This window comes from Prunus avium, chromosome 2, assembly GCF_965620075.1.
Source record: "Prunus avium chromosome 2, drPruAviu1.hap1.1, whole genome shotgun sequence".
NCBI lineage: Eukaryota > Viridiplantae > Streptophyta > Magnoliopsida > Rosales > Rosaceae > Prunus > Prunus avium.
Window position 1 is genome coordinate 3,407,488 of NC_142285.1, and position 70,696 is coordinate 3,478,183.

Genomic DNA, 70,696 nt, shown 5'->3' on the forward strand with positions numbered 1-70,696 from the left:
AATACAAACGGGGGCTAATATTTGTATGTGCTGCAAGTTTTTTTTTTTTTTTTATATCAAAGTTAAGAAGGTGAAGAGGAAAACACACATACACAAGTACCATGAAGGCCTGAATCCACACCACTTAAGAGCACATCAAATGCCGAGGTCGATCCATCTTGCACCCTATTGGTGCACAAGGCGTAAGTTTATTTTCCAAGAACATCCACACACAAAAATAAAATTAAAAACTATTTGGGGTATGTTACACAAAAATGATCATTAGGTGTAACTTGTAGACTTAATTGTAAAACAACTAGAAGACCTTTTTTTAAAAAAAAAATAAGTTCCATTATACATAAACAAAACATTATAAAAGGCCCAGTAACTAATAAAAGAAAACAAATTGTACCAACCCACTTACGAAACCCAATATCACTACAGACCTTACCAAATAAGGTCATCTTTAACTAGTAGTCGTCGTCGTTGTCGCTGCCACCAAGTTCAACACCACCATGACAACCACTAGAACTTGAACTCCTAAAGACACCAGAGAGAGCAACTGGCTGGCGAGAATGGGGCCGAAACCACAACACACTCATATGGTCAAAGAATGGATCTAAAAAGATCCGTAACTCCAAGAACCAAGCAGCGCTTTCACAAACATCATCCATGGTGTGATGGGGGACAAGCATAAGGGAGGAGAAGTTGGTGAAGAACTCAGCAGCTAGGGAAGGGAAAAATGCAGGGATGTGAAAAAAGAGGTTGTGATTTGGGGCAAACAAGGGGTGGACAACCAGGAGAACAAGAAAAGGGAGGAGGATGAGGTGAGGGAGCACAAATGGGAAAGATGGTGGAGAAGAACAATATATGGAATGGAGAGTTGCAGGAGGGGAGACAAAGGAGATGAAGAATGGAATAGTTGTCACAAAGGACAGGGGAGGAGCCACCCCTAAAGGCGGTTGGAAAAACCAAAAGCCACTCAACATAGGGCGATGGAGAATGAGAGAAGTCTAGAGAGAAGATAGAGCATCTATATAAACTCTCTCAGTGTACAATCAAAGGTTGAGGCCCCCAAAACTACCCGGTCCTTCATAAGGATATAGGCTTAGGAATGGAGATAAGGAGAGACCGAGATGTGGGCAAATTATGGTTGTCACAAGGCAAGTACATATCTAAGGTACTTGAGAGATTCAACATGTTGGATTGTAAGCTCATGTCTACTCCTTTGGCCGAGCACTTTAGCCTAAGTGCCTAAGAAAGTCCTTTTAGTGACAAAGAGAACGATGAAATGAGTAAGGTTCCGTATGCAATCGCGATAGGGTGTCTCATGTACGCAATGGTTTGCACACGCCCCGACTTAGCTCAAGTTGTGAGTATAGTTTCAAGATACATGGCAAATCCACGCAAACAACATTGGAATGTAGTGAAGTGGATTTTTCGGTATTTGAAGGGCACTAAGAAGCTTGGGATTTTGTTTGAAAGACGACAAAGAAAGGCATATGTGTCGGGTTATGTAGATTCGGATTATGCGGGAGACTTAGACAAGAGGAGATTCACCACAGGGTATGTTTTCACTTGTGGTGGAGGACCAATTAGTTGGAGAGCAGTGCTACAATCAATTACTGTCTTGTCTACGGCCGAAGCAGAGTATATGGCGCTAACGGAGGCTTCTAAGGAAGCGTTATGGCTGACAATATTGGCTAAAGAGTTCGAGATAGCTCAAGACTTGGTGGTGATACAAAGTGATAGTCAAAGTGCTATATGCTTAGTCAAGAATCAAGTGTTTCACGAAAGGTCTAAGCATATTGATGTATTGTACCACCTGATAAGGGATTGGGTGAACGATAGGGACATTGCAATAGAGAAGGTTCATACGGATGAGAATGCTTCGGATTGCTTGACCAAGCCAATCACAGTTGAGAAGTTCAGACATTGTTTAAGTTTGCTCAATCTTGTTATATGCTAAAGATTAATGTAGAGCTCTTGGGAGTTACTAGGACGATTTCTAAGAGGTTGGAAGAGGTTGAGGTCAATGATTTTCACAAGGTATTTAGGCTCACCAAGGTGGAGATTATTGATGTTGGTTTACCTAAAGATATGGAAGGAGTGAAGGAATAGACGGTCAAAAGAGTTGTAGTCGTTTTGACTAGGCTTTACTGCTCGAGCTGAAACTACAGGCTCTCGAGCGGCAGAGCTGTAATTCTCGCCCAGACCCAGGGGCTCGAGCAGAACTCAGACTCGAGCAGACACAGGCCCTCGAGAAACGCGAGTGGCACTCAAGCAGGAGCTCCAAATCTAGCACGTATCCCTGGCGAATATGGACTAATTTTCTCCTAGTTTTGGGGTGGTTTTAAGTTTCCTATTCTTTGTATAATTGTAGTAAAGCCCTCTGACATATAAATAAGCACTTTAGCGCTAGGTTATGATAACATGAGAAAGCTAAGGCATCAAATTGGGTTTGAGCCAAGGGTGAGAGAAAAGATAGCTCATGTTTGTGAGAGAGCAAAGGGGGTTCTTCATTGTAACCAAAGGGGTTCTTTCATACTAGTGAATTTCTCGGGGATCACCAAGAAGACGTAGGCACAACGTTGAACGTCTATAAATTCTTATGTTCTTTGTGTGCTTGTTTACCTTTTGGTTTATGTGTGCTTTTTCTTCGCCTGGCTTGCGTGTGATAGTTGCGTAGTTCATAAACATCAAGGACTTGGAGTGCTTTTGAACAACAGGTATTTATTTTTTGCAAACTTGGTTGTGGGATTGGCTCTGATCCCGTTGATTTTCACAGCAAAGCGTGCGACAGAGGGTGGAGGAGAGTTAGAACGAGAAGCTTCAAATCTAGGTGTTTATTCCCCATTTGGTATTCTCTCGTGCCTCAGCAAACCATGATGTTCCTCTCTCTTCTTGGCAATTATGGTTGTCTCTGTTATGGATCTGGATGGCTTTTGTTGTGCATCATTTGTAGAACAAAATGTTGTTGCTCATTTAGTTAGTGTTGTTTGGTTTCTTAGATATGGTGTAGTTTGTTATTAAAGTCTAGAAACTTTATGAGTTGTCTTGTTTTCTCTTATAATTCCCAGAAATTTTGTTGAATTTGCTGGATGGTCTAGTTTCTCTAGCAGTGCGTTTGGATGAGAAAATTTAAAAGTACAAAGGATTTCATAAATAATGAAAATTAATGTTCTAGAATTTGTAAAGTTTCTTGTTTGGGTGACAGATTTAAAACATGGAATTTAACCTTTATTTGTAAAGTTATCTTTTTTAAAAACTCAATCTCTCTTGGGATTTTAGAACTAACGACTTTTAGATAGAATTTAAAGTTGGGATTTATGATCTCCAAATTCCATGTTTTTTCCCACGCGGAATTTCTAAATTTCTATGTTTTTTTTTTATCCAAACACGGAAAATGGTTCATGTCAATTAAGAAATTCTGAATTTTGTCAAAATCCCAAATTTATTTTCCTCATCCAAACGCACCGTAGGAGAGTTATGCCGGTTAGCGGTCAGGATTTGTCCTTGATGTAACTGACTTGATCTAGGACAACGTAGACGGTAGATAGGGGTTTTAAGACAAATTCTTTGGGATTTATTCTCTCCATATCGTTTTAGTTTTGGAGGTGACTCTAGTCACTAATTACTAGGGAAGCTTTACCCATGTCCATCGTATTACTAATCGAAATTGCACTCTATTTACTTTTTCAATTAATCTAATATAAAAAGTTAAAATCATGATATTACATTATGAGTTGGCTCAAACAAATTATTAATGTCATGTAATTTACTATCTAATTAGCTCATATATATATATATATATATATAAATTTTTCTATGCAAACATCCGGACGTTATTATTGTGTCAACGCTGTATATTTTGCACTACCCCTCCATACTTTCCTGGATGTTTACAATAGCATTCGCACTAATAATAACGTACGGACATCCAAATAAGAGAATAAGTATATATATATATATATATATATATATATATATATATATATATATTATTGGACACATGTGTATATTATTAAAGAAGCTCTCTTTATTGTTCAGTAACTTCGATAATATATTTACGAATGGAAGATAATAATTAATATGGTAATTGTAGAGTTCTGCCACCCTTTCAATTTTTTTTTTTTTATATAAATATTTTTTATAAATACAAATGATAGTGTAAATTACAAGGGAATGGGTGTTTTCTTACATACACACTATCAATATATCATGAATGTTCGAATCTGAGACCACTAATCTGTAAATCAATGTCATTTTTCACTAGGCTAAACCCATCTAAATTTTAGTGTCATATTTGTTCTCCAACCATTCCCTTTCCTATACTGTAACCTTTTCTGTTTTTATCATCAAGTTGTAACATACATCACATCCTTATAGCTAGTCCTAGTCGACATATATATAAATAATACATATTAAACTTTTAAGTTGATGCAGACTTTGTATGCACCAACGACAAAGTATAATCTAAAATTTGATGGAGAGGTCCACTCAAGTCTCAAACTGTATACAGCCGCGGCGTCGCATCTCATATCATGCCCCGTCTTCCACATATATAAATTCGTCAAGCAGTTCCAAAGCTCTCTATTTCTCTTTTATTTTGATTTGTTTGGGAGATTCACTATTATACTCAATATAAAGGCCTAAATTATAAAAATATCATATGAAATGGAAATTAGAAACACACTCAAAATTCAATTACAACATAACAAAGAGGCTTTTAACTTCTTATAAATTACAAAACTGCAATCGATTTCTTAAAACATGCCCAACTCGAAAACCTCATAAAAACACCTATTGAATCAAAGTAATTTAATAATTAAAATTAAATTAAATAGAACTAGCTGTTCTTTTTGGGTTTGTTTTATGCTAATTTTTTGATTTATTATCACATTCTTCGAGATATTTCTAGTTTATTGCAGTGTGTGTCTAATTTTTTGAGGTTGATGCAGTTCTCTTTGATAATGACCATGAGTATTTTGTATGGTTTTATCTATTAACTATGAATTAGAATATTATCGTTTCATTTCGATGAGTCTATTTTGTATAGAAATTTCGAAGGGTCTATACGTTGATCCCCGGAATGAAAATTCCTGGATCCGCCACTAGTTGGGTGACAAGTTGCCGGAAAGAGGAGTTGGGGAGTTTGCCGAGAGGGAAAACGACAAGGAAGAGAGACATAGGTAGTGGCTTTTGGTGGTCGTTAGTTGTAAGCTGTGTGGAAGCTGGGATGGGCGGAGCGGGGTTGGTGCCTAAGGTTAGGCTATTGGTTTTCATTCTTTAAGTTTTTTGGTTTTACTTCTTAATCTCATTTTTAATCTTTTTTAACCTTAACCTTTTATTTTCAACTTATATTTTTATATTTTTCAAGTAGTCACTTATGAACTTTTTAAACTTTAATTATATGAAATGAGTTACACTAGCTAACTGAGTGAAACAAAAGAACTATATTGACTAATTTGATCAAATAAATCAAACACAGAGACCATTTCAACATTTAAGCATTTAAATATAAGCTCTTTCATCCACGAAGACTCAATTCAAAACAATTTGGAGTTTCAAATAAACTTTTCTGTTTGTTTCCCACGCACTTCTCTTAATAAAGAAATTATATGCTCTTACTGTGCAAAGAAATCATGCACAAGTGTGAACTATATCAACTTGAATTTCAAAGTAGATCAGTATATTTAGTTCCTAATATTATGTGTGCTAAGTGGGGTCGAAAGTGAACTTAATAGTTCTCTTATATCATGTGTTTGATTATGTTTAATTCAAAGTTGTCTCATTGTCTGCAGGCCACCAATGTAAACCACTCAACTATTTTAATACAAGAAAATTAGAGAGTATCTTTAGCCTAGGATTTCAGATAGGGAAAGGAAAGTTCTTACCTTTTCTTAATCGAAGAGGAAAATTAAATTCAATCAACACAGCCTTCTAGCTCCAACGAAAAAGATTAGGGGGCGTTTGGTATTCTATTTAAATAGGGAACTCAAAAACTTTGATTTTTCTTAAAAATAAGGAGTTCTTAAATCTGTTTTTAAGATTCAAAAACTTGTTTGGTATCCAACTTGAAAACTGTTTTCAAATCTTAAAAATTTGAGAACTTGTGGGTTGTTAGAAAAAAAAACTGAAAAAACATATATTTTTTGTTTTTAATAATTGAGGTGTTTTTTTAGTTGTTCTTGAGTTTGAGTTTTTAAAAATAGGGCTACCAAACAGGTTTTCTTTGTTTTGGACTCAAATTCTATTTTTGAGTTAAAAAGTTGAATTCAAGTTGAATACCAAACAAGCCCTTAATTACTTCTTCGAGTTCACACCAAAAAAATATTAATAGTAACCTTATAAAGAGATGCGGGTTAAGTCAGTTGATCAAATGAAAAAACAAATTGTCAATTGGTCAAAATAGCAAGTCCACCTCCTTGAATATGATCGATTATTCAATCTTCATAGCTGCAAATAGTTTAGAATATCATATATATTGTTAATATAAAAATAAAAAATAAAATTATTCTTATTAATAAATAAATAAAAACCAACACATTCCATTTTAGCTTGATACACTACTTCTAGTACAAAAGAAAATTATATGATGGATCCCGAGAAATCCCTAAATTTTGATCAAATAACAGTCTCACAGTCACAAAATTTGGGAACATATTAAAACAAATGCAAGGATTTTGTTGATGATGACCCAAATTTGCCAGAAAATCAACAATCATATTTGCTCCATGAAACACGTGCTGAATTTCAGAAATCTGAAAATGTCGTAGGACATAAACATATTTATTTCTATAAGTACATAAATGTATTGTAAATTTGTAACATATAATTTATTTCATACTGCAAGCTATTAAATGAGGACTCTCCATAATAAACTATTATCTTTGCAAGCAAGACAAACATGTCCATAACCATAGCTAACAACCCAGAGATATTAAGTATCGATTACCTCTGTTGTCAGAAAATAGGTAGATCACGAGTCATAATTGTTAGGCCATCTTTAACAGTGGGCTAAATCCTTAAATTTAGCCTTTTTACAACCAAAACTCATTTGCAACAAGTAAGCTAAATATGCCATGTCACCAGGCCAAACCTAGTCAGCGGGCCAAAAGGGCCAAATGCTGGGCCAAATGTGGTCTACTTCTTGGGTGAGCTATATCTTATCTTATTATTTCTTGGGTGGGCGAGTTGTTGTTTTTAAATTAATATTTTAGTTTCTTGAGTGGGTTGTTGTTGTTTTTAAATTAATCCTATCCTATTCGAAAATATTTTTCTTTTCTAAAATCCTATCCGTGGATGTCAAAATCCTATCTGAAAATATTTTTCTCTTCTAAACTAAATTTTAAATAGGGTCTAAAATAGTACTCTAATTATAAGAAAATTTAGGTTTTAGCCACAAAAAACTTTCACTTTTGGAAAAAGCCAAAACTTTTCCAAAAAAGACAGAAAAACCCCTCAACTTTCAAACCAAAGACATGCAAATGTAAAGGATTCCTTAGGAAATCCAAAAATAAATAAGGGCATTTTTGTCCATTTTGGTTTCTTTTACAAATATTTCTCTCTCCTTTGGCCTTTTCCAAAATGTCCCTTAATTATATTATTCAATATATTTAAAGAATATACTAAAAACTAATAAAATATTAAGGGGATTATGATTTAGCCCTGCACTGTTGAGGAAGATAAAAATATAACCCATCACTATTCCTTAAAAAAACTATAAATAAAAGGCTAAATTTTATGGGTGGGTTATATTTAGCCCTCCACTGTTGAAGATGGTCGTGATGCTTTTACAATTGTTCATAGTTTGATTTTATATCATTTGGTCATGTGTTAAATATTTTAAAGAGTGTTTAGCGTTTGATTGATATATACAAGATTAAATTTGATAGGCATCACATTGTTAAGATTGTTCACGTTTAAATATTTGTATTATCCAAATCATTCTAAACTATAAGAAAACTCATAATCAAGTACGAGCATTTAACTTCGAAGCAATAGTCTTCTAGCGAATGAGGAGCTAAAGTGCTCTTGAATGTTCCGGTCGATGGAGAAAGAAGTCAGAGAAAAATAGGGAGATGGAGAGAGAAGTGAGAAGGTTCTGGTCGGAAGGAAATTAAAAATAATTTATCTTATATTTTTAGCGGGTCGCAAATAAAACTCGGGCATATAAAGTCGCATGCCATGATACTTTTAGGAAACAATTTATTATTCACGTTGTTGAAAGACAAAAAAATTACATTTTTAAGACGTGTATTGTGATATGTCGTAAATATCAATTATTAACGATATGCAAAAAAAAGCATACTGTAAACCCTAAACCCTATCATAAATTTCAAACATTTTCAAAGCAGTCGTATATATTTGGACGGGTCACCTGCATATAAGACATTCCTACAAAGTCCTCAATGACATAATAGAAAATAGGTGAAGTAGAAAGTTTACCTCTACTTGATCAAATATGTCCTCACGTATGGTTTGTTGCCATGGCACTATAGCTTGTCATTTTTAGCAATAGATAAGTAGAGAGAGAGAGAAGGGGGCCAAGGACATAGATCACCGACTCTGGCGCGAACGGCCCGTTTGACACCTCTAACTGGTAAGGCACGTAGCGAACGGAAAGTTCTCGCCACTTCTGTAAGTGAGTGGATTTGGGGAAGGACATAGATCACCGACTAGTAAGGCGTAGATGAAGAGAGCAAAGCTGACCTCTTCTCAGCTGTTTGCTTGCTCTACATTGTTTGAAGATAATGGAAACAAACCGCATGGTTTTTGTCCCCCCCTAAAAAAAGCAAGCGGATTTTAAGGCATGGGGGTTCTGGTTTTGGGAGAAGAACCCAAAAAAGCTGACTTTATTGGAAACCAGATTTGGCAATTAGCAAAAGCTGACGACGCTTCACGTGAGAGCTGAAGCTGAAGGACCCCTTCTTTAAATCCTCTAATTCTTATCACTTATTGCGTCGCATAAGTTATGTGTCCTTCAAACTGTGAGTCTTTGTTGGCAACACTTTGCATGCCCAATTGGTGGGAGACAAATAGTAACCAGACAATTAAGGGCGTGTTTGGCTACTTTGGTAATGTGATGCATGATTAATTAAAAGATGATGACATGCAATATCTTTGTCTAATAATATCACACCTAAATACAATGATTTTATTAGTAAATCATTGTTTTCCTTATCTATGATTAAAGTTGGAAATAAATTATTTTTCATGAGTTAATGTGTTGGGTTATTTTAGTTCCTTTTTATGAGTTTTCAATCCAAAAGTTACTTGGAGAATTTGATTGCCGGATATACCTTGTGAAAAGGCACATGTATATCTTGTAACCTTGTTGAAGTCATGTATCATTTCCAAATATCATCAAATCAACTAAATTATATATTATTTAACTATTTGATTATTCGCATTTCATTACCAAAGTGGATGATCGTATAACTTCTAATTCGGATAATGTTTTTCACGAATAATCTAAAACATAGACAATTCGGCTCATTAAGCTGCATTGTAGGGTAGCATAGAGTTCATAATTTGGGAGGCTATTTGTTGAAAAAAAGTGGCTAGATAGCAACGTAATGCTACGGTCTAGAAGCAATGTCAACCCATAAAATTATATATATAAAAAATTGAATAAATAATTCATAAGCAAGACTTGGTGGCATTTTAGCTGGATATCTAAACTCAATTCTTACACAAGACATCAATTAAGTTCATAAATAACAGGTCGCTAGCTTGTGAAGTCGTTTGTTAATTAATTCACGATGAGTTGAATCATTCCAAACATTTTAAAATAAAGCTATAATAATTTCTTAATGATGATTGGATGTGACGTGGAGTGTGAAAAAGACACCGGAGACGTTTGTATATGGGAATATTATTCCATCACTTCAAAATAAATTTTAGTTTAGTTTCTCTCTTTGTTTATACAATAATCAATTAATATTTAATAATATGGTCACTTGTCTAATTTACATTTTGTAACCCACTCCAACTTTCCCCACATAGGAGGGAAGTCTTGTAAGCGAATGTACGTTTATTTACGAATGTATACGGAAAGGATGTTGGAATTATTCAATTAATAAAACATGTGTAGCTATCAATGAACCCAAATGAGAATTGACACAAGTTATTAATCGTTTGACTCAGTTTGCGAGGGATTGTAGCTCAAGTTGTTAAGAGCAGTTACCTCAACATCCGAAGTCATGTATTCGAATTCCCTCTTCTCCAATATCGCTTGTATTTAAAATATATATATATTAGATTCACAGTTGACATATATGCGCTATTTTTTTTGTCAAACAAAGTGTATGGAAATTCTCATATATATTCAGTTATTTCATATATGTTTAGATTTTTATTCTTCTCCAATTTTGAGGTATTTATAAAGAAGTACAAAGATTTGTTCACCCTAAATATAATAGGAAAAAATACTAAATTATAATAGGAAATAAATCTCAATTATAATGGGAAATAAATAGGTAAGAAAATAAAATCCTAACATAGTACAGAACCAAAATCCTAACTAAATAAGAACTCGCCAACACTCCCCAACAAGTTGGCTCAAAGATATTTCACATGCCTAACTTGACAAGCGAGTCATAGAACACCATACTCGACATTGACCAATCGAACAACTGTAGAGAAGGTCTTGTTGTAAACCATGAGTGAAATAAAAGGCAAACCAAGGCAAAGACCGCAACTGAAACACAAGGGGAAACCCTAAAAAATAGGGCACATGGCAGAATACATAAACCCTAAAAATAGGGCACACAACAGAACACGTACGAAAACCCTGTGAATATAGCAAAGGAAAGGCAAGAAACATAGAAACCCTGTGAACACAGCAAAGGCAACGCAAAAACAAACCCTAAAAATAGGGTAAGGCAAGGCATAGCCAAACCCTAAAAAATAAGTCAAGGCAAAGCAAAGACAAAAGGCATGGGCATAACAACAGCAACAACAATGACCACAACAATGGCAACGTCAACGACGGCCATGACAACAACAACCGAAGTGAAGGAGAATTCCTCCATATCCACTTTACCTAATTCACGCAGACACAACTTCTTTTCACTCCCCTCTCCCCCTGCAGAGAAAGGGTTGTCAGAGTCAAGAAATAGGTAATAACTTCTTGGGAAAGAAAAACAAATCCTTTTTCATTCCTTCCCCCAACACTTAAATTACAAGGAGAACTCAAACTTAGATCATAAGAAAACCTGGCTCTGATACCATGTTGAACAAAGTATTTGGGAAAATTCTCGGATATATTCAAATATTTCAGATATGCTTGGATTTAGATTCTTATTCTTCTCGAATTTGGAGGTATTCATAAAGAAGTACAAAGATTTGTTTACCCTAAATATAATAGGAAATAAATCTAAATTACAATAGGAAATAATTCTCAATTACAATGGGACAAAATAAATAGGTAAGTAAATAAAATCCCAACATAGTAAGGAACCAAAATCCTAACTAAATAAGGACTTGCCAACATTTTTAAATACTGAAATATTTTTATTTTTATTTTTATGGGTAGGCAATGATAAAGGAACATAGTTTTCTAAATTACTTTACCATGTATTTTTTCTTTAAATTTCAGCATTGGTACATACATTCCGAAACATCTTTTGTCGTCTAAAGCACCTAGGGTAACATCCCTCCACCAGAAGATTGCGTTCAAATAACTTTCCATGTGTCACGTGCATTAAAAATAATGACAATACTCATTATGCCTCAATACAATACAAGTGGTTGACGGTATTTGAGCGTGATGCATAAAGGTCAACCTCTTGATACGTATTACATGGTGCTTGTTATGCTAAGATTAGGTTTCAGAGCACCAATCCTCAAAGGGGAAAAAGTTTCGACACATGTACGTATCTTTTCACAACGTGTTTTGTCGCCTTATGCATCGAGGCTAACATCCCTTCACCAAAAAATTTGAGTTCAAATTATTTTTTAGGTGTCGTATGCATTGAAAGCAAGAGTAATGCTCGTTATGCCCTACTACAATAAGGTACCAACATGTGGCAATCTACATTTGATTGTATTGCGCAAACGCCAACTCCCCTGTACTACATGTTGCGTGTTACACTAAGATAGGATTTTTCAGCATAATTCTAAGACATAATAAATTTGGCACATGCGTGTTTTGAGAAACAAGTTTTTTTCGCCTAAAACACCTAGGATAACATCCCTATAATTACTTTCTACCATATGAGGGTGGTGCATAAAGGTCAACCCCTTTGTACGTACTACATGGTGCCTGTTATGCTAAGATTGGATTTTAGAGCACCAATCCTCAAAGGGGAAAAAGTTTCGACACATGTACGTATCTTTTCACAACGTGTTTTGTCGCCTTATGCATCAAGGCTAACATCCCTTCACCAAAAAAATTGAGTTCAAATTATTTTTTAGGTGTCGTATGCATTGAAAGCAAGAGTAATGCTCGTTATGCCCTACTACAATAAGGTACCAACATGTGGCAATCTACATTTGATTGTATTGCGCAAACGCCAACTCCCTTGTACTACATAGTGTGTGTTACACTAAGATAGGATTTTTCAGCATAATTCTAAGACATAATAAATTTGGCACATGCATGTCTTGAGAAACAAGTTTTTTTTCGCCTAAAACACCTAGGATAACATCCCTATAATTACTTTCTACCTTATGAGGGTGGTGCATAAAGGTCAACCCCTTTGTACGTACTACATGGTGCCTGTAATGCTAAGATTGGATTTCAGAGCACCAATCCTCAAAGGGGAAAAAGTTTCGACACATGTACGTATCTTTTCACAATGTGTTTTGTCGCCTTATGCATCAAGGCTAACATCCCTTCACCAAAAAATTTGAGTTCAAATTATTTTTTAGGTGTCGTATGCATTGAAAGCAAGAGTAATGCTCGTTATGCCCTACTACAATAAGGTACCAACATGTGGCAATCTACATTTGATTGTATTGCGCAAACGCCAACTCCCTTGTACTACATGGTGCGTGTTACACTAAGATAGGATTTTTCAACATAATTCTAAGACATAATAAATTTGGCACATGCGTGTTTTGAGAAACAAGTTTTTTTCGCCTAAAACACCTAGGATAACATCCCTATAATTACTTTCTACCATATGAGGGTGGTGCATAATGGTCAACCCCTTTGTACGTACTACATGGTGCCTGTTATGCTAAGATTGGATTTCAGAGCACCAATCCTCAAAGTGGAAAAAGTTCCGACACATGTATGTTCTTTTCAAAACGTGTTTTGTCGTCTTGAGCACTGAGTCTAACATCCCTTCACCAAAAAATTTGAGTTCAAATTATTTTATGGGTGTTGTATGCATTGAAAAGCAAGAGTAATGCTCGTTATGCCCTACTTACAATAAGGTACCAACATGTGGCAATCTACATTTGATCTTATTGCGCAAACGCCAACCCTCTTGTACTACATGGTGCGTGTTACACTAAGATTGGATTTTCCAGCATAATTCTAAGACATAATAAATTTGGCACATGTGTGTTTCGAGAAAGAAGGTTTTTTTTTTTTCCGCCTAAAGCACCTAGGATAACATCCCTCTACTATAGTATTGAGTTCAAATTACTTTATATGTGTCACATTTATTGAAAGTAACAATAACGCTCATTATGTCCCACTACAATAAGTTATGTGTTAGGTGATATTTGAGTATACACCGTAAAGGTCATCTTGTGAGCATATATGATTGTTACACACTCATAATGGGTGTGTGGTTTGCCCTCCATCATATGACTAATCACTTTAATATCTGTTTAGTTACAAATTCATGTTATAATATTCGACAAAATGTGAAAATGTTATGGTAATGCATGATAATTTTTTTAAGTGCCAATAATAATTTTCTTAATATATTAATAATTTTTTTGTAGATATATTAATGTTCCTATGTATGCTCATAATTTAATAATAATGTGTTTTCAAATATATAAAATCATAGGAACAAATCAAAGTCTAATCTTAACAGCCGAAATAATAATTCATGTTTATATTTGTTTGCACTACAATTATCTTGGCATAAATGTAAACTTATCAAACCCAATTAATCCATGTCTAGTAATAATTATCTGACATGCCATGCATAGGAAGCCATGAGGAGAATTGATAGGATACACAATAATGTCAGTAGTCTCTTGATATCAAGAATCCAATTGTACCGTACCATTACATATAAACAGGGAAGCATCCTTTTCATTCTGAAACTGATTTATTGCCATATTAATTTATTTTGCCCACTCCCATCATGGACCAAGTTATACCTTGCCATTCAAGAATTTATTTTATTAAATATAAGTGATGGTTGAAACTATTCTATCGCAATCTCATATGGGGCATCGAGCTCGAGTGCAAAAAACGGGTACCCTACTTTGATTAACTAACCTAATTCACGTTCATTTAAATCAAAGATATTTAGGGAATATAAAAAAAAAGAATTAAAAAATGTTTAAAATGACAATATACAAATTACAAGATAATCTAAAGGCTAATTTATAATTTTGAAATAAGTTGTGATTGTCAGCACCTGAGTTTTTATCTGCAATACACCTGGAAATGATAGAGAGAGGAGCAAATTTGATGATTGATATATGAACCCACCACCCAACTCAACAAAATTAACAAAAGCATACAAATTTAAACAATATATTCATGGGCCAATCACCAATGAACCCACGCGCTTGTTTTAGGCTTCAAAATCTCACGCGTGGAATTGACAAGCAAAGAATGTTCTGATTAGAGAGAGCTCAAAACATGCAATCGATGTTTGGTTTGGGTTCATTGATTTTATTAATGTTTCAATTAATATGCATGTAGCAAGGTTTTGTTTTTGAATGATATAAAATTAGTAATTGATTGCGAAATTGAAGAAATATAAGGTGATGGAGCATATGGCACTCCATGTAAATTGGGTGTCATCATTTTTTGTATTGGTAATGTAGGTATGTTGGAAATGTTCTCTTGTTTGTTTTTTTTTTTAAAATTTATACAGAAAATTACAAAGCGAAAGCACGAATAAAAGTTGAAACGTGGAACTGTAGCACGAAGGATGGGGGAGTGACTAATGTTTGCAAACACATCAACAACAAAGTTGGCTTCTCTAAACACATAGCGGAATTGAATGTATTGAAAAAAGAAAGCTAAAAAGATACAGATTGCACTATTTATATGAGTTTTTTTTAACAGCGTGACTTAAGTGACAGTAAAACAACATTACATGTAAAATATACAATATAGAAAATGTAATTCTCTTAAAAGTGTGTTAAAAATTGAGATGCAATCTCTCACATGTTAATAAGAAAAGGGTATATTAGCATGTATTGCTTGAAAGTAAAATTATGAGAGTGGCCACACCCATGTGGAAGCTCCATGGTTCCTTCTCTCCATTGAAAGCCATACTTTACAAGTCCCAACTACTTTTGATACTCACCACCAAGAGGCAACAACAATTTGCACTCCCTTTATCTTTCTTTGTGCACATAACTGAGTAATAAACATGAAAAGGTTGGGGGGGAAAAGTGATTGGGGCTCTTTGCTGTAAATTATAATGAGGTATGAGTTGGGTGTTTGGAGAGTGAGAAAAGGAAAGAAAGAGATTGGGAAAAAGATTCAGTCATCATTTCTTTGTTGTGGGGGCATCTTATAAGAAGAAAAAGAAAAAAGAAAGACAACTGAGAAAGCAAAAATTCAAGAGCAAGAAGGTTGCCTCCCTATATCCTATGCAAATCCCCATACCTTTTGTAGTTTCCTCACCATCAAAAAAACAAACCCATTCTCTCTTTTTGCATATTGAGGCATTATAGTATCATAAACCATCATCATAATGACAATTATTTTAAGGGGAGTGAACAAAAGCCCCATGTATATAATACCCTGGTGGGACATGAGCACCAATGGTGGGACATGAGCACCAATGACCCCTAATTATGTGGCTTGAAGATGAGAGAAAAATTATATTAAAAAAATATTGCTAAAGTTTTTTTTATTAAAAATAAAACACAAAATCCCATTTGCATAATCACTCATGTTAAAGCCTAATAGCTTATTATTGTTGTTTATTTATTTCAGTCATATTGTGAGAGGCATTGACTCACCCACAAAAACACAGATAAAATGAGACCATGGGACCATGAAACCAGATTCCAAGAGCGTGCAAACCACATTGCAACACAGATGCTTGCTCCCTCTGTCAAACTTGGTCCCCATGAGCCCATCCAGGTCTCCATTGGCGCGTGTGATGACCTCTCCACATGAGGGCGTGCAGTCAACCAGGGTGTTTTTGGGTTGGGAAAGAAAAAGAAATTAGAGAGAGAGAGAGGTGAGAGAGGAAAAAGAGGAGAGAGACAGAGAGAGTGTCAGAGGTTAGAGGCAAGAGAACGTGCAGTATTTGAGGCACAGATCTGGATCCACTCAAAACACCCAACTCGGGCACCCACACACTCACTCAACTCACTCAACTCACTCAGTCTCATCTCACTGCTCATACCTCTACCCGTCTTTGTCCTCTATAAAGTTCAAAGGAGAGAGAAATAATAGATGGAGAAGTAGAGAGAGAAGAAAATCCACAGCTAGAGAGAGATAGAGAGAGCTCAGAACCCAAAAAAACCCAGCAGCAGAAACACAGCAACAGTTGCAGCAGTGAAGCAATTGATGGTTCTTCTGCTGCAAAAGAGCCTAGAAACTAGAAAGAAAGGCGGTGGTTTGGCCTTTGGAGTAAAAGTTTGACTAGGAATTAAACCAAGTCCTGTAGCTAGAGCTTGGATTTTTATTACAGGGATAGAAAGATAATATGTTTCAAGTAGTCGAGTTGGGAGACACAGAAATTAGAACAAGACTCGTATCCTCTTTCATGGGTAAGCCGTACTTTTACACACACAGTCCAGTTTCAGCTTTCAATTTGGCAAAGAAACTAAAGAAAACTGATTTTTTTACAAGAAAAAAAACAGTGTGTGGTTTTTTTTGGTGGTTTTAGACTTTCAGTTTTATTGCTGTTTCTTTATGCTTATGACTCTTCCAAGTTCCAAACTTTCCTCTCTTTATTTGCTTTATGGAGAAATTCAATCCCCCAAAGCCTCTTTTTTTGGTTGGGTTTTTCCTTTCCTTTCAACAATTAAAGGCAACTCTGAGCTTCAGCCTAGCTAGCCAGTTCTTCTTTTTAATCAATCAAACCACACGAGAATACTACTTTTAACACTCCACACCTTGCTTTATGGTTTTTTCCCTTCTCTCTCTCTCTCTCTCTCTGTCTGTCTTCACCTTTATTTATTTTTCTTGGGTTTTGCAGGAATAATAAGATAGAAAGAAAGAGAACACTCTTATCTCCCCACTCATCACAAGAAGTTGTTGGTAGGTAAAAGGTTTTGTGTGTGGTTGAGAAAGAAATTTTACTTGTTTGTTCATAGAGTAGAAGAGCAAATTATCACTTTGCCCTCTCTCTCTCTCTCTCCTCTCTTTCCTCTATCCCTCTCAATTTTTTCAAAACCAGAAACACAAGATTTGGAGGGTTGGTGGCAGTGAAGTTTAGCACACACCAACCCCAACTCTGCTATCTCTATATCATCAACATCAGCCATGGATTCCTATGAAGCTACAAGGATTGTTTTTGCAAGGATCCAAAACTTGGACCCAGAAAATGCTTCCAGAATCATGGGTCTGCTTCTGATACAAGATCATGGTGAGAAAGAAATGATAAGGTTGGCTTTTGGCCCTGAAGCTTTTCTCCACTCAGTGATTCTCAAGGCAAGGAAAGAGTTGGGAGTGCCCATATCAAACTCTCCTTCTACACCTTCCACACCTTCTTCACCTTCCCCCCTTCTTTCCACTAACCCAATCACTATCTCGAGGCAAAACTCTACTTCCTCGTCTTCCAGACTCTCTCTCTCCATTCCAAACCCATCTTCTTCCTCTGCTTCAGCTTCTTGGGCTGCTCTCTCTGAGCTTAGAAACCAAGAAGAAAATAATTTGATCATGAGCCCCAGCAGCAACTTAGCTCTTAATGGGTCCTCTTCATCATCTTCCATGATGAATTCCTCCTTACCCTTCTATGGAAATGGAGGGACTGATGTGATTGATGAGTTTCAGCTTCAAGAGCAGCTCTCTTTCCTCAACGATGGCTGTCCAGCACTTGGGCCCAAATCCCCTGATTTTTTCTACCCCCAAACTGACTTGTCTTCAAGTCCTACCAATGGTTCTGATCCCGCCCTTTTCTCCTCTTACCACGGGTCTGCAAATTGGGGTGGTGGTGGTGGTGGGCCCCTCCACCGGAGAAGCTGCTCTGTCAGTGATGTGTGCTCGGAGGACCCAAACTCTGCTGGGTTTGGCTGGAAACCCTGCTTGTATTTTGCAAGAGGCTACTGCAAGAATGGAAACAGCTGTAGGTTCTTGCATGGTGGAGGACTTGGGGACTCTGTTGTCGATGGTGGTGGTCAAATGGCTGTTGGGTCACCGAGCAAGCTCGAGATGATGGACCAGTCATGCCAAGAAGCACTTCTCAGATCTAAAGCTGCTCAACAGCAACAGCAAAGACTTGCTGCTGCTTCTCAGCTCATGGCCTCAGCTAACTCCTTCCCTTACTCCTCTAAGTGCGTGAACTTCCTTCTTCAGCAGCAACAAACCGATGCCCAAAGGTACAAAATTTAATAAAGTCCTCATCGTTTTTGGTATTAAAGTTCTAATTTTTTCTGTTATATAAGTTAATCTTGCTGTGAAATCCATGTAGGGCTGCAGCTGCTGCTGCCTTGATGATGGGTGATGATATGCACAAATTCAGTCGATCCCGGCTCGAAAGAACGGATTTTTCGATGAATGGTGCTGGGGCAGGAATGGTGAACCCAGCTTCAAGGCAAATTTACTTGACTTTTCCAGCTGATAGCACTTTCAGAGAGGAAGACGTCTCAAACTATTTCAGGTCATTTTTCTGATCCTTGGCTTTTTTAGTGCAAACATCTTCTACAAAGGCATGGTGAAATGGGTTGTTTTTGTTTTGCTGACTTTGCTTGCTGTTGTTTTTGAATGGAAAATAATGAAGCATTTATGGACCGGTTCAAGATGTGAGAATCCCATACCAGCAGAAGAGGATGTTTGGTTTTGTTACATTTGTGTACCCGGAGACTGTGAAGCTCATTTTGGCCAAAGGGAACCCTCATTTCGTCTGTGATGCTAGGGTGCTGGTTAAGCCTTACAAGGAGAAGGGCAAAGTCCAGGACAAGTACAGGCACACTCTCACTTCTTTTTTGATGTTGTTCCCCTAACTTAAACTTCCACTGAAATATCGTTACCGGAAGTAATTATACTCGAGGGAAATTAAGCTAATGCTGCTTGAATGTTATTAATATGCCAGGAAACAACAGCAACAAGTGGAAAGAGGAGATTTGTCTCCCTGTGGTACACCTACTGGCCTGGATTCTAGAGACCCTTATGATATCCAGCTAGGTAGCTAATTCAATCAAAACATTTGCCTTCAAAGAATTATTAATTGTCACACACATGGACAAAATTATTTTGCATTCAACCATGCTTCTCTTGAATTGTAGGAGCAAGGATGTTTTACAATCCTCAAGACATGTTGTGGAGGAGGAAGCTGGAGGAGCAAGCACTTGAAATTCAAAGCCGAAGGTTAATGGGTCTGCAGCTTCTTGATGTGAAAAAGCATCACCACCGTTCTCTTTCTTCCAGCAGTCCCATTCAGTCCCCTACTCAGTCTCCAAGCATGTTTAATCAAAACCTAATGTTTCCTTCAATTCCCAATGGCCCAGAAGTTCCGCAAGGTATTTTTGTTGCTACATTTAGAATGTGGTAAATAGGCGTCATGGTTCAGTACGGTAGCTAACATTTTAATTGTTCTCGATCGCAGAGAACTGCTCTACCCCGATGCCACCCACTGCTTCAGAAGTGGATGACGATCAGTTGCTTAAGGAAGCAGCGCATGTTGTGTTAGGTAAAGAAGTAATGGCCAACAATGATGAAAATGGCAGTGTCAGTGGCAATGCCAATGCCAATGGAAATGGTGAGGAGAGCCCCCGCGATAATGTCAATAACTTGCTTGAAAGGTATGCAGGATTTTGCATCAAATTTCTGTGTTGGTTTTCGAAGTTGTATGAACACTCTGTTGAAGCTTATGGACCTTATAATTAAGTGCATGCAGCTTGGAGCACAACCTTCCTGATAGTCCTTTCGCGTCTCCAACGAAAGGCGCCGGTGAGTACACGTCGGCCTTCCCCAGTGGGACTACCGAGGCCAATGACTCCGATGCCTCAGCTGCTAACATGAACTTGGCCACTTCACTTCTCCCAGCAGCTTCAACACTCGACATGGCGTCCTTCAAGTCTTTCAACTGCCAAATTCCAAGGTTACCCCAAACTCCTTTCCAACAAATTTATCCATGGCATCATGGTGCCTAAATTATACCCTAACTTGGGAATGTTTGATTGAATTCAGGTTGTCCTCTGGCCATGGAACCATAGGAGGGATGTATGGGGGCACAGGAGCTGGACCGAAGTGCCCGGTTGGAACTTCCTAATTAAGCTCTTAACTAGGTACAAGTTACTTTCAAAGCTTTAAGATTTTGTTTTGTTTAACCACCATAACATAATCTATATGATTATTTGGCTGTATTTGCAGGAGGATCAACATGTCAAGTTAATAAACCAAACAAAACCCACCAAAAATCTGTAGAGATCATCATCATCATCATCATCAAATCCCATCCCCACCAGCAGCACCGCCATCATATCATCAAATACCATACTAGTTACTACCATACAAAAATGCATACGTAAAAGGCAAAAAAGGAAGTGGGTCAGCCATTTCCTTTTCTTTGTTCTTTGTACTCGGTTTCTGTAGTTGAAGTTGCAACCACAGGTTAAAAAGTTTTAAAGAAGAAGAGAGACAGAAAGAATCAAAACACGGTCAAAAAAAATATGTTAGTTTGTAACTTTTGGCACTGTAATCTTAATTGTCAGCCTTCCCAATTGTTCCCCTTTAAGTGAAACAATTGCCAAAATCTAGTTTAGTCTGTTAGTCTGTGTTTTAGTGTAAAACAATCTTTGTACAGCAGAAGCGGAGGCAGAAAGAAGCTAGCTGATAGAGAGGTAAAAAAAAGAAGAAAAGAAGGTAAATTTGTAACTACAAGGCTGATTCAGTCAGTACTCTTTAAAGGGTAGTTGAAATTGAAGGAGCCTGTGAGGAGGAAGGCAAGCTGTGAAGCAAAATCAGTCAGCTGAGCTCAAGTACGATATTGGGAAACTTTTTTTTTTTTTTTTTTACCATTATCAATCAATGATGTGTTCCTGCTACTTGTAGTGGTTGTTATACACAGACAGTTGTACCTTTTGCTGTTAAAATGTTGAAAAAAGAACAGTAAGAAAAACTTAGGATGAAAATCAGAAATGAAACAAGTGAGTTTTTTACTCTAATTTGGCATCTTTTTCGCTTCTTTCTGTGCATTTGGCTTTTATGATGGAGGAGTGTTTTTTTTGTCTCTTTGTTTAAAAGCCACTTCCATTTTTTCTTCTTTTTGTAACTGGTGGGATACTGTCTTTAAAATTATCTATTCATGGGGAGCTAAAGACTAAAAGCAAGTGGGGACCACCCACATGGGTGGTGCTGACGCTGCACGTGGGTCCTACTCATTTATCTAATGCCAGATTGGGGGTGGGGCCTACACACCAAAACCCCACCCATGTGAGTGATCTATACAATGCCACTATCTCTCTCTCTCTCTCGAGCCTTTACTTTCTTCTCTCTCATTGACAGGAGAAGGAGAGGACATAAAAAGTAGATGTTGATGCCCACACGTATGACAAAAGTGCACGGATACAAGAATCTTTTGGGGTCTGTAGCCTTGTGAATGCGTGAGAGAAAATTGGGCAGTAACTCGGAGCGAGAGAGAGAGAGGCCCTAAATTTTTACTGTTGCCTCGGAGTTTGGACCAAAAGGTGAGGAGTAAATACGAGTGTAGAGATAGTGAGAAACAGGTAGGCAGGCAAAGGCTTTGGTAACTACAAAGTTACCATAACCATGCTGATATGTTGACATTGCAGGGATTATAAACTGAAAGAGAGACCATATCCATATGCTGTTTCCCAATAGAGAAAGAGAGAGAGAGAGAGAGAGAGAGCTAGCGTAATTGGTGTCTTGGGAATTTATGATTAGGGTTTGTGTGGAATGATGGGCTCAATAGTGTTGTGCAATTAATAAGTGATCATGATCTTTCGACCATTTTGATTTAGACCCTTTTTTGGGTTCACTGTATTATATTTGTTAGAATTATACGTTTGTAGAAAAATGACATTGACGGGAGCAAAAGGGATGAGGAAATCGGACAATAGGGTTTCAGAAAAGGAGGATTTCGCCTAGATTCGCTTATCAATTATGAGCCATGATCATGATAGTTGAAATAAGGCAATCTTTTGTCACGTGTTGTATGTTTACTAGGTTACTAATTTCGGCTGCACTCTTTCACCAAGAATTTCATAACACATATATATATTTTTTACACAAACGATATTCTACTTTATTATAATCTAAACTACGGGAAAGATGATTCAGACTTATATAATTCATAATAATATTGACAATATGGCAACAATTTACTAATCATTCAATTAAGAAGCTAACAATATAACATATACTAGAACTATCGATAGCATGTGTTTGGAAGTTACTGCTAATCATAAAAATGTGTTTGGGAGAGAGAAAATTTGTGGTAAATACTTGGTTATATTCTTCTCTCTCTCTATGTGTGTGTGTGTATATTGTGATTGTATGAAATTATGTGAAGTGAGAAAAGGGTAAATAAGAAATCATTATTTCATGTATAATCTCAAATGAACATGATTGTGCCGGAAGAGGATCCAAGGCATTCTCTTTTGGCTTCTTTTTTCTATTTTTGCAATACTTTTTATTAGATTGTCGGGTAGCCCACTTTAGTTTTAGTTATAAAAAAACTCGAGAGCCCTAGCAAGCACTCAATATCATTAAGATGCATGTTTGTTGGGTGCATGCTAATTAAAGAGGAAATGTTCAAGAAGAAGCGGCTCCTCCTCCCATCTTGTGGATGGATGGATGGGGTTTGTTTGGTCAAATTGTGTGTGCGGGGGGGGGGGGGCTTACGTTTTCATATGTGCAGCTTTTTCTCGTGTCAAAATTATAAGAAGCCAGTGGTCAGGATTTTACAAAAGAAACAAGGAGCACCGAATTGATGGTGTCATCATAACTACATAATTATCGGGTCGCTCATGGTTTATGGGTTCAATTTTGACCCGACTCATATATGAGTTTAAGTGAAACTTGGTTTATAAAGTGTTGCAATTTATCATCTATGTCAAGTTCTATTCAGTTTTCATTAGCATGCCTCTCAAATGGAGAGATATTCGTCCATCTATACGTTTTAGGGCTCGCTAATGACTACATCTTATAGAATGGTCTAGGATCTAATATGGAGGAAATCAATTTGGGAGGGAAATGGGTGATTGTAAGGTTCCAAGTTTGATTGGCTGTTTGGATGGAAATCGATTTCAGTGATCCCTAATCTGTAGATGGAATAAAATATCCTCAACGTAAGGGGCATATGGTAAATTGCAACACTTTACATAGTCTAAGTTAATAGTAAAAATTAATTAAAATTTCATGTGGATTATCACTTTGAGTTAATATTAACTATCATTTGCTTCCCTTTTTATTTTACTTTTTACTTTTAGAATGCACATTCTAATAAGAGGTATGGTAAAATTTTTGCAATTAAAGTCACCGCCCAACAATAAGAAATCAAATCAAATATTAGAAAAAGGTAGTGAAGAATAGAACCTTATTGGTGAAAATAAAGAAATTCAATAGCCATCCGTCCTCCTACGCGCTTCCCAAAACAAGCCTCAAGTATTTATCTGCATAATGATATTATTAGGGAATGATCAGTGAAATTGACATTCCATGTCTTACCAACTTAACTGTGTTAATAACATTTGCACAAGAAACGAGAAAGGAGTACCTAACTCCATCAACCTTTTTTTTTTAGTGAAAGGGATTTGAGGAGGGGGTTTATACAAATATTCATGAAGTGTTTAGGGATTTCGAACTTTTGTCTACATGGATCGAGGTTGAAGAACTCAACCAACTGAGCTGTACCACACTAACAACTTCATAAACTCATTTAACAACACATAGAGAGAGCTCGTAAGCCCGATTCTTCAATATTCAGGCACAACAACACATAGAGAGAGCTCGTAAGCCTCAGATCTGATTCGTTTGTAGAGAGAGTAGAAAGTGATGAATATAGAGAGAAAAATAGAAATAGATGAGCAATACAAATCGACGAGGGAGGGGAGGTTGCCAGGGAGGAGTTGTGTCAACACATGTAGGTGAAGGGTTTTGAAATATTTCCCTTTTTTAGTTTTTCCTTTTAAAATTAATAGTGTGAGAAAAAAAAAACACATAAAATTTCCTAATACACATAAATTCTTCTTCTAAAGATGTAAAAGAAATTAGAGCAAATTAAACTCAACGTACGTGAATTGAATCTTCAGAAATCCTTAGAGCAACGACTTTCCGTCTTTAATTTCGTCAATCCTTGTTGAAAGAGCAGAAGAGATGGTGATTCTGGATTAGGTAGTTTTATTTTTTCTTGAAGGCGGAGGGCCGGATAGAAAGAGAATTGGAGAAAAGGCAATGATTTAGAGCATCCACAATGACCGGTGTAAATTTGGGATCTATAAGAGCAACTCTAGTGGGAGATGCTAAACACTGTGCAGTTGGCCTTTTTAGAAAACCAATCCAAAAACCAAGCTCCACTGGGCCGGATAGTTGGTTACTAAAAATTGGACATGGCCCAAAACCCATCAGATCGGTTGTGTATAATTTTTTTTTTAAACATAATTATTTAACTCTAATGCTACATTTTTAATCTCATAATTAATATTTCCCCAAGCCCAACTTCAAAACATCTCTATTTTTAAGGCCCAATATCTCTCTTTGTATGAAATTGGATCATTTGTTAATTTTCAAGCCCAAAAAATAAAATTTTAGTTTGAATTTGTACTAAAAAAAATTCAAAACAAAAAACAAAAAATCCTGTCCAAAATCGAAAACCAGACTAAAATCAGTTCAAACTGAACTGGCTAGTTTTAAAAAAAATATTCACTAAAACTGGACTAGTTAAATAATACCGATTCCGATTTCAATTTAAGGTGAAAATCGAACCAAACTGAACCGCATCCACCCCTAGTGGCCAGTATCCGACATAGAAGAAGTACTATAATAGTACACAACTTATCGGAAAGGCTAGAATGAGGAGGTTGAGTGAGGAAGTTATTTGAGGAAGTGAAATCTCACCATCAACAACTAAAAACAAATGACATGGGGGGGGGGGTGCATTGGGGGTCCACACCCCTTTTGATGGTGAGATGAGCCTCCTCAAATAACCTCCTCACATAGTCTCCTCATTATAGAAGCTCCCCACAACTTATAAGCAGGTGATCCACTACATTTAGATAAAGCCCACACTTGAATAGGTCCATTTTGTTTTATCTCACACAAGGTATTGGACCTGAGTGGTTAGGTAAGAGACGAAATAGTGAGCTCTAATGGGTACCTTACACAACAATGACACTAGAGACTACTGCTTTGAATTGGGCCCCCTTCAAGCAGACATACAAATTTGATACTAGAGACATACAAATTGAAAACTCTCAGTAACAAAAGTAAAATGAACTTGTGGAAGTTAACGAGAGAAGGGGTACAAAATACAAAATTGAAGCTAGTTAATATTGGTACTAGAGACTAGTGCTTTGAAATGGGTTCCCTTCAAGCAGGCCTACAAACTATAAACTCTGAATAACACATGTAAAATGAACTTGTGGAAGTTAAAGCAAATGGAAGAAATTGGTAAAACATTTAAAATACCAAAAATTGTCCTTAATTAATGAAGTTATTAAGCATTGAAACTTTACGTTAAATAGTATAGTAAATTAACATTTTTTCATCTTAAATTTTTTAAAATTGAAATAAGAGCATGAGGTCCTATTTTCATGGGACACAACTTCTTTTTCTTTTTTTGTTGTTAAATTCTCTTAATTCATAAATTAAAAAAATTAAAATTTCAATTGGCATACACGAGCAGTGGCGGACCTGTGCAGGCGCAAGGAGGCGCGCCCGCACCTCCCGTCGCTGGAAATCGCCATTACAGGTGCTGGAGTTGCACCTCTGCTTCAGACCAGCGATGCACATGAGGTGTTCGACGAAATGCGCAAATGACTGGGCCATTGTCAATGGCCAAGGTGAGACCCAATTCATCCGCCTCTGATTCTCTATCGTTTGGTTTAGCCCTTATTTTCTCTCTATATGCTTGCGTTTGCTTGATGGGTTTGTGTTTGAGTAATGGTTTTGGTGTTTGTTTTTGGGTTTCATGCAGAAGAACAACAGCAAGGGCGTCGAGAACAAGAACAAGAACAACGACGGGGGTGAGAAGAAGAAGGACGGCCCCAGCTCCTCTAAGATTGTCAAATGGGTCAAATCTTCTCAAGGTAAAATCATTCAACCCCAGTTTATCAGATTTCCTTCAAATTTTGTCTTCAGAGATTCTGATCTCTCTTTACTCCTCATGAAATTGTCTTCTTTTTATTTTCTCTATTTTGGTGCATGGAAAAAGTAATATTCCAAAGGAATTTGATTCAGATTATGCTATGTTTCTACTTTATGGGTTGAATCTCATCCACAATTAGATTCAATTATTATTATTATTTTGTTTCATTTCTGGGATGGTTTTTAAGTTGTGTGTATTATATATGCAACACAGGCGCTGAGTCGGTGAAATCTGTGGGCCAAGCGAACAAGCTGACGGTGATCGGAAAAGTGGACCCCACAAAGCTGAGAGACGAGCTGGCCACCAAGACCAAGAATAAGGTCGACCTCATCTCTCCCCAGCCCCAAAAGGACAACAAAGTCAACAAAGACGACGCAACAATTGTAGGTTAATTGTATGTTATTTTTTTAATTAATTATGAATAACATTAGTATTGATTAAATGATAAGGATGTTTCTTTTTTCTTTTTTTTTTATAAATTTTTTTATTAAGCTCTTAGCTTTTAAAAATTGCACCTCCGCTGAAAAATTCCTGGGTTCGCCGCTGTACACGTGAATATGTGTGAATGGGCCAATATAAAAATGAAGCAAAAAAGTAATAGAACGGAATAAAATCATGAATTCTCACATTCATTAATACCTAATAGATTGACGATTGAAGGAAATTTATTGCCATGAATTTTGCGAGCATATTTAACACATGTGTGCATGAATGAGATGAAAGAGGTGAGGAAGAAACGAAGGAGAATACAAGAATTTTAATTTTGAATCTTTATGGACCTTTAAAAAAAATTAAGGCTGCTCACTCAAATTCAAATATACATTGTGGTCTGACCAGCCAAAAACTAACGAAATCTGAAGAAAAACCCTACAGAAAGAAACCTTTGCACCTCCCTCCCTACCCTCCCACTTCTCAGCCCTTCCCCTATGCTCTCCTTTCCTCCCATCCCTTCTCATCCCTTTTCGTTTTGTTTTGTGGTCTGGAAGCAGATGCCTTGAAACATTGTCATCACCTTGATAGTCGTCGTCTTTTGGCCCACGCACACATCCCATCATAAGGATTTAACTCCAGTTGTCAGCCTTCAACATGAGTTTGAGCTGCAAGGCGGGGTTGTTGTTGGGTTGCATTGGATTCAGGTTTAGTTGGTACTACATTATGTGTTTAGCCGGTATGGCGCAATAACTTTTTTTGGGTTGTGCGACAGGATGTGGAGCGGTGATCTTGTTTCTTAATTTGTTTCCATCTAATAATTTTCAAAAACATTTTAATAGCTTGTTGTGTTTTCTATTCTCTTTATAAGGTTTTTAGATTTCGACTATGTGTGTGAGTTTAGTATACTATTGGCCCTCTCAATAGGAAAGGTCCTCAATAAAATAAAATAAAATAAAATAAAAAACTGAATGAGAAATACATAAGTAAAAAAATAAGAGAATATTATAAAATAAATTGGATTATTTCCATTTCAATAATTAAAGTAATCGTCTCTAGCAATATCTGTTTTTACCCTTCCTATAATTTGACCCAAAAAAAATCTCTATTTTATCCCAACTTAATTTTTTTTTTTAAACAATAGAAAAATCCTAAATAATCTAAAACAGAAGGGAAATTATTTGGTTTTTTGGGCAAAAATGGTCACATTATTTGAAGGGAAACAATGGCCAGACCATGGAAGGTAAGGGTGGGCATTCAAATCGAAAAATCGGGCTGAAAAAAACTAGAAAAACATGATTGACCAAAAACTGAATCAAGTTGACCAAAAATTGGACGGAAATGGTTTGGTCCGATTTCAGTTCCAATTCTTTTAGTGAAAAAACTAGACCAGGCCGAGTCAGGCTAAATGTGTATTTAAGCCCAATGCTAAATTTCTAAGCCCATAACTAATCTTTCCCCAAGCCCAACTTCAAATCACCTCCCTTTTCTAAACTTCAGTTGACATTTTTACCTCCTAAATAGACAGTCAAATAATACTTGACAGAAGTGAGGAAGGACTAAAACTTCACTTGTGGTAGAGCCTATGGACTACATAATTTAATAATTGAACTCAAAGACGAAAATGCAAATCAAAGTATAATTTATGGACCATTTCTACAAGTAATATTAAATTATTCATTTTTAAGCCCCGTTTGACATTGCTTATTTGGGGCCAAAATCACTTATTTTCACAATTTTAAGGCTTGTTTGGAAGTGATTCTAGATATGCCAAAATCACATGGAAGGTGCTTCTTCATAAAAAAATCACTTAAAACCACTTAAAGTGATTATATAGGGAAGAGATTCTCCATAAAAGTGCTTTTTGGTCTATCCAGAATTACCCCCGTTTGGTAAAAGAAGAGATAATTTCTTTTTGGACGAAATTATGTGACTCACCGTGATTTGGGAAAGCATCTGAAAGGATGATTATTATTTCACCTTTCACAGAAAGCAAAACATCTAATTTACATCATCTAATTTAGTCGTTATACACATCCCATAACACTATTACACCAACGTTTACAAATACTTATAAAATGATTTTTGTATGAACATCACTTTTAATATAAAGTTTATCCAACGCCAAACTTCTTTCATTCACAGTTGATTTCTCTTATAGAAAATATGACTGTGATTATTTTCACAGCAGATCAATTCCCAACTTGCCCAAATAGACTAATTTTCTCCATGCATACAAAAGTCTCACAATTTTATTGAAACCCTAGTTTATCTTTCATGTTTTATCTTTAGTTTTTTTTTCTTCAACAAAGTATCCGCATGTTCATATACAAGTCACAATCGCATATTTGGATTAGACCAGTTGGTATGTGTCTGCCCCTTGCACCCAAGTTCGAATTCCCATTTATGTAGTAATTAAGTAGAGTTGCTTGTGTTAAAAGAATATACGTGTTATTACTAATGCCTAAAAATGACAAGAGAGGGAGAGGGGAGAGAGAGAGAGAAGAGGTAAAAGACTGAAATGTTGTTAATTAGTTAGTATAAATTTGTAAAATGATGACCCCATATATAGTTTTTTTTTTTTTTTTTTTTTTTTTCCAATGACCATATATATAGTTAGAGATCACGAGTTTGTGGTGCATTTAGGACATTAATTGAAATGACGACCTCCTCTTTTTCTCACTATATATACAGAGAGAGAGAGCACAATATCATATCTCGAGATATTCTGCAAAATCAACTCTTTCCTCTTAATACACCAACATTCCCGCCATTCCCGGCTTCGTTTTGAAACTTTCCATAACAAAAATATAATTTTTTTTTATATATAAAAAAATCAAGCTAATACTTCTAAACTACACAACCTTACTGAGTCACAGAGGAGCGAGTGAGAGAGTGATCTCTATCTCATATTCACAAGAAAACTACGATGAGAGAGAAAATGGAGGAGTATTTGAGGAAGAACTTCGACGTGGAACCCAAACGGCCCTCCGACGAGGCCTTGATGCGATGGAGATCCGCAGTCGCCGTCGTCAAGAATCCTACCCGAAGGTTTCGCATGGTCGCCGATCTCGCCAAGCGCGCCGAGGACGAAAGAAAGCGCAAGAACCTCCAGGTCCGTTTCAATATTTCCATCGTCATCATGAATATCGTCGTCCGTACGATTTCTTTGATCAGTTGTTACTTTCATTGCATGCTGCTCTGTTTTGGCTTCAAATCTTTGATTAAGAAAATGGAAGGAGAGTATGAAATGCATGCATTGATTTTCCTTCTTTGGTGTTTCTCCGAGATTTTCTCGGAAGCCAAACACGGCCTATGAGATTATTGATAATTTGTTTGTGAGGTGTAGTGACCGATAGATCATGTTCTGTTTGTTATAATGACTGTAAGATCTTTAGTTTTGAAATGTCTTGGTGATGATCGTGTCTACAAATTAATTTATGAACGTAGTGTTGATCATGTAAGAAATCAGTAATTGGATGAGTTCTGCCCACATTTTGTTTTTTTTTTAAATAAATTTTTTTAATTTTTTGGTTTGGGTGGTTGAATTTATTACAAGAAAATTCAAATTGATTGTGAAAGAAAACTGTCGTCTGAAGCCAATGGCCAATGCGCTTTGAGAGGCGGGCGGGTCAAATCCATGAATCCATGACAATATATTTGTCGCTGCTAGCGGTGGTGGTGTATTTTTGAAGTCAATTAGGCGGCCATTGGGCTTACGCTGCCACAGGCTGCAGTATGGGTTCATACGAGTCATACAAAAGGTGGGACCCACATAATTAAGTGGGTCTAATCTCTCTATTAGGGAGATGTTAAGTCACGGGTCAGTAAATAGTAATACCAGTTGCATAGAGATGTCACAAATAAACCGCGGCTTATGTGTTTGTTGTCACATAAATACAGTAATTGTAGCTACTAGACCACTAATAGACATTTCTGGTTCACTGTGGCTAGGCGAACCTCTGATTTTTCCTTCTTTTTTTGGTAGTGAATGATGGGAACATAGGTGACAAGTTTTGAATATGCCATTGAATTTGTATTTTGAATGGAATTGAATTTGAATACAGGCCGAGGCTGCTGCACATTGTTAAATTAATAACATGTTTGTTTGCAGTAATTGACCCTCCTTTTGCGAAACTCACCTTCAAGTTGTCTTTCTTCTTGGTCTGGAAAAGGAATTGTCTAACTTTTTCCTACCAAATATGATTTCTATCTATTTGTATACATATGCCATATAGCTAGGATTGGATTAAGTGTAAGTGCTATTGCTGGAGGTGGATGCATTTATTTCACCAGTTATATTTCATCTCTCTCAACTTAATTTTCTAAAAGTCTTCTACTTTAGGGTGATGAATCTCTTTATTACTGTGTATTAAAATTATTTATTGACCAATAGCTATGGTTTCTCAAGCTCACGGGGGTTACTAATATAAACCAAAAAGGGAATTTTTTGTTTGTTTTCACTCTCAAGTAGAATATATGAATGCCACTAAAGAAGAAAATTACCTTTTGCTGTTGTTGCTTTGAGCTGAGCCTGGACATTGCTGGTGGGAAGTGATTAAAATTAAAATAAAGTTCAAAACTGATGTTCTTTGTAAGTTTTTTTTTGTTTTAATTTATATCGTTACTTTTGGTTTGGGCTGACTAAATTTGAACAGAATTTATGAAGTCAAGGCATTAGTTTTATGCATTAGCACTAGGATAATATATCTATTTTTCCTATCATTCCCAGTTTTCAATTAGTTTGTCGAAAGCATTATGATTTCATAGTGTGTAAAAAAGGATTGAAAAACAGAAGGAATGAAGATTTCCTGCTGATAATCTTTTCAATTTTATGTTCTGGACGATGAGGAAACTTCTTTGCTATTTCAGTTGAAATATGAAATGAAGACATTTGTGATTATGCAGTGATTTCTTTGTATATTTTTACTCTAAAAGGTCAGTGTCCTGTAGTTTTAGCCCACTTATACTTTGTTTTGCTTTGTATATAATTGCTTCACTGAGACTGATTTGGCTCATCCAACAAGTAGTATACAAAACACCCTAGTCAGTGAGCAGAGTTCTTACTCTTTCCAGGGTTTCTGAATTCAGTTTTTTCAGAATGTAGGCAAACTTATTGGACAGATATACATGCAAGATTTTGGAGAATGTTCCAAAGTAACAAGCCCAGCTCTTAATTACTTGGTTGAATTCGTCGAAAATGACTCTGGATAGGTTAGTATTCAGCTTAGGAAAAGGAAATATTCAGGTAGTGCTCCTTTGAATTTTACTCACATGATAAAAAATATAGGGAAAGTTAATTAGAGAATTACCTGCTTGAGCTAATGGTAGGATGGCCCGCATTGGTAATTTGTCTGCATCATGAGTGTTTTTCATCAGGTTTGAAGATATTAGGGACCTGTAAAGCATGAAAGAAAAGCATGTTTCATGTGGTTTTTATTTATTTTCTTAATCTAACATTTTGGTTATGCTTCCATTGATTCTGACCAGGAAAAGATACGTGTAGCTATGTACGTGCAGAAAGCAGCATTGCAATTCATCGATGGTACTATTCTTTTTCATTATAGCAGCATCTCTTTCACTTAATCTTCTGATTCCTTTCTAAGTTATGTACTATTTTATACAATACAGCTGGCAATCGTGGGAGATATAATCTATCCAAAGAAGTTAGAGATGCTGGTTTTGGCATTGAACCTGATGAAATTGCATCCTTTGCTAGATCTCACGATAACAAGGGTTTGGAAGAACATGGAGGAATAGCAGGATTAGCAGGGGATGTTTCTGTATCGCTGAAAGATGGTGTTGTTTCAAGCAAGATACCTGTTAGGCAGAATATATATGGTCTCAACCGATATGTCGAGAAACCTTCTAAAGGTTTTTGGATGTTTTTCTGGGAAGCCTTACAAGATTTAACTCTAATCATCCTCATGATTTCTGCCGCGGTCTCTATAGGTGTTGGAATTGCAACCGAAGGGTGGCCGAAAGGTATGTACGATGGCTTGGGAATAATACTCAGCATCCTTTTAGTAGTGATGGTCACTGCAGTTAGTGACTACAAGCAATCATTGCAGTTTAAAGAATTAGACAAGGAAAAGAAAAATATCATGGTTCAGGTGACTAGAGATGGACGCAGACAGAAGGTCTCTATCTACGATTTAGTGGTTGGAGATATTGTTCATCTTTCGATCGGAGATCAAGTTCCAGCTGATGGTATTTTCATATCAGGCCACAGCTTACAAGTCGACGAATCGAGCTTGTCAGGTGAGAGTGAGCCTGTGGACATAAGTGAAGATAAACCTTTTCTTCTTTCAGGAACCAAAGTGCAAGATGGTTCTGGTAAAATGCTGGTGACATCAGTTGGTATGAGGACTGAATGGGGACGACTAATGGTTACTCTGAGTGAAGGTGGAGACAATGAGACACCACTGCAGGTGAAACTTAATGGAGTTGCAACCATTATTGGAAAAATCGGTTTGGCTTTCGCCGTGCTGACATTTTTAGTTCTGACTTCAAGGTTTTTAGTAAACAAGGCAGTTCAGCATAGGATGACACACTGGGATTCCAGTGATGCATTAAAGCTTTTGAATTATTTTTCGACTGCTGTCATTATAATCGTCGTTGCAGTCCCAGAGGGGCTACCTCTGGCAGTGACATTAAGTCTTGCCTTTGCAATGAAAAAATTAATGACTGATAAAGCACTTGTTAGGCATCTATCTGCATGTGAGACAATGGGTTCTGCTACTTCTATTTGCACCGATAAGACAGGAACCTTAACAACAAATCATATGGTGGTGAATAAGATATGGCTCTGTGATGAAACTAAGAATATAACAAGTAATCATGACAAAGACGTATTGAAGCCAGTTTCTGAAGAAGTATATAAACTCCTTTTGCAGTCTATCTTTCTGAATACAAGCTCAGAGGTAGTCAAAGGGGAAGATGGAAAAAATAGTATTATAGGTACTCCAACAGAGACGGCAATAATAGAATTCGGCATGCTTCTGGGAGGTGAATTTAAATCTTATGGTGAGGGATATAAGACACTTATGGTTGAACCATTCAATTCAGTCAGGAAAAAGATGTCTGTACTAGTGGCTCTTCCTGGTGGTGGTCGGCGACTAGCATTCTGCAAAGGAGCATCAGAAATAGTTTTTAAAATGTGTGACAAGGTTGTTAATACCACTGGTGAAGCTGTGCCTCTGTCTGAAGAGCAGAGAAATAAAATTTCAGATGCCATAAATGGTTTTGCTTGTGAAGCTTTAAGAACTCTATGCTTAGCTTTCAAGAATGTCGAAGACTCCTCTGGTGAAAACAGTATTCCTGAAGATCAATATACATTAATAGCTGTTGTTGGAATTAAGGATCCTGTGCGGCCTGGGGTGAGGGAAGCTGTGAAGATTTGTTTAAATGCTGGGATTACTGTAAGGATGGTCACCGGCGATAATATTAATACAGCTAAAGCCATAGCTAAAGAGTGTGGCATTTTGACAGAAGGTGGTTTGGCTATAGAAGGGCCAGATTTCAGAAATAAGAGCCAACAGGAGATGGCAGAAATAATTCCAAAACTACAGGTTTTTGTTTTGCCATTGCTTTAATAACTTCCTCTCATACTTGCTCATTTGTGTTCATGGAAAATAGATCCTGTATCAAATTTCTGTGAAGGAAATAAGTGGAAAAAAAATGCTTCATGCAGGTAATGGCTCGATCCTTGCCTTTGGACAAGCACACCTTAGTAAAACAGTTGAGGGATGGGTTCAGAGAAGTTGTGGCAGTTACTGGTGATGGGACTAACGATGCTCCCGCTTTGCACGAGGCAGACATCGGACTTGCCATGGGTATAGCAGGAACAGAGGTTTGCAATAATAGACCCTCATCTTACACTAGTGCAAATAATTCAAGTGTCTGCTCTTTGTTTAAGTTTCTATCTTTGTACCATTGGTAGGCTAAAATTCAACTGTCTGCAGGTTGCAAAAGAAAATGCTGATGTTATCATAATGGATGATAACTTCACAAGTATAGTGAATGTTGCTCGATGGGGTCGTGCGGTTTATATCAACATTCAAAAGTTTGTACAGTTCCAGCTAACAGTTAACATTGTCGCTCTGATGCTCAATTTCATTTCAGCATGTGTCTCAGGTGTGTTCATCCGTGGAACTAATTAAACCTTTTTATGCTTTTCTTATACTTCCAATTGTTATAGAAATCTTTTGACATGCATTTTTACCTAATGTAGATCCTAATGTTCCCTTTAAATAACTTACAGGATCGGCGCCGCTAACGGCTGTCCAGATGCTTTGGGTAAACTTGATCATGGACACTCTTGGTGCCTTGGCACTGGCCACAGAGCCACCAAATGATGGCCTTATGAAAAGACCACCAGTTGGAAGAAATGTCAACTTCATCACTGGGATCATGTGGAGGAATATTATAGGTCAAAGCATCTATCAAATTGCTGTCCTCTTGGTTCTCAAGTTTTGTGGGATCAGGCTTTTGAAGCTCACTGGTGCAAATGCAAATTCCATTCTCAATACCGTCATATTCAACTCTTTTGTGTTTTGCCAGGTACCATCCACTGATACATTGTTTCCTTTTTGTTTTATCTCCATTTAAATCAGCACAGCTGAAGCTGAATGTTTTTTCATTCATTACCATCAAATTTTGCATGTCAGGTATTCAACGAGATTAACAGCCGTGACATGGAGAAGATCAATGTTTTTCGTAGCATGTTCGATAGTTATACTTTCATGATGGTGATGATCGCTACAGTAGTGTTCCAGATCATCATAGTTGAATTTTTGGGTACTTTTGCACAAACTGTGCCACTGAGCTGGGAGTTGTGGTTAGCAAGCGTCTTGATTGGAGCTGCAAGTTTACCCATTGCGGTCGTCCTCAAGTTCATTCCTGTTTCAATCAAGAAACAAACTGTCAGGGATCAAGAGGATATACACGAACCTCTCCTCCGTGGCCCTCAGCTCGCATGAAAGATCGAGATGTCTATTTTTCAAAAGATCCTTGTGCAGAATCTCGGAGGGATTTTCTTCTTTTTTTTTGTTGCTTGTTTGCATAACATTTTTCAACACCACTTCCCGTTATTTTGGTTGTACATTCCAATGTTCATTGAGGTCAGCTAGAAATTGATCTTCCTTTTGCATTTTTGGTGCTATTCGTTCAAATTCGATTTATATAGTTGAGCTGGGGAGCCGTATTTTTTGGGACAGGAATATCCAGGACTTATTGAAGGCTGAGTTTTATGCATTTGTTCTCTCTTTTTTTTTTTTTTTAATATCTGTTGGGTGTTGAGCTTGTTCCTTCTTACGTCAAGATTTTCAGACATCATATGTTGAGTGTTGAACCTGTTCCACTGCCCTTTTCCTCTGTTTTACTCTGCAACCAAGCACAAAACTCAGAAAGGTGCCTTCTTGGAGGGATTGGAGCTGAGGGAGACGCAGATACGGAGGTATTGGAGGTCCGGGTTGGGGCCGACTCGGAGTGGAACTCAGTAAGCGGGAGAGAGAGGTCCGAGTCAGAGTCACTCACCCAGCATCTACATGAACGTAAGACGAGACATGTAGAATCTGTAGTTCTCCATGCTCCCTTCCCTTCCCTTCCCTTCCCTTCCCTTCCCTTCTACCACATGGCTCGTTATACATCCCGGTCGTCTGTCTCAATTGCAGCCTAAAACGACGGCGTTGTTGTTGTTGACGTTAGCCAGCCTGAGCCATTCAGCTTCTATTTTTCTCCCTCCGTCTCTTTGTGCGAAAGAGTGTGTTGCGTGTGTGACAATAATAGTTCAATACAGGTGGTTAGTAACTGGGTTTGTATTTGTAGCTTAAATGATTTAGAGTATGAGTTATTTACACTAACATCCCTGAGGTTTTCGGGTTTTTCACAAAATTCCCTGAGGTTTCAGAAATTTCACAAACACACTGAGGTTTCAGATTATATTCACAAAACCCCTTTTTGTTGATTGTTCGTCCAAATATTGATGATTTCATTGGAAAAACTTATGCAAATGACAAAATTAACCTTGATGAATGTATATGATCTAATCTCAAAGGCTAACTTTGTTATTTGGAGCTTTTTTATTTATTTAAAAAATATATAAAATCATCAATTCTTGGAAGAAAAATAAACGACAATGGGTTTTTTGAAAAAATTTTAAAACCTCAAGGGGTTTTGTGAAACCCGAAAACCTCAGGGGTTGTTAGTGTAAATAACGCTAAGAGTATTTAACCCTCCATATGAGGTCTCTTAGGTTCGATTCTCCTCTCCCCATTATCCCTATATAAAAAAAATAGAGTACCATTTTGGGTAGTAATTGGTTGTAATTTGCAGATTAGTTTGCCTTAATATGATTACGTATTTAATTGGTATATTTGGTTTTTGACAATATAGCTGGCTGTTATTGGTTTTAAAGTTTGAAAAAAAAAAAGAATTGAAAAAAAAAAACTGCAGGAGTTCTATTGCAATTTTAATTGCCTTAAATATCTTCAAATTTATTGTCATGACGTTGGACTTTGAATTAAATCATTTTGTTTCCAAAACGTGCAGTAAGTTAAATTCCCTAACCGGACAATTCTTATTTGCCAACGTCTATTTGGAGACAGAGAGCACATTTGAACAATTGTTATTTAATTTTATTTTTGTTTCCTATAGAGCAAAGGAATCCTAATTCTATTCTAATTGGTATAAGCATACGGTAGCTTGGTGGTCAAGTTAAGTAGAACCTTAATTCCTAATATGCGATGAATTCGATTGGAAACTCCACCACCAGTTCTTGGTATAAATACAAAGGTCCCTGCCTTTGCATGCTATTCATACCATAAGGTACTCAAGCCGCGATAATGTCGGTAACAGCAGGTGTTAGTGATACTGTGATTGCAGTCAGGGATAAGCTTAGAGGTAAAATTAGGAAAACAAAAGTTAGAAGGTATTGGCCTGTGATTGTAGTCAGGGAGAAGCTCAGAGGTAACATTGGGAAAACAAAAGTTAAAAGGTATTGGCCTGGAAAAGCTCCCGAGTGGGCATATGATGCCGACGAAGATGGGGATATTAGGATGTTCACAGCTGCTTCATTGGAGAAAGCTTTCCCCACTCAGGAATATGATGTTGTTAGAAAAGATGATCCTAGACTCCGCTGTTTGGCTGAGAGCAGGATTGATAATCGGGACGATGTTAGAGCTGATCATAGGTGTATCCGGCAAGCTGAGATTGTTTCAACAATTGAAGAGGAATCCACGAGGCAGGGAGGGTTAGAAGCTGAGGAAGAGGATGCAGATGCTTTGGAGGAAAGAAGAAGAAGGATAAAGGAGAAGTTGCGTCAAAGGGAGCAAGAAGAAGCTCCATTCCTTCTGTCAGAAGACGAGGAAGAAGTAAAGGAAGAGGAGGAAGAGGAGGAAGAGGAGTCTGAGTATGATGCTGACTCGGAAAAAGAGCTTACTGGTATGGTGATGCTGAAGCCTGTCTTTGTTCCCAATTCAGAGAGAGATACTATTGCTGAACGGTTGCAACTTGAGGCAGAAGAACGAGCCCTTGAAGAATCAAGGAAGAAGAATTTGGAGAAAAGGAAGAGAGAGACAAAGCAGATTGTGGTTGAGGAGATTCGGAAGGGTTTGGAGCAGGAAGCAAATATTGCTGATATTGTTACTGATGATGAAGTAAACGAGGCAGAGGAGTATGAAGCTTGGAAGACAAGAGAGATAGCCAGGATCAAGAGCGATAGGGACGATCGGGAGGCAATGTTAAAGGAGAAGGAAGAGATTGAAAATGTTAGAAACATGACAGAGGAAGAGAGGAGGGAGCGGGAGAGGAAGCATCCGAAAGCTGCACCACAACGAAAGCAGAAGTGGAGATTCATGCAGAAATATTACCACAAGGGTGCTTTCTTCCAGTCAGAAGCTGATGACTATGCTGCAACTGTCGGAACAGACGGAATTTACAAGCGTGATTTCTCTGCCCCAACTGGAGAAGATAAGATGAACAAAACAATATTGCTCAAGGTCATGCAGGTCAAACATTTTGGTTATAGCGGAAGGACGAAATGGACGCATCTTGTCAATGAGGATACCACTAATTGGAACAATCCGTAAGTTCAATTTCTTTCATGAATCAACCACTTTGAACCCTCAATCTGTAAATGGAAACAACCACTCTGAATCCTCAGTAGGTTGAGTCAAAATTTTAGGATAATATGTAGAAAAACTACATTGATATCGTTGTGGTCATAGGAATAATTTAAAGTTTGAAGTAATAGAACATGGGAAAAGTTAATCTTCTCTATTTTATTAGCAACTTGTTCTGGTCATATTCATATTGTTACTTTCATTTCTATATTTGCAGGCTGAGTTTTAAGCATTTGTTCGCATTTTTGTATCCGTTGAACGTTGTGCCCGTTCGTTGATACGTCTAAATTTTCAGGCAATGGGGAGTTAATTGTGTGTGAAGTCATGAAATTCTCTTCAGCAGCAGTTGTAGAGAAACACATTGATGCTACAATTATGTTCCGTAAGTGACTCACTGACTCGGCACATTTTCAGAAAATTAGTTAGGGATATAATCTCTAAATTACTGTGAATAAATAAATTAAATATTAATACAAATCTGCTCCAAAAACACTTTTTTAAAAACTCTTATTTATGCAAGTGAGTTCTGTTGGTTGTATAAACTATTATCCAACAGTTTGTGAATGCAAGGGAACTAATTTATACTTTCTTTTTGTTACGAAACTAATTGACTCTGTTTTTCTGATACCAACAAAACCCTATTTGATGCCAAAGTAAGAACACGATTTGCAGAGACATTTGTGCAAAGTAATGGTAGAGATGAAGTTCTTACTCTTGTCTCAAGATGGATATGGCACGTCAAGCTACGGTATGAAAGTGTTTGAGGAGTTTAATTACCCCTTGTATTTGTAATGGCATTTCTAATTAACATCAAAGTGCAATTCACTAATAGTAGAGGCTAAATATCACGATGCTACTTTTGATCCCCCCAAAAACAAGGGTACTGCAATGATGGCAAAGAATTGCATAGAATTCACACACCACCCATTCCCTTAGCCAGAATTTCCATTTGACGACGACGATAATATTGTTGGAGCTCATGAGGCATTCCACTTATATCCATCAACATTATTCTCTCCTCTTTGTCGTCACGGTCGAGTCGAAGCCTCTCTTTATCCATCTCCAGCCTTTCTTTATCCATCTCAAGCCTCTCCCTAAGCATCTCCATTTTCTCTAACCGATATTGCCTTTTCTCTTCATTAACTTGGTCTCTCCATTTCTCCATGATGTGTAAGAGATCAACAACTTGCTTATTTGTATTGTCATTCTTATGGTGATCTTTAGTCTTCAGCTTCTCAGCCTTAATTATTAACGGTCTTTCCAAGTTCCCAAAATCAGAATTTACGACCTCCCTCCTTAATGGTGATGTCTCCATGTTCTCAACATCACTATCTGAGACTTCCTTCCTTACTGGCGGTCTCTTAATGTTCCCAAAATCAGTATTTGGGATGTCCTTCCTTATCAGTGGTCTCTCTGTGTTCCCAAAATCAATACTCAGGACCCCCTTCCTTATCGATGTTCTCTCCCTGCTTCCAAAATCACTATTTGGGACATCCTTCCTTACTGGCGGTCTATCAATGTTCCCAAAATCAGTAATTGTAATGTTCCTTATCAGTGGTCTCTCTGTGTTCTCAAAATCAATACTTGGGACGTCCTTCCTTATCGATGGTCCCTCCCTGCTTCCAAAATCACTACTTGGGACGTCCTTCCCTATCGGTGCTCTCACTGTGTTCCCAAAATCAGTATTTAGGACGTCCTTCCTTATTGGTGGTCTCTCTATGTTCCCAACATCAGTATTTGTGACCTCCTTCCTTTTTTGTGGTCTCTCCATGTTCCCAGATTCAGTATTACGGACTTGGTCCTCTACAAGTTCTACCAAACTCTGTGAAGTAGAAGAAGATGAGAATTCAGGAGAGAGACTTGTACCTTTTACTCTATTTGATGGTTTTTTCTTGTGCATATCATCCACCCACTTTGGGGCATCCTTCAACAGCTTCCAGCAATGGTCAAAATGAAATTTTCTCTTTTCCAATTTTTCGTATAATTGTTTCGAATAAAAAAACTGCACAAAGGTTCATTATCAAATATACAAAAACACTGATTAACAACAAAATAAAAAAATTGAGATTGCGAAAGGAGAAGTTTACCTTATCCTGCTCATTCATGCCATATTTGTGCTTATTTTCCACTTGAGTAACATATTCACAAAATTTTTTGGTTGCAAGTTGAATAGTTGACCAACGTTGTAGGAGTGATTTCTCCTCTCGATCACTTGCAAATGTTTTATAGTTGTGGAAATATTGTGTCACTCGCCCCCAATAAGTAGCCTTTGGTTGACCTTTTATGTATACAACATCCATGCTGGTTGCAAGCCATCCTTGTACAAGGAGAACATCTTCCTGTCTAGAGAAGCTCAGGCCTCGTAGTTTTCTTTTGGCAGTATCTAATTGAACCGGAAATTGGGAGGAACTAGCAAGGAATTTTCGTTATTTTTAATCAAGATTTTGGGGTGAAAAAATTGAGGATCCATGTAAAGATCAATAAAAACACTATAACAAGAAGAAAAGAGTAATTATTGGAGTCAAAATGTGTAGAAAATATGTGAGTCATATACAATTATGGGTAAATGAAACTTAAAAAGGATCATCCCATTTAAAAAATGATGATCTAAGGTATTTCTTATAATTTAAGGAATGCTGATCTCATTTTGCTATCTCATTCTCACACAGAAAATTTGATGTGTGAAAGTGAAGTAGCAAAAGTTGAAGAGTTTGTTGCTTCATCAGTTGGAGTATGAAAAGCCTATGGATGCCATCCAATTACATGTATTTAAAGTTCAACCGAAACTATTTTTTGATCAGACAAGGCAAATGCACGAGCTATCTATAACTCGAAACACGGATCAAGGCAAATATGCCTCATAAGTGCAACAAAACCCATTAGCAGAAGAAGAATTTACTTTTGGATATCTGAAAACTTGATAATTGTCATTGATGCTATTATGCAATAGTTCATCCAGTGAGTACGACCTAGTTAACTGTTGTGACACGACTTGGGAAACTAGAACAAAAATACAATACAAGGGTCCTCTAACATTCTTTACATTTTACACAAACAAAATCCTCACTAGTTGATATGTTTCTGAAAAGCATCATCCAGACTCTCAGTCCAATATGGAAAAAGAAACACATTATCTAAGACTTCAACTACGTCATCACCCATTTATGTATCGTCTACTTTGGTGAAGGGTCAGCTTGCTTTTTGACAAATAGCTTTCCTACATCTTCTGTAACAATGTTGCTCCTGGACCCAAAAGAAAAAAAAAATGATGATAAGATTGAAAAACTCTAACGTATAACAAAGTTGGCATATTTAATGTTGCTCATGAATACAATACCCCAAGTTCTGGGATTGCCACCATCCCAAAAAAGACAAAGAAAAAGACCAGTAGTTTTAGAATTCATTCCCAATGTATATAGAGTTCCTTGGATTCACCAAACACAGGAAAATTTTATTGTATTCCTAAAAAGTTCTTTCCCATAAAATTAACCAAGCCTTGGTTTTAGCAAGTTTGCACAATGTGAAACTCAAACAGGTCAATAATTATCAAACTCACCAACACAATAATATCAGATTCATGCACAGTAACCTAGAAACTCACAAACCTAATCCTATACAGTTGAAGTCAGACTTAACAAATATTTTCAAAGCAGCAATTACCCGTGAACAATGTTTTTCAGTCACAAAATTAAATATGACCCAGTAGTATGCAACCCAAATACATCTTTTGATGTAAAATCAAAGTCTAAAGGATGTACCACTATAAGCAGTGAGGAATCCTATGAATATAGAGCAATGCAACAGAATTCCTATCAGGGACCACTTAAAAAGAGTCCACTTCATTGGTCATCATGACTGTTATAAAAGCAACTACCACACTTCACATCTACAATTTTTCCCAGTTAAAGAAAGTCCATTCCATTAAAAGTCATATGCATTTATATCTGCCACATGCTCCATATGTGCAAATGGTTCTCTCATATGTAAATTCTACTAGTAATTGCAGAGAATAGGGGAGGGTTTTGAGGGATCAAAAGTTTTTATTTAAACTTTAAAGTGCTACTTTATCCCCTATTCAACTCAAAATTTAACATGTCCATGGTTATTTTTTTTGTACTTTAGTGTGAAGGTCAAAGTCAGTAAATCCGCTCATTGTAATGGTATAATTTATTCACTAAAACTCATCACAAATCTACAAATTTAATCATATCATCATAGCATGATCTATATGTAACGCAAGTTTAGTTAAAACTCCAAAAACATGGCAGTTGGCATTTAAATGTCAAATTACTACTAAACAAATTCTGTAGTCGTGATTACTCGGAAAATGCAACTCAAGATGTACTATTCAAGAAAGTGAAGCTCACATTGCAGGTCATATGCACATGTACGCGAAGTGCATGTCTGTAAGGCTAAACAGTTTAACATAAGCAGAATCTAAAGGAGAATTTTTTTAAACGCGTACAACTCAGATGCCGAATAAGCTATGGCAAATATCAAACCTATTGAAACTAACCTTCCGCTAAGTTGAGGTGGAACCAGCATACCACCAATTGTATCGGGAACATTCTTGGAATGAGGCAAGTTACCTCTGGGAACTTTACTGCGGGGAACAGAGGAAACAAATTCATTTGACTCTCTCTTGCGTGATGCACTTTCAGCTATTGCAGCTGCAACACGTGAGGAGTGGTCGCCACCGCTAAACATATTGGATGAGAAAACAGGAGAATTCAAGAGCATTGAAGCATCAGGAAGTTTCTCAATTGAAGGAGCTGATGAATGGGCAGTACTTTCAGGTTGCTGATATGATGAAACAACGGATCTATTACACACAAAAATACCAAATTAAAAGGCATCCCAGGGAAGTGAGAAGCATAATATTCCCAGTAAGGAGAATATAAATATAAAACATTGTGACTAATTTTCCAGCTGTGAAAATTAAGGACAGTTAAGAAACCCCCCTCTTTTAGCACCCAACATTTCAAATCCTAAAAAAAAAAATCTAAATTTATCTTTTAAAAAATTTCATCTTTGAACTTGAAGTCCGAAGATTACCAATCATTCTGACACTCCTTCAATCTTCACAACAAAAAACCACCCTAAATTTGCAGATTCGGAACTCCAACACCATTCTGTTAAACATTATGCAACCCAAAACAAAAAACAAAACAAAAAAGCCAACCAGCTACCACAAACAAAAGAACATGAAAAATTATTTTAGTGCTATGCATCCTCAAAAAGTTTTAGTTTCCCTAAAATTGGGAAGTAACCCTAAGTAAGCTAATGGCAATATGCTTCTTCCAAAAAACCCTCCAATTTTCCTTTCTGATTTACAACTCACATATGCACAAAATAACAGCATTCCAATACAAACTACAAAGGTTTCTAAAAATTGAACAGAACAAATTTTATGTGTTTATATTTTTTATTTTCCCCCATTTTCCCCTATTTTCCATATGGTCCCAAACAAAAATAATGAAAAATATCTGTATTCAGAATATCATAAAATTAAAAATTAAAAAAATAGTAAATCCAACCGAACTAAAAGTTCTCAAATTTAAAAATGAAATTCAGAGAAAATGAGAAGCATGAATTACTGGGTGTGAGGACGAGTCGGAGGCTGTGGATCGTCCTGGGGTACTTGGGCTGGCTCGTTTTCCTTATTGTCCCTAATCTCCTCCGATACGTCGTCGTCTGAAGATGCATAGTCCACCAACGACATCTTTCGTTTTTCCTCTTTCACTCTCCTAAACTCTTCTGACTCTTCACTTTATGCCTCGGGCCTCTGCACTGTTTTTTCTTTTGCCATAAAACGCTGTTATTTCTTTCGGCCAGTAATAAAACGCTGCAATTTTGGTAAACAATTTTTTTCTTTTTCATTTTTCTTTTTGAGATAATAGTTTTGTTCGATATTTACCGCTCGAGTCCTAGGTTCAATTCTCCATTCTTGTATAAAAAAAATTAAATGAAAAAAAATTGTATTCGATATTTGAGAATTATTCACCGCTGCGTTTTGGTTTGGTTTCCACCAAATTGACTCATTTTTTATATTTTATATTTTTATATTTTATTTTATTTTATTTTTTGGCCATTCATTAGGGAGGGTATTATTATTATATTGGGTTGCCTCAATATTATCTCTTGCATGTATCAAACCGTGGCGCACTTGGGGGGAAGGATGAGAGTTTGGCCTACTTTTCTACTTGCCAACCCATTATCAATTGACCCATTTTTAATTGATTTTGATAACTGTTTTCACTATTCCGAAATAGTGTGTTTTACAAGCAATGGCCACAGAATCTTTCCATACAAAAAGAAATTAAAAAAAAAAAACAGTGCTCAAAAAATAAAAAACCCATATATGCTAAAGAGTATAGGAAAAAAGGAAAAAAAGCGCCACACAAAGAACCGTGCAAAAACATGACAAATCAGAGAATGAGAAAAACTTGGAGATATTTGGAGTTCTGGGCCACAACTAAAATCTTAAACAAGTGCATATAAAAAGAACTAGAAACTAACCCATTTAAAAATAAAAAAAATTAAATTAAATAGCCTATTTCGAATCTGGGAGAAACGAAATAGGGTGGTATGCGAATGGAGACCTCGTGTCCCCATCGATTTCTAAATTTTCTACTAAACAATACACAATTAAAGAAACCATCTGATGCCCAAGCGTTCTCCTAATACATTATCCCCCACAAGTAGAATGCTACATAAAACTACAATACCAACGCATCTTGTCACTCACTTGAGAACTAATAAAATTACATGCAAAAGAGAGAGATATCCACATCAAATCTTCTGGCCAAGAAGGGATGGCCTGTAAAAAGCATGGGTTTGTGCGATCGCAATACGATCCCGAGGGTCATTCATGGTCTCATCCCTTAACGCTTGAAGAATAGCCTGTGGTGGAAACTCCCTAAAGATTCACATAAGTAGACGGCATTAAATTTTGCTTCTACTAATAATTCACATTATCAGAAAGCAATAGATTTATTTCCTAGTCTAATTTCAACCAACTTTATGGAAATACAATACCTTATTATAAGTATTCTATATAGCATCTTCAAGATAGGGCAAAGCTCAACTGGAGCAATGGGTTCGTTCTCTTCAGGATGTAGGATACTTAAAGAGGGATGACTTAGCAGCTCAAAAAATGCTTTTACAGCAGAGACCCCCTGCAAAAATAAAAGTAGGAATATCATCAGCAGAGAAGTTACAACAGAGTTGGCCCTGAATCATTCATGTTCTTGGTACTCTTCCAAGCGGCTAATATAATTTTATTGTGAAAAGACAACAGCCCCCACATCCTTTCACTAAAAGAGAAAGCAGTCACATGAAATTCAAATTCATACTCCAGGAGAAGTGGAGGGGGTGAAATTGCTCACACAGCACTAGCTGCAATGTGCCCATATTTTAAACAGCCAGTGAAATGAAACTTGAACACAAAAACTAATAGTAAATTAATAAAGAAGTGGATTGCTTATCCCAGGTGAAGCCAAACATAAGAATTGAACTGCAATTGATTTAGCTTTTTCTGAAATAATGAATTAGAATTCTAAAACGGATTACCCAGAACAACAGTTTGTAGGGCACATATAGAGGAGGAATTGGTATAAGGAATCCACACATTGGCTTGTATCGTATAGAATTATGTATCTTATATGACCCGCCATTCTACAATTACACATAGTTTAACTTTTAAAGTACAGAGTCAATGAGATCCAATAAACAACGAAAATTTCCAGTTCAAGCTACTCAATGGATGTTCCCCCAGATTTTTTAATATTTCGTCAATAGAACTTTGAGCAGCCATCAGAATATTTTTTTTGAGTACTATGCAGAATCTGATTATAATTTTTTAAATTTATAGTTGCAACGACTTGTCATTAAACTTTATCAATGCAAACAAAGATCAGGCAGGCTTCGCACTATATTTAAGTCATGTTTGCAAGTCACACCCCTGATTTCATTAAACAATAATAATGATATACTAACTTCAATGCATTTGTAAGTATTCAACACCCCTTCCCCTCTCTTCCTGCTTCAACTTTGTAATCCAACCAGTTCTAGTATAATTCTAAAAAGGCTCATGCTTGTTACTTCACCGCTATTTAAGGTGATTGAGATCAGTACCTGAATCATACCCTTGCCCTTGATGCTATCACCCATTTCAAGGGTTAACTCCCCTTTGGCCAGCTTTTGTCCATACCATGCATTACGACCTTTCAGTAAGGTTACATATGTGTCAGCCAACAAAGGCCCTGCCAGCCTCTCTGGTTCTTCAGCCAACAAATGGGTGATAAATATCATCTCTGATGTACAATGTGCAAAGTATACTGATTTGCTGGTGGCGCTCTCATTGGTTAACGCAGCTACCATTCCTGTTAAATCATAATTCGAAGTTTGCTAAATAAATTAAAGCCTTCAAGTATAGCATGATAAAATCACAGGACTAGCATATGAAAGAACATCACAGGATAAGATACAGCAGGGCAATCCAAGGCAAGAGGTCACCTTCCAATTGACATGAGATGGAACCAACTAGAGCAGGCAATTAACATGGAAATCTAAATTTTATCTGGAAAGTGTCCCTCTCTATATGTATATATATAGATATCATGAATTTGTAATTTTTAGTCCTGAATCTATAGATATATGACACTTCCTGAATCATTATTTCACATCCACCACAGTACTTAATATGTGCTATATCAAACATGGTAACTTGTAGCGTCAAAAGAGTAATGCCCCTTCAAATGAATGATTGTGGTTGTTGTGCAAGTAACTCCCTTAGGATCTTGTTGTTGATGGACTACGTAACAAACCCTCACAACCCACAAAGATGAAAGAAACACTCACACTCACAGGAAAAATAAGCAGGCACACAAAGAACACAGAGATTTATAGAGGTTCTGCAACTTGCCTACATCCTCTTGGTGACCCCCTAGAGAAAATTCACTAATGAAAGATAGGTTACAACCTTGGTTTACAAAGAAACCCCTTTGAACTCTAATCTCTCTCAAGCTCTCTTTTTCTCTCTCACCCCTTTGCTCAAACCCTTGATGCTCTTGTGGACTCTCTAACTTAGTTTTTCCTCCTTGGTTTTTAGACTAACAAGACTCCAACTCTCAGCTCCTAACTTGAGCTGATTGCTCTCTTTCTCCTATCTTCTTGTTTTCTTGCATAAACTCTTCTTTATAATGCTGGGATAGATGTGCCTTTGAACCTAGGAGGAAGCTTCCTCTTGCTGCACATTCAACCTTCGGCCAACCTACATAGACTCAAAGTGTAGGGGAACCAAAAAACAAGTAAGCAAAGGCTGCATCCCACATAACTTCAGCCACCCTATCTAGAGCCAAAGTAGGAAGCCCTTGAAACAAGTCAACAAACAACCATAAGTGTTATCCCAGCTCTCCCAGCAGATTGCCAACCTCCCTAGAACTCATAAAAGACTTAGGTGATCCTTGCAATTAGGTAGAGAACATAGCACATGAAAAAGGTCTTGAAAACGCGTGGAAAACGAAACAGCATGATTGGAGGGACCGATCGCCGGGCAGTTGCAACCGGTCACTTTGAAGCAGTAAGCATTGTGTGCTCACTGGCTTAAAACGACCGGTCGCCCTCAACCATGCGACCGGTCGCTTTTGTGGTGATTTTTAGCTCTTCCACTCTGCTTCAAAATGACCGGTCGCTACTACCCAGCGACCAGTCGCTTGTCCTCTAAACATGCATCCTTAGGAGAGCCAATTTTTCAAAAATCTCTACCTTGGCGAGCCTAAACTCTTTGTGAAAATCAATGCTTTCCAGGACATCTGTAATATCTTGAGAATCATCCTGATAACTCCCAAGAACTCCACCATGGCAAGAAGCCCCTTGCCTCAACACACCTTTGGTGAAAGGTGCTCCTCCCAAGTCTAAACTTGAGTAACCTGGACCTCTTGTGCAGAAATGAGATCCTTCATGTCGAACTCCTTGCTCCTTGCCTTCCTGGAACCTTGAATCCTAGTCATGCCTTGATATGCAAACTGCACACTCACCCTTCTCATCAATGCAACCCTCTAACTTTCTCGCTTCATGCTCCCTAAAGCACTCCGAAACGTGGTTGAAACTTCTTGGTCCATCCATCCAAAACCTAGGGACAGTTTAATGGATTTCTTGGGCCCAGACCTTGCAATTGATGATGGCTCCACCTCAAGTAGATTCCCTTTGTGAGTTTGTTATTGTTGCCCTCCTTCTTCATCCCCTATGTCAAGCTCCAACCAAAATGGAGTCACTTCCATGACCACCTTGGTAAGAAGCTTCTATTCAACAACATCCTCCACATCATCCCTTGTCTTCACTTCACTTTTCTTTTGTGGACCTTGTCCTTCAACTCGGCCTTGCTTTCATCCGAGTATACCTTGGTGGAACTCTCTGCTCCACCGGTAGTTGTACCTCCCAAAAGCTAGTAAGTGTTGTTTGGTTGAATCTCTCCCTTCATAACAATGACGGAACCTTGTGTGACTACAAGCTTCTCTCCTTCGGCCTTATGAGTACCCTTCTCTATCTAAAGAGCCAAGAGAGAGTAGATTTATTCTTAGTGCAGGTACGAACCTTACCTCACTATGACTCCAAATATCACCATCTTGCAACTTGATCTTCACTGTCCCCATGCCCAAAACTTCACAGGTAGTTTTGTCTCCCAACATAATCTTGCATGACTTTTTAGCCTCATATATGTTAAACATCAACTTATTTGAACACATATAATAGGTACACCCGAAATCTAAAATCCAACTTGAATTAGAACTCTCACCCGAATAATTTTCCTTGACTTCCCCATTACTCTCCTCAGTAACCATCAAAAGTTCATCATTTGTGTATCAAATAGACACGTTGGCTGCACTTAACCTTCGGCATTCTTCATCTTGTTCTGCTTCTCCTTCCATACCGGACAATATTGCTTCTAATGATCCGGAGATCCACACTCGAAGAAGCCTTAATTGTCCTTAGACTTAGCATTCCTCTCGTTACTTTTCTTACCTCCACGCTGTTGTGCGGAAGCGTCAACCAATTGCGAGTGAAAAATAAACAACTGGCAGGAGATAAATGGAACACAAAACACAACACCAACAAGAACACCAAGATTTATACTGGTTCGGCAATGCCTACATCCAGTTTGGAGACGACGGAGTAATTCACTATAATCAAAGAGAGTATACAAAGTGTTTATCACTCAAGAAAGCCCAAAGCCCCAAATACACCCAAGTCTCACTCTCACAACAATTGAAGAGAAAACAGTGATACAAAGCAAAGAACAATTAGAGAGAAATGTTTCTCTCTTTGGCAAGATGCCTTTCTTGCTATTTTTCCTCTTCTACTCAACACTTGGTGGGATGCTTCAAATGGAACCATTTGCTTCCAATTTATAGCCAAAAATGCAAGAGTGTGAATGCAAGCTTCAACTATTCATTTGTAGGCTACCAAACTTACCAATGGATGGCTACCAAACAATCCACCCTTTTTGACCTCATAGTAAGCCAACATTTACTCACATGGGCAACTAACTTTGACTCACATGGGCAACTCCAAAATTCTTCTACATTTGAGCCAACTTTCAACAACGACCGGTCTCACCTACCTGGTGACCGGTCGCTTTTTCCGAAGCTTGCATCCTTTAGGTGAGCCAATTTTTTTCAACAAGGGGAACTTCACATTGTGGCAAAGAAGGATGAAGTAAGCCCATACAGAGCAAAATCTCAGTATTGTCTTGGCAATGAAAAGAAGCCGATAACCATGACAGACGAGGAGTGGGGTGTTCTAGACGAGTTGACTAGAGGAGCCATCAAGAACTACATCACAGATGAGGTGCTCATCAATGTGATGCAAGACACATTGAAGCAAATATAGGAGAAGCTCGTGGAAATGTTTGCAGAGAAGTCGCTATCGAACAAGCTCTTCTTCAAAATGGAACTCCCAAATCTTCGGATGGAGGAGGGAGATAAATTAATGGAGCATTTAAGTAGCTTCAATAAATGTGTTGCTGACTTGCAGAGAATGAAAGTTAAATATAGTACGGAGGATAATGCTCTTATGTTTCTAACATCTTTACCTCTGTCCTATAAGCACTTTCGTACTACTCTTATGTTCGGAAAAAGTACTCTGAATTTTGAGGAGGTGGTGCAAGATGTGATGAAGCATCACAAGATGTCCCAATGTTTGGAGGAAAGCTCTCAAGATGCGGGTCTAATTGCAAGGAGTCGTTCAAGCAAGCGTGTGTTGAAAGTTGGCTCAAATGTAGAAGAATTTTGGAGTTGCCCATGTGAGTCAAAGTTAGTTGCCCATGTAAGTAAATGTTGGCTTACTATGAGGTCAAAAAGGGTGGATTGTTTGGTAGCCATCCATTGGTAAGTTTGGTAGCCAACAAATGAATAGTTGAAGCTTGCATTCACACTCTTGCATTTTTGGCTATAAATTGGAAGCAAATAGTTCCATTTGAAGCATCCCACCAAGTATTGAGTAGAAGAGGAAAAATAGCAAGAAAGGCATCTTGCCAAAGAGAGAAACATTTCTCTCTAATTGTTCTTTGCTTTGTATCACTGTTTTCTCTTCAATTGTTGTGAGAGTGAGACTTGGGTGTATTTGGGGCTTTGGGCTTTCTTGAGTGATAAACACTTTGTATACTCTCTTTGATTATAGTGAATTACTCCGTCGTCTCCAAACTGGATGTAGGCATTGCCGAACCAGTATAAATCTTGGTGTTCTTGTTAGTGTTGTGTTTTGTGTTCCATTTATCTCCTGCCAGTTGTTGTTTATTTTTCACTCGCAATTGGTTGACGCTTCCGCACAACAGTCGTTTTGAAGCAGATTAGAGTAGGGATGGCAATTTTCCCCGCGGGTAAGGGTCTTCGTGGGGATTCGACCCTAATGGGTCGGGTGTGAAGGACAAAAAACAAGTATGTGGATGGGTATGAGGAATTTTTTGGGTATGGTGTTCGGGGAGGGGCAGGGACGGTATTTTAATCCCCAACCCGAACCCTCCCCGTTTAGAATATATATTAGATTTTTGATGAGGTATATATATATAGTATATATAAATATGCTATTAAAGTGATTGTACCGACTAAGTTTTATATTTTATATTATTATATTATATACTTATATAACTTATACAAATCTTAAGCCACACTACTTATTTATTTAGTTAACTTCCAATACATATATAAACATTCTTATATTGTCTTATAAGTATATATTATATATGTTCATTATCTTGAATTAGTACTTTTTTTTTTCAACAAAATAGTTATATGTTGGTTTTTTCTTCCGTAATGGGGCGGGTCGAGGAACCCAATCCTCAACGAAGGTGGGGATGGGGAATCCCCGATATAAATATTGCGGGTATGAAGGCGGGGATGGGGGAAAAAAGCTTAATGGGGATGGGTGTGGGAATGACATACCCACCCCCGATTCGACCCATTGCCATCCCTAGATTAGAGGACTTGAAAATCACTAGAAAACGACAGGTCGCCATATACTTGCGACCGGTCATTTTCAAGCTTCATGGATGAAAAGAAGAAAGAAATGAGCAAAGTTCCATATGCAAGCTTGGTAGAGTGTCTCATGTATGCAATGGTTTGCACACACCCCAACTTAGCCCGAGCCATTAGTGTGGTGTCAAGGTACATGGCAAATCCAAGCAAACAACACTGGAATGCAACAAAGTGGATTCTCAGGTACTTGAAGGGCACCAAGAAGTTTGGGATATTGTTTGAAAAACAGAAGAAAAGGTATGTGTGTCGGGGTATGTGATTTTGATTATGCAGGAGATTTAGACAAGGTCTACCATAGGATATGTCTTCACTTATGGTGGAGGACCGATTAGTTGGAGAGTAGTGCTACAATCGATTAGTGCCTTGTCTACTACCAAAGCGGAGTATATGGCGCCAACGGAAGCTTCTAAAGAAGCAGTATGGCTAAAGAGATCAGCAAAAGAATTTAGGATAGCTCAAGACTTGATAGTTATTCAAAGTGACAGTCAAAGTGCTACATGTTTGGTCAAGAATCAAGTGTTTCATTGAAGGTCCCAACACATTAATGTTTGATATCACCGAATAAGGGATTTGGTGAACGATAGGGACAACATGATAAAGAAGGTTCATACAACAAAGAACGCTTCATATTGTCTAACAAAGCCAGTCACAGCAGCAAAGTTCAAACATTGTTTGAGCTTGCTCAATCTTGTTCCATGCTAAAGATTGAGGTGAAGTTCTTGAGAGTTATCAGGACGATTCTCAGGATGCTACAGATGTCCTGGAAGGCAATAATTTTCATAAGGAGTTTAGGCTCGCAAAGGTGGAGATTGTTGGAAAAAAATTGGCTTACGTAAAAGATGCAAACTACAGGGAAAGCGATCTGTCGCCGGGTAGGTGGGACCGGTCGTTTCAAAGTAGATTGAAGTCGATTATGTCGTGCTGTTTTTTCCACGTGTTTTCAAGACTCTTTTCCATGTGCTATATTCTCTACCTAATTGCAAGGACTTCCTAAATCATTTATGAGTTCTGGGAAGGTTGGCAATCTGCAAGGAGAGTTGGGATAGCACTTTATGATTGTTTGTTGACTTGTTTCAATGGTTTCCCACTCTTTGGTTCTAGATCAGGTGGCTGAAGTTAGGAGGTGCAGCCTTTGCTGACTTGCTTTTAGTTCCCCTAACTCTAGGTCTATGTAGGGTGGTTGATGGTTGAATGTGCAGCATGAGGAAGCTTCCTCCTAAGTCCAACAGCTTGTCGCATTATAAAAGGGAAGCATATGCAAGACAATAAGTGTGGCTAAAAAGCTATAGTAGGAAGAGAGAAAACCAAGTGTGATGGAGTTCACAAGTGCATCAAAGTTTTGAGCAAGGGGTGTGAGAAAAACTTATTGTTGAGAGTAGTGTTCTAAGGGGGTTTACATTGGTAAACTAAAGTTGTAACCTATCTTCATTAGTGAAATTTCTCAACGGGATCACCAAAGAGAATGTAGGCAAATTGCTGAACCTCTATAAATACTCGTGTCATTTGAGCTTGGTTATTTTCTGTGTTTGACACATCCATCATTGTGTTTGTCCAAAGTCCATCAATAACAAGATCCTAAGGGAGTTATTTGCACAACACTCCTTCCCTATGAAAGTCTTCAACTCCACCTTCATGCTAACCACATGTGGTTGTTTTGACTGATGTGAGCTGCTCTCACTATCAGTTAGCTTATCACCCACCATCTCGAACACACTAGCTCTTTGGAAATTGTAAAAGCAATTGGGCATGAACTAGAACCAGCTGCAAACACAGCTCGGATACCACTTGTTGTACAAATAACTCCCTTAGGATCTTCTTGTTGATAAACTATATTACAAACCCTCACAACCCACAAGGATGAAAGAAACACACACACTCACAAGAAAAAAAAAAAAGCAAGCACACAAAGAACACAGATTTATAAAGGTTCCGCAACTTGCCTACATCCTCTTGGTGATCCCCTTAAGAAAATTCACTAATGAAAGATAGGCCTTGGTTCACAAGGAAACCCCTTTGAACTCTAATCTTTCCCAAGCTCTCTTTCTCTCTCATCCCTCTGCTCAAACCCTTGATGCTTTGTGGACTAGCTCACTTAGTTTTTCCTCCTTGGTTTCTAGACTTACAAGACTCCAACTCTCAGCTCCTAACTTGAGCTGGTTGCTTTCTTTCTCCTATCTTGTTTTCTTGCATCAACTCCTCTTTATGATGCTGGGATAGATGAGCCTTTGAACCTAGGAGGAAGCTTCCTCTTACTGCACATTCAACATTCAACCTTCAACCAACCTACATAGACTCATGGTGTAGGGGAACCAAAAAGCAAGTCAACAAAAGCTACATCCCATCTAACTTCAGCCACCCTATCTAGAACCAAAGTAGAAAGCCCTTGAAACAAGTCAACAAACAACCATAAGTGTTATCCCAGCTCTCCCAGCAAATTGTCAACCTCCCTAGAACTTATAAATGATTTAGGTGATCCTTGCAATTAGGTAGAGAACATAGCACATGAAAAAAGTCTTGAAAGCACGTGAAAAACAAAACACAACGACTGGAGCGACCGGTCACTCTGAAGCGGTAAGCATCGTGTGCTCACTGCCTTAAAACCACCGGTCGCCCTCAACCATGCGACTGGTCACTTTCTGGCGATTTTCAGCTCTTCCACTACTTCAAAACGATCGGTCGCTACTATCCAGCAATCGTTCGCTTGTCCTCCAAACATGCATCCTTAGGTGAGCCAATTTTTCAACAATGGTATCTCTTAGTAGGGGTGGCAATTTCAGGCACGACCCATTACACGACTCGAAACCCGCACGATTAAAATTCAAGTCATTTTTTAGCCAACCCGCCATGACCCGTTTAATAAATGGGTGAGTTTCAAGTACCTATGTAACCCGTTTAACAAAACGGGTCATGACGGGTCAACCCGCCAACTCGCTAAAATTCCTATGTAACCCGTCAACCCGCTAAAATACCCGTGTAACCCACCAACCCACTTACCCATTTATTTGTTTATTCTTCATTTTTCTAATTTTTTTTTTAATGCATTTTAGTTGCTACCACTTAGCGGGTCAACTCAACACGACCGAAACCAGCACCAGAACTTAACGGGTCAACCCATGCATGACACATTTATTAAACGGGTTGGGTTTGGATTGAGCATTCCTGACACGTATATAATCTTGACACGACACGACCCATTGCCACCCCTACCTCTTAGGTTTTATGTGTACTCTCTCAAACCATTTAAATTATGAAAACTATACCTCCTAAGACTGTATTTAGTGTGTGTTAACTTGCACTGCAGTCCAACCATTATGGGTTAAATTGAAGAAAAACACCAAATTTCTTAACTTTTATGAAATGCAATTTATGCCATCATATCCATTGTAATTGAAAAAGGTTGACTTTGCTTCTCTTCTATCTTTTAACCCATGCTTATTATGATACTGAATCTTACCAGCTCCAATGGCATACACATTCTTCAATCCGCCCATAACTTCATGAGTAACAAGGTCACCATTGTCCCACACGATGAAGTGGGGCTGCCTTAAAAACTTGGCCAATGGCTTTCTCCACTTTTCAGATCCGCATATGCGAGCATTAGCGTATTCATTGTTGTAAATCTCTGAGGCAATATTGGGTCCTCCAAGGTAGAGAATGTTCTCATTTGGAACACCAGCTGCAAAGCACAGTACATATTAGATAAAGACAGATAGCCAGGGTGAAAAAAACTTGCCAAGTAACTAATTAATAGCAGATCTACCCTAATCATACAGGCATTCCATGATGTACGAACTACTATAACTGTATAAGAACAAAGATAAAGATCACTTTCATAATATCAGAGGAAAGCCCACTAAGAATCTCAAGGCCTTCATTCAATTCAAGAGAGGGGTGGCGAGGAGAAGTAGCAACAAACCAAACAATTTCAAGATTAATAAAACTATTATAAAACATACCAAATAACTAAATCAGCATCAAAGAGGAGAGGAATGTTGAGACAGACAGAAAACAACCAAGAAGAATTGCTCAAGTAAAAAACAGGTACCCGTGCAAAAATTGCCAACTATTAAAGAAAATTATAGAATCAGTCTTACTTGCTCGATTGATAATTTGAGTGGGAGTAATTATGCGTGGTTCAGGCTCCAATTCAGCCTCAACACCTTTTGAAAGAGAGATGATGACTGGCATTGTTACTCTCTCTTTCCAGTACCTACTAATTTCTTCAAATACCACACGAGTTTCTGTTGATGGCAGCCCATTCACCACAATGTCAGCATCCCACACAGCCTCCTGCAAATTTGTGACAACCTTCAAAGGGCAAAGAGGGGTGTCAATCATATTGATGCAAAACCCATCCTTCAGTAACTCATCTGCATAAAGCGTCCGATCACCTAATCTTGCCTCAACATACTTCAAGTAAGCACACCGCCTAATCAGTCTCCTCAGCACATCTTCCCTTGAATTGATCACTTCAAATAAATGTTCTGCTGTGGCTCTGTCAACAGATCTTCCTGGTCGTCTCCATATTCTTATTTGGACCTGCTCTCTAAAGTGGCCATAACTATCTTGCAACATAGCAGCAAAGACACTTCCCCAAGCACCAGCACCAACACCAACTATCCTAAGTGGATCACCTTCTGTTTTGCCCATTAGACGTCTAAGCTCATCAAGCTTCTCCTCAACAGATTCATTTGAGTGGTGAATCAACCCATTTGAGTAGACATCATGGGTCACTGCATCAGAAGTCCCAACCATCTTCTTCTTCTTCTTCTTCCAAATAAACTCAGCTCCAAGAAACTAAAGATTAGCACAGCCAATTACATGCACAAATGCTCATAGACACTTTAAAAGTTTCCAATATTATCCTCTCCAAGAAGAAAAATCAAAGATTACACTGGCAATGACCAATTCCAAGCTGATCTCTTCTAAGCTACAAAAAAAAAACTTCCTAAGTTCCGAGATTTCACACAAAATTTGGAACAACCCACTTCTGATTTTTTATTTTAGCTTCACACCACCGCCAAATGAACAGCTCAAATCAGAAATCACCTCACAAACATCGAAAAAGCTAGCTTTGATTTTTCTTAGGGGATTTTCAGCCAAAATCCAAACAATCCCTCTAATTCAATTTCCAGCTGCCTTTGACCCTAAAGAGAATTCAGATTCTACAACAACAAACAATACTAACAACGATTTACCTCATTGGGTTTTAGAATTTCTTATCCAATCACCACTCACCAACAAACCACATAAGATTGCATTCAAACACGCAAAAGCGAAAACATTGAAATCTCAGCCAACAAGTTCGATTATCCACCCACCAAAAACAGTCGATGCAAAAGCGCGCTACGCAGACAAAACAAAAGTAAAGGGAAGAAGAAACAAACTGTACTTTGGATTTGTCAGTCGGTGCCTCAACGCGGTGAGATCAACTTGGGCTTTGTCTTCTTCTACTTAATATGCAGAAGCGCCTGGAATTTGACACCTTTGCTTGTGAACGCAAAGGGGTTGACCAAAAGAGAAAAATCAAGCTAAAAAGCTGGCTTGCTGATGTGGATTTTGCGTGTGAAATGAGAATGGGGGAAAACGAAGCAAAACTACGTAGATTGATTAACAAAAATAAAAATAAAAATAGGAAGAACAAGAAATTGCCTTCCTCTCTACTCTACTGGTGGAGGGTGAGAGAGCGTTCGTTTTTCTCGAAGAACAGCTGAGGATGTAATTGTGTCACGTTGTCAAATGTAGGCTTGTTCGTCAGTCGTCACAAATCCCAGTGTGACATATTCCCTATTTTTCTGTTTTTTATAATTTTTGTGCAATCATTACACTTACACTTTATTTTATTTTTTAATATGAATTTTTTAACTTATATACTTCAGTTTCAATTTATTACCTTAAGTAAAAATTTAAGAGAAATATCATTTTAATTTTTCAAAATTCATGATTTGTCATTTAATTTTAACACCGTCCAATTTTCCACTCATTTTAAGAATATTTTAATTTTTCTATTTTCAAGTGTATTTTAAAAATGAAAAAATCATTATAAAAAAAATTGTATATCTTTTAAGAGTAACGCTATTTAGACACACATGACCACATTAATTGACCACCTTATGTGGCATGTGGCAGCTGATGTGATCATGCCATGTCAATTAATGAATATTGCCATGTAGATTTTATTTTTATTTACTTTTATTTTTTTAAATAATCCTTCAAAACAACAAAATTATAATTAACCCTAGCATCTGTACGCTGTAGCAGGCTGTAGCTTCATTATCTACTCAACACTCCCTTCCTCCATCAAATCTACCCTTACCCAGTAACACCGGCGCACTGCTTGCCACATCTCCGAGCACCACCAAGCCGAGCGAGAAACCCGACAAATAGCATCAATCCATCTTGGAAGAACATTCATTTTTAAAATAAAAATAGTTCATATTTTGGGAATTGTTCGACTTCGATACTTCACCAGACTGCCCATTTGATTGGAAAGCTAATAACCCATTCCCAGCAACACACTAAAGCTTCAATATTCTTTTTAACTCTTATACACATGACCAGAGAATATGAGATCTCAAAATCAATTCGGATTTTCTAGATAGCTAGTGAAATAGGCATTTAGATTTTTGAGTTGGATTTTCTTGATTAGTTGATTTGCAGATTTGGGTCTGTTGAATCAAAGAATTGGTTTTCTTTTTGGAGGGAGATCGCAGGAGGATGAGCAAAGGCCAAAGGGATACAACGAAGAAGAAGAAAAGTTGAAAATATAAATTACTTAATTTAAAAAGGAAAAAAGAAAAACACAGTTGGCCACATTTAAGTGACGTGGCATATACACATCAGCTGTCACATAAGGTGGTCAACTAATGTGGTCAATCTTGGATGTCCAAATAGTATTACTCATCTTTTAAACAATTAAAATTATATATATATATATATATATATATATATATATATATATATATATATATATATATATATATATATCACCTTCCCCCATCCCCTATGCACCACCAACGACTTCAACCAACCCTGCCCACCTTGAAATCCATCCCCTTCCCTCTTCACAACCCATTCCTCCATTCCCCCTTCCCTATTTCCCTTCCTACCTCTCTCTATATCATGGAACACTTACTCTCCACACACAAATTCCCTCGGCCCACCCAAACCGAGTCCACATTTTTCTTCATTTTTCTTTGGACAATGCTTAGCTCTTGATATATCAGAAGCCATTCCTCCTCAACCATGACATGGGCTCCTTAAAAAACCAACACGTGTGTGTTTTTGAGTGCTGCTATTTCCACCCCCTTGTCCTATTTCCCCACCCACCTTATCTTCAAACTTTTAAAGACAAATTTATCCCTTTGTAAAATGACTTCTAAGGACTTCTATATATAACAACATTACTTTTGATATATATATATATATATAAAATAAACTAATTATTTCAAAAACAAAAACAAAAACCCAACAGCCATCAAAACTCCCTCACCCACCAACTTGTTAGCCATCCCACCCAGCCGGCAGCGACCCCTCCCCCCTTGACATCGACAAATCCTCCTTTCATGTCTATCTCTCTATCTCTCTGTCTCTCTCTGTCTCTCTGTCTCTCTGTCTCTGTCTCTCTCTGTCTCTCTCTCTCTCTCTATATATGTTATGTGCCAATCCAAACAACTCCCACTTGGTGGCGCTAATTCAGATACTGAGGAAGAAAAGATGCACCTTTTTCTTTTTTTGGGGGTCAAGAGAAAAGTTGCATCTTCTCTCACAAACTTGGGTAAGACCATAAAAGGAAGAGAGGAAAAAGGATCTGAATTGTTTGTTGATACTAATGCAGACCCTACCGTCCTACATAGGCAAAATTCTAAGCCCAATTTGTTATGACAGGTTTTCCTTTTTTGATATTTCTAGAGATTCTGGACTTTGAAGAGGATTTGTAGCCGTGATTTTTATCTAGTTTGTCTTGTGGGAGTGGGAAAAGAAATAGAGAGAAAAGGAGGTGTTTCTGGCGAGTAGAGGGGTGGTTGCGCGGACGGGGTTGGGGTGGCTGACCAGGTTGGGTGGGTGGGGGAGCTTTAGTTGAATTAATTTAATACTAATTTCATAAAGATGAGAATTTGCTGGAATTAATAATTAAAGGGTATTTTAGGAATAATGGTGGGTGGAAAGATAGGATTGTGTTTTTTTAAATTTACATGATGGGTGGAAAGATAAGGTGGGTGGAAAAATAGGATAGGTGGGTGGAAATAGCAACACTCGTGTTTTTTTTATTTTTCCTCTTTCCTCTTCCTAACGCTTTTAACCCAACCTTTTGGCTGGTTTTAACTGCAGCCTCCCCGAAGCCACAGCCACCCCTGTTCGAATCCACCCGCATCACCAACCTCATCTCGGAAAAATTACAGAGCCAGAGAATTTGAAAGACTAGCAAGCCAGCCAGAAAATCACAAAATATACAACTTCTCAAGATCAGCCAAGAAAACAACAAGAAGAAACAAAGCTAGCAACCTCAGAAAAGAGAGAGACTTGGAAACCATGTAGTGGCAAGCACACGGTTTCTCTTTTCACCAATGAGGGAGGAAGAACCCCATAAAAGAAAGCTACATGATTCTTTTGCTTTTCACCGCCACCTCTGTTCCGAATATACCCTCATCACCAACCTTGCCATGTAAACCTCCGGCCAATTTTGGAGCCCAAGACCCTGGATTGAAATCATTATGTGCTTTCAATTTTGGGTTTTTGAATTTGCAGCCATAGCAGAAGTTTGATTGGTTGATTTGAATACCATATTCCAACGAAGTGAGGGAGGAGAGAGAGAAAGAAATGAAGATTAGCCGTCAAAACCTCGAATCCCCCCGCCTTCGCTCACCTCAGATCTAGAGGATAGAAAGTCGCCGATCTGGAGGTTGGTGATGAGGGTGGATTCGGAACAGGGGTGGCTGTGACTTTGGGGAGGCTGCAGTTAAAACCAGCCAAGAAGTTGGGTTAAAAGCATTAGGGAAGAGGGAAGAGGAAAAAAAAAAAAACACACGTGTTGGTTTTTTAAGGAGCCCATGTCATGGTTGAGGAGGAATGGCTCCTGATATATCAGGAGCCAAGCATTGTCCTTTTTCTTTTTGGTATTTTTCCATTTGCATATTGAAAATTTTTGGAAGGACAACTACCAAACTAACAATTCGATAGCCTACATAACAGATGGTAACCAAGCAAACTTTAGATCCTTCAACAGAAACACAGTGGCGTAAGTTAATGAAACTATGAAGACAAGAAAGGGTTGGATTTTGGGTGTGAAGATTAAATAGTTTTAAATCAGATATCTGAAAATTTTAGACATGCTCAGTCAACACCATAAAAATTTTAGACTGCCACCCACCTCAACCCATCGGCGGCAACACCGATCATCTCCTTCATTTGATTTAAAAATTCAAGAAAAGCTCTTTCTATTTTATTTGGTTTCCTCAAGGTAATGGGATTCTTATATCTGTCGACCGTCTCACCTTGATTTGTGTTCCATTAATCTCACTTCATCAAAGAAACTTAATTTACTTGGAGAAAGGATGTACTGCAGAAAAAGTAATTGTGGTGAAGATGACATGTGATCTACAACCGACGAGATGCTCTGATTGAATTGAAATCCTCTCATATGATTTCAGGTTGTTTCATTAGATCTGCAACTAAAATTTAGTCCTTATGTTTCCCTCAGATTTAAGTCATAACATGTTTGAAGCGATTTATGAGCGACGGGGGTGGGGTGGTTGTCTGGGCTTAGGTTGTTGGGGTGTTTGGGTAGTGGTGGGGTTTTGGTTTCTTGTTTAATTTTTAGTTTTCATTTTAATTTTAAATTAGAGTTAACACTGTTAGATTTGAAGTCAAGTAAAAGAACGTGTGTCAAGCAAATAAAGAGGGATATTTGGTGATACCAAATTTGGGGACAGCGGTTCTGCTCCCGGTGGGGTCGGGGTGGGGCAAAAAGGAAGAGAGATTTTTCTCTCTATGTTTTTTCCTTGAAAATGGAAAGGCTAAAATACTCTTAAAAATGGATGTTAAATTTGATGGTGTTAAAGTCAGATGACAAATCATGGATCTTGAAAAATTATGATGACATTTCTCTTAAATTTTTATTTAAGGTGACAAATTGAAATTGTGGTATAAGTTTATGTGACATTTCTACAAAAATCCCTTTTTAATACAATTTAATCAATTTTTTTTTTGTTTCTTCTTTCTCTTTCCTATTATACCCTTACCCTTAATTAAGGTTTTGATAAATGAAATTAAGAAAAGTTAATTGAAAAAAAAGCTATCATCTATAACGAAACAATCTCTATACAAAATTCAAGCAAATTAAACCTTATTTAACTTGTGTTTCAATTGCTTACAAATGATTTCCAATCCTCAAGTAAGCTTCGAATGCCCAAAAATAAATCAAATACCATAACAAAGCATTGATTTGCAGAGTAATTTCTCAAAAACCTCACACCGGAGAAATTCCAGAATCTTAACAACAGCCCTTAAAATTTACATGAGATTGTTAGGCTCAATCTCAAAATCATGTAGGAGAAAATGGTTCATGAATCCGACAACTAGAGAGAAAGTTATGATTTTTCACTTAGTATCTTTAGCGTTCGTTGGGTAAAAAACACAGTTCACTTTAGTATCTAGGAGCCCAAATACCGATTACCCACCAAACGCCATTTCTAACCCAATGAACAATGAGGGACTAGTTCATTAACTAAATCATGGCGTTCGCTGGGTAATTTACTCAAAGAACGGCATAAGTTACCCAACAAACGAGCTACTTAGGCCCTGTTTGGTTCACGGAATGAATTTGAGGGGAAATCATTTCCCATGTCATTTCCCAAGGGATGGGAATAGAAAGACTTTCCCACGTTGGGTAATGCCCGGAAATTAACCGGGAGATATCACTTTATTTCCTTTCTCATGTTTGTTTTGAGTAGGAATGGAAAACAAAGTTTTATAAATTTTCAATTATACCCATATTAAATCAAATAAAAAAAGAATTCATTTAACGATATATTGAAATTCTAAATTGTTAATGAGGACAAAATGGTCATAAAAAATGTTTATTTAATATTGGCTCATTTTCCCAAACTTTCCCATGATGAGGGAAAACAAAACCCAAGTTGGGAGGATGGCTTCACTTTCCCCCCTACTTTCCCATGAGCTAGGCAATGATTTCCCATGCCTGGACTTACCAAACATGGGAAAGCAATTGATTTCCCATTCCCAAGTCTCATTTCCCATGAACCAAACGAGGCCTTAGTGTTTGTTGGGTAACTTCTTACGTTCCTTGAGTAATTTACCCAACGAATGACACTGTTTACTAAAAATAGACCCCTTTAGCATTTGTTGGGTAAAAAACATTGGTCGCTTAGTATCGAGGAGTCCAAATGCCCATTACCCACCAAACACCATTTCTTACCCAACGAACAATGAGGGACTCGTTCATTGAGTAAATCATGGCGTTGAATGGGTAATTTACTCAAGAAACAAAGCCTTCGTTGGGTAAGTCTTACATCTATTGAGTAATTTACGACCCAATGAACTACATTATTTACCAAAAAGCTTGAAAGAAAAATGCCATTAACATAAGACGAAATGGTCATAAATTCATAAGCTAAAAACATTCAAATGATTCAAGAATAGCAAGGTCGTTTTTACATAGATTTTTTGGTACAGTGGTTTCCAGTGCATGTGATTTTCGCACCAAACGCCCTTAAAAATTAAAAAAATACAATTAGTCCCAAGATAGCATAAACTTATTACCAAATCCGCAAGGCATGATCTTTTTTATAAACTATATCTTTTGAACCAATTAAAATCCTCACCTGCATCAACCCACCACACAAATTTTCCCTGAATTTGAATTGATCCAAGAATCTTACCTTTGACAGTGGACAGACTTGAAATCATCTTCTTAGGTTTGAATCGGTTCAAGAAGTTATAATTCTTGCCACCTTTCCACAATAACATCGTGAAGCCTGCCTTGCTTCTCCTACTTCCATATCTTCTTCAACTTTTTCAATTGAAGCAAAAGACAGATTAGCCAAAAAGCAGAACCCTAATTGCCAGACAATTTTGAGCAATGAAGACGCCAATTTTAGGGATCTCCAATTGCTTTGATGCAGGGGGAAACTAGGGTTGTGATTTTGAAAACAATTGGGGAAAATTGGCAGGCTCGAATGGAATGACATTTTCAGACCCCTAGCCTAGTATTACATAATCTCTCATGGGTCCCACCAATAGCCACGTTGGATGCCACTTTCTCATCAATTTTTGTCACTTGTATGAAATTACTCGACTACCCATGCCACATAAGCTGAGTTAACGATTTTTCATTGAAAATTCATGGCATGGAGCAACCTAAGTAACGGAATGGAAGTTCATGGAGTAATTTAAGCCATTATTAAAGTCAGGGGGTAATCTGAGACAATTTGTAAACCACAGGGGGTATTTGAACAAATAAGCCTAATACATATTATACATTTTTTAAAGGCGTATTTATGGATATACTCCCTGTGCTTTCAAAATAGTCTCATATTACCACATGTTCTTTGAAATGTCTCAATATACCACCTATACTTTCAATAAGTGTCTCACATTAGCTATTCCGTCAGATTTGAGAGAAGTTCCGTTAACTGATGTGGGCCCCACTTCTTTTCAATCTCTTAACAAGGGAGAGGAAGAGTTAGTCAGGTTGAGAAAAGGGGGAATTTGGAAAAAAGGTTTAGGGTTGAGGGAATTTCAGATTTGGGAATCTGGAGGTTCAGATTTGGGAGAAAAGGGGGAATTTGATTTGGGGATTTTAGATTTGGAAGAATGTTTAAGATCAAAATGTTCAGTCATTGTTTTCACTCCCCTTACTGAAATCCCCAAATCAAATCCCTCATTTTCTCCTAAATCTAAACCTCGAGATTCCCAAATCTGAAATTACCTCAACCCCATACCCTTCTCCCAAATTCCCCATTTTCTCAACCTGACTAACCCTTCATCTCCCTTGTTAAGAGATTGAAAAGAAGTGGGAGCCACATCCGCTAACGGAACTTCTCTCAAATCTGACGGAATACCTAACGTGATACACTTACTGAAAGTATAGGTGGTATATTGAGACATTTCAAAGAAAATGTGGTAATCTGAGACTATTTTGAAAGCACAGGGGGCATATCCGTAAATAAGCCTTTTTTAAAATACAATATATTTAAAGAGTCTAGCTGCACAGCCATACTCGGGACTTTTTTTCTAATAAATTGTATAGCCGCATGCCTATAATATATTTAAGTAGTATAGCTGGGCGGCTATACTTGGGAATTTTTTTAATATATAGTATAGCCGAGTGGCTGTACGCGGGACCTTTTTTTACATTTAAAAAAAATAAATAGTATAGCCGCGCGGCCATACTCGTGACTTTTAAAAAAAAAAAATTAATTAAATATTACCGTCACGCGGCTATGCTCGAGACTTTTTAATTTTTTTTTAATAAATAGTATCGCCTCGTGGCTATATTGGGGATTTGTTTTTAATAGTACAGTCGCACAACTATACTTGGCCCTTTTTAATTTTTTTTTCCTTGATTTTCGTTTATTGATAAGAGTAGTTTAAAGCATTTTCCATTACTATTAGGCTATTACTCGAGTCTCTATTATCCCCTTTTGATTTTTTACTTTTCCAGAGTTACTATCCATCTAAAAATTTTAGCATTTTCCAGTTTAATACTCGTATTATACACGTACATATGCATTTTTCAATAATACTTTCGTTTTCTGTACACGTCTTCAAGACTCGGTAAAATGCACGTTTGTTAAAAAGCAAATGTACAATACACATATTTTACACGTACATACATATTTTTCATGCTTAATACACGTATTATTTTTATAATAAAAAAAATCAATAATACACACAAAATTCACATATTATACACATAGTTTTCACACAGTATTAAATAAAAATAATATATATTAAAAAATTAAATTAAATTAAAATATTATATAGTGGTCGAACTTTTCAGCTGTAACTTGCCAAATTTTTTTCAAATAAAATACATACGTATTTTTCCCGTTCCGTATTATACTAACTATGAAAGACTATGAGAGGCTAAGATTATTTCTTACCTGTTGTAACAAAAATGAAAGATGGTGATTTTGTAATCTATTTGCCAACTAGAACAACAATTTCAAACAAAGATTTATGGGTATAGTAGTAAGAGAGGAAATAGTATTCTTCATGTAAAGTGTTGTTTGAAAAGTGAAGCAATTACCAAGACCGTTCCAACTCAGCATGCAATTATGTACGACAAATAATGGGTGCAGTAATAGAATTTAGTACCACTCGAGAGAATGAGGTAGATCAAAAGCAAAAATTCTCACGAAAAAAAGAGAATAAAAAATTGAACTCTTAGATTGATTTATTGTGAAATTTCTCACTCTTCAGTATCTGCTTTGGATATGTTGAAAGAGTATAATATAATATATATCATACATTTAAAAAAAAAATATATATTTAAAGAGTCTAGCCGCACGGCTATACTGGGGACTTATTTTTATAATAAATGGTATAGCCGCACGGCTATGATTTTAAATAGTATAGCCGGGTGGCTATACGTTTCAGATATAATATATTTAACGAGTATCGTTGGGCGGCTATACTTGGGATTTTAAAAAACAATTTAAATACGCGGGACTTCTTTTAGCCTTTTTTTATTAAATAGTATTGCCGCAAGGCTGTACTTGGGACTCTTTTTAGCAGGTATAGCCGCTCGGCTATACTCGGAAGTTTTTTTAATATATAGTATAGCCGACCGGCTGTAAGCTGGAATTTTTGGGTACATTTTTTAAATAAATAGTATAGCCAGGCGGCTATACTTGTGAATTTTCTTTTTATGAAATAGTACAGCCGACCGGCTATACGCGGAACTTTTTTTATTTTTTTAAATAAATGGTATAGCCGCACGGCGATACTCTGGTTTTTTTTAAAAATAGTACAGCCGGTCGGCTATACCGGGCCCTTTTTAATTTTTTCCCTAATTTTCATTTATCAATAATAGTAGTTTAAAGCATTTTCCATTACTATTAAGCCATTACCCGAGTCTCTATTGTCCCATTTTGACTTTTTTTACTTTTCCAGAGTTACTATCCATATAAAAAATTTTAGCATTTTCCAATTTAATACTCGTATTATACATGTACGTATGTATTTTTCAATAATACTTTCGTTTTCCGTACACATCTTCAAGACTCAGTAAAATGCACGTTTGTTAAAAAGCAAACATACAATACACATATTTTTCATGTTTAATGCACGCATTTTTAAAAAACAATTTAGTAATACACACAAAATTCATGTATTACACACATAATTTTCACATATTATTGAATAAAAATAATATATATTAAAATATTATATAGTGGCCTAACTTTTCAGTTGTAACTTGCCAAATTTTTTCAAATAAAACACATAAGTATTTTTCCCGTTCTGTATTTTACTAACTATGAAAGATTGTGAGAGACTAAGATTATTTCTTACTTGTTGTAACAAAAATGAAAGATGGTGATTTTGCAATCTCTTTGCAAACTAGAACAACAATTTCAAACAAAGATTTATGGGTATAGTAGTAAGAGAGGAGATAGTATTCTTCATGTAAAGTGTTGTTTGAAAAGTGAAGCAATTACCAACACCATTCCAACTTAGCATGCAATTCTGTACGACAAATAATGTGTACAGTAACAAAATTTAGTAGCACTAGAGAATGAGGTAGATCAAAGGCAAACATTCCCACGAAAAAAAGAGAATAAAAAATTGAACTCTTATATTGATTTACTGTGAAATTTCTCACTCTTCACTATCTTTTTTGGATAGGTTGAAAGTGTATAATATAATATAAATTATACATTTTCAAAATATAATATATTTAAATTGTCTAGCCGCAAGGGTATACTCGTGACTTTTTTTAAAATAAATAGTATAGCCACATGCCTATGCTTTTAAATAGTATCGCCGATCGGCTATACGTTTCAAATATAATATATTTAATGGGTATCGCCGTGCGGCTATACTCTGGACTTTTTTCTTAATTTTTTAAAAAATAAATAGTATAGCCGAGACTTTTTTTAAAATAGTACAACTGCGTGGCTATACTTGGTTGATTTTAATTTTTTTTCCCTAATTTTTTGTTTATCGATAAGAGTAGTTTAAAGCATTTTTCATTACTATTAGGCCATTACCCTAGTCTCTACTATACCCCTTTTGATTTTTTTCTTTTCCAAAGTTACTACCCATATAAATTTTTTTTATAGCATTTTCCAGTTTAATACTCGTATTATATACGTATGTATGTATTTTTCAATAATACTTTCGTTTTCTGTACACATCTTAAACACTTAGTAAAATGCACGTTTTTTAAAAAGCAAATGTACAATACACATATTTTACACGTACGTACATATTTTTCATGTTTAATACACGTATTGTTAAAAAAAATTCAATAGTAGTATTGCCGCGCAGCTCTACTTGGGATTTTTTTAATAGTATAGCCGCGGGGCTATATTCGGGACTTTTTTAAATTTTGTTTAATAAATAGTATAACCCCACAGCTATAATCGGGACCTTTTAAAATATTTTTTAATTAAATAGTACAGCCGCGCGGCTATACTCGGAACTTTTTTTAAAAATAAATTATATAGCTGTGCGGCTATACGTGGGACCTTTTTTTTTAGGATGAGATTTCCACCGAATCTCCTTGGTTAAGAATAATCCTAATTAAATAAGAATTATTCTTCAAACCCTAGCCTACAAGGAGCATTATAAATACATGGCTACATGACACATATGAGGTATTTTGATTTTTACTTGAGAAACTCCTCTCTCTCTCTCTCTCTCTCTCTCTCTCTCTCTCTCTCTCTCTCTCTCTCTCTCGTACCATAGAGAAAACTCTGACCTTCTCTGTTATTTTCGTATCTTCCTAAAGATCATCTAACTGACTTAGGCATCGGAAGACCTTTGACCAACACCCCCCGAGTGTGGTCTATTTACTCCATTTTTTTTTTGCAGGGATTGAGTGTGAATATTCCCCGTGCAGAATTTTGCTCAAACATTTTGGTGCCTCAATGTTCCCTTTTACCCATTGGAAATAGACTAGCTCCAACACTTCTTTTTACCTATTGGAAACTAAAGAAAGCCTTCACCTTCTATAAATTGGGAGGCATTGCCCAGGCAAAACCAACCCCTCTTGGTTGCTGCAAGCCTCTCAACAACCATGAGAACTCACCTTTCTTCAGCTGCTGCAAGTATTCCAGTAGCCATCACAATCATTCTTAAGCCATCAACCTCCATTCTTTGGTTGCTGCAAGCATCCCAGCAACCATTGACCAACATCTCTCGGTTGCTCAAGCACCCTAGCAACCATCAGACCACTTTTCTTCCTCCATTTGGCTGTTGCAAGCATTCCAACGGCCAACCCAGCCATTCCTTAGCCATCCCAACTGTGTCTCATACTTTCTCACCCTTAAAACCCATCATCTTCTCTATAAAGCCTCACCAAGCATAACTCCAAGTTTTTCCTTCCTTCCAGGCTATAAACACCATAGCCTTCAAACCTCAAGCTTTTCCTCTCATCCTCATTCTCTTGAAACTCTTAAATCCCCATAGCCATAGCCACAAACAATAAATTCTCAATACCCAAACTCAAGCATATCAAACACCAAGCCAAGCACAAGCATTCTCATTTGCTAAACTTGTGGGTCTTTAGCTCCCACACTCCAAGCTCTTATGCCAAGCTCATAGAATCTCATATCAACATTAGCAAGTCATCTGCAACTCATCTAGAGCGAGCAACATCCTTACTCATTGCTGGAAGCTTCAATTTCAAGCTGTGTTCTTCCATCTTCTTCCTCTCTTTCCCATAAACACATCCAGAGAGAGCAAGCATCACCTTTCACCTCTGGAACCCTTCGATTTCAGGCTCTATTCTTCCATTTCTTCCCATTTTTCTCTTCTAGCAAGCTACCCAAGAGCC

General features: G+C 37.2%; 5 protein-coding genes across 9 annotated transcripts; 3 read left to right on the forward strand and 2 right to left on the reverse strand.

Annotated features, from left to right (window-relative positions):
• Positions 1 to 16,228: 16,228 nt before the first annotated feature.
• Positions 16,229 to 21,423, forward strand: LOC110756136 (Zinc finger (CCCH-type) family protein / RNA recognition motif (RRM)-containing protein). Of its 4 annotated transcripts, none has more exons than XM_021957527.2 (10): positions 16,229 to 16,863; positions 17,295 to 18,636; positions 18,729 to 18,917; positions 19,038 to 19,247; positions 19,350 to 19,441; positions 19,543 to 19,776; positions 19,863 to 20,058; positions 20,145 to 20,357; positions 20,447 to 20,544; positions 20,630 to 21,423. In XM_021957527.2, exons 2-9 carry the CDS (start codon positions 17,582 to 17,584, stop codon positions 20,526 to 20,528), a joined length of 2,271 nt encoding a protein of 756 aa, XP_021813219.2. In that variant the 5' UTR covers positions 16,229 to 16,863; positions 17,295 to 17,581; the 3' UTR covers positions 20,529 to 20,544; positions 20,630 to 21,423. The 4 variants fall into 4 exon arrangements, with proteins under 4 accessions (XP_021813219.2, XP_088104360.1, XP_088104361.1 ...); XM_088248234.1 differs by having other exon boundaries at positions 16,231 to 16,863; positions 20,154 to 20,357; XM_088248235.1 differs by having other exon boundaries at positions 16,231 to 16,863; positions 19,038 to 19,217.
• Positions 21,424 to 29,749: 8,326 nt separating this feature from the next.
• LOC110756146 (calcium-transporting ATPase 4, plasma membrane-type-like) lies at positions 29,750 to 36,098 on the forward strand. The gene is made up of 7 exons (XM_021957538.2): positions 29,750 to 30,129; positions 32,505 to 32,559; positions 32,646 to 34,585; positions 34,708 to 34,866; positions 34,979 to 35,150; positions 35,278 to 35,576; positions 35,684 to 36,098. The coding sequence occupies exons 1-7, from the start codon at positions 29,944 to 29,946 to the stop codon at positions 35,993 to 35,995; spliced, it is 3,123 nt and encodes a 1,040-aa protein (XP_021813230.1). The 5' UTR covers positions 29,750 to 29,943; the 3' UTR covers positions 35,996 to 36,098.
• Positions 36,099 to 37,858: 1,760 nt separating this feature from the next.
• On the forward strand, positions 37,859 to 39,414 carry LOC110756145 (uncharacterized). The gene is made up of 3 exons (XM_088248161.1): positions 37,859 to 37,916; positions 37,983 to 39,099; positions 39,354 to 39,414. Exons 1-3 carry the CDS (start codon positions 37,859 to 37,861, stop codon positions 39,412 to 39,414), a joined length of 1,236 nt encoding a protein of 411 aa, XP_088104287.1.
• A 429-nt stretch (positions 39,415 to 39,843) lies between these two features.
• LOC110756144 (uncharacterized) lies at positions 39,844 to 44,953 on the reverse strand. Of its 2 annotated transcripts, XM_021957535.2 has the most exons (4): positions 44,734 to 44,953; positions 43,653 to 43,958; positions 41,224 to 41,545; positions 39,844 to 41,138 (listed from the first exon to the last, which is right to left on the reverse strand). In XM_021957535.2, the coding sequence occupies exons 1-4, from the start codon at positions 44,856 to 44,858 to the stop codon at positions 40,050 to 40,052; spliced, it is 1,842 nt and encodes a 613-aa protein (XP_021813227.1). In that variant the 5' UTR covers positions 44,859 to 44,953; the 3' UTR covers positions 39,844 to 40,049. The 2 variants fall into 2 exon arrangements, with proteins under 2 accessions (XP_021813227.1, XP_088105607.1); XM_088249481.1 differs by lacking the exons at positions 39,844 to 41,138; positions 41,224 to 41,545 and adding an exon at positions 42,031 to 42,379 and having other exon boundaries at positions 44,734 to 44,937.
• Positions 44,954 to 45,472: 519 nt separating this feature from the next.
• LOC110756140 (putative glycerol-3-phosphate dehydrogenase [NAD(+)] 1, cytosolic) lies at positions 45,473 to 58,414 on the reverse strand. The gene is made up of 6 exons (XM_021957533.2): positions 58,064 to 58,414; positions 56,766 to 57,601; positions 56,126 to 56,347; positions 47,273 to 47,520; positions 46,175 to 46,314; positions 45,473 to 46,055 (listed from the first exon to the last, which is right to left on the reverse strand). Exons 2-6 carry the CDS (start codon positions 57,424 to 57,426, stop codon positions 45,929 to 45,931), a joined length of 1,398 nt encoding a protein of 465 aa, XP_021813225.2. The 5' UTR covers positions 57,427 to 57,601; positions 58,064 to 58,414; the 3' UTR covers positions 45,473 to 45,928.
• Positions 58,415 to 70,696: the final 12,282 nt, after the last annotated feature.

Bases quoted from the DNA above. Each gene is read 5' to 3' on its own strand.
- LOC110756136 (XM_021957527.2), top strand. From the start codon at position 17,582: ATGGATTCCTATGAAGCTACAAGGATTGTTTTTGCAAGGATCCAAAAC. The intron at 18,637-18,728 runs GTACAAAATTTA...AAATCCATGTAG, and splicing joins CAACAAACCGATGCCCAAAG to GGCTGCAGCTGCTGCTGCCT. The intron at 18,918-19,037 runs GTCATTTTTCTG...AAAATAATGAAG, and splicing joins GACGTCTCAAACTATTTCAG to CATTTATGGACCGGTTCAAG.
- LOC110756146 (XM_021957538.2), top strand. From the start codon at position 29,944: ATGAGAGAGAAAATGGAGGAGTATTTGAGGAAGAACTTCGACGTGGAA. The intron at 30,130-32,504 runs GTCCGTTTCAAT...GATTCTGACCAG, and splicing joins GAAAGCGCAAGAACCTCCAG to GAAAAGATACGTGTAGCTAT. The intron at 34,867-34,978 runs GTTTGCAATAAT...AACTGTCTGCAG, and splicing joins TGGGTATAGCAGGAACAGAG to GTTGCAAAAGAAAATGCTGA.
- LOC110756145 (XM_088248161.1), top strand. From the start codon at position 37,859: ATGTCGGTAACAGCAGGTGTTAGTGATACTGTGATTGCAGTCAGGGAT. The intron at 37,917-37,982 runs GTAAAATTAGGA...AGAAGCTCAGAG, and splicing joins AGTCAGGGATAAGCTTAGAG to GTAACATTGGGAAAACAAAA. The intron at 39,100-39,353 runs GTAAGTTCAATT...CTATATTTGCAG, and splicing joins ACCACTAATTGGAACAATCC to GCTGAGTTTTAAGCATTTGT.
- LOC110756144 (XM_021957535.2), bottom strand. From the start codon at position 44,858: ATGTCGTTGGTGGACTATGCATCTTCAGACGACGACGTATCGGAGGAG. The intron at 43,959-44,733 runs GTAATTCATGCT...TGTGTGTAATAG, and splicing joins CCGACTCGTCCTCACACCCA to ATCCGTTGTTTCATCATATC. The intron at 41,139-41,223 runs GTAAACTTCTCC...ACCTTTGTGCAG, and splicing joins GCATGAATGAGCAGGATAAG to TTTTTTTATTCGAAACAATT.
- LOC110756140 (XM_021957533.2), bottom strand. From the start codon at position 57,426: ATGGTTGGGACTTCTGATGCAGTGACCCATGATGTCTACTCAAATGGG. The intron at 46,315-47,272 runs GTACTGATCTCA...TTATTTTTGCAG, and splicing joins AGGGCAAGGGTATGATTCAG to GGGGTCTCTGCTGTAAAAGC. The intron at 46,056-46,174 runs GTATTGTATTTC...GTGAATCTTTAG, and splicing joins TATAGAATACTTATAATAAG to GGAGTTTCCACCACAGGCTA.